Source organism: Ornithorhynchus anatinus, chromosome 12 (genome assembly GCF_004115215.2).
Source record: "Ornithorhynchus anatinus isolate Pmale09 chromosome 12, mOrnAna1.pri.v4, whole genome shotgun sequence".
In the NCBI taxonomy this organism is placed as follows: domain Eukaryota; kingdom Metazoa; phylum Chordata; class Mammalia; order Monotremata; family Ornithorhynchidae; genus Ornithorhynchus; species Ornithorhynchus anatinus.
Window position 1 is genome coordinate 53181084 of NC_041739.1, and position 72089 is coordinate 53253172.

At 40.8% G+C, this 72089-nt stretch overlaps 1 protein-coding gene across 4 annotated transcripts; it reads right to left on the minus strand.

Annotated features, from left to right (window-relative positions):
- Positions 1-200: 200 nt before the first annotated feature.
- On the minus strand, positions 201-44271 carry TNIP3 (TNFAIP3 interacting protein 3). 4 transcript variants are annotated; one of them, XM_039913816.1, is made up of 11 exons: positions 44020-44271; positions 40466-40552; positions 39118-39183; positions 36059-36187; positions 34171-34299; positions 28582-28701; positions 24870-24995; positions 20841-20891; positions 19621-19767; positions 16194-16254; positions 201-1641 (listed from the first exon to the last, which is right to left on the minus strand). In XM_039913816.1, the coding sequence occupies exons 1-11, from the start codon at positions 44161-44163 to the stop codon at positions 1613-1615; spliced, it is 1089 nt and encodes a 362-aa protein (XP_039769750.1). In that variant the 5' UTR covers positions 44164-44271; the 3' UTR covers positions 201-1612. The 4 variants fall into 4 exon arrangements, with proteins under 4 accessions (XP_039769750.1, XP_039769751.1, XP_039769752.1 ...); XM_007672990.4 differs by lacking the exon at positions 201-1641 and adding an exon at positions 13715-14239; XM_039913817.1 differs by lacking the exon at positions 16194-16254.
- Between the last annotated feature and the right edge of the window lie 27818 nt (positions 44272-72089).

The following is a 72089-nucleotide window of genomic DNA, read 5'->3' on the forward strand; positions in this document are numbered from 1 at the left end:
TTACCCCCAGGCCCATGCTCCTTCCACTAGGCCACACTGCTTCTAATGCTTTCTCACCACTTCCCCTTTCAGGGAAAGTGGTGTCTTCTTAAATAGGGCTGCTCAAACCCAGTAGTTACATTAAAGTCAACTCTTACTCTTACTTTCACTCTCACGTTTGTGTTTATGGGATATCACACAAGTCCGGACCCACAGGAAAATTACATCAATGATTTTGAATTTTATTTTCCAAACTGCAAGCTACAATTTCATTTGATTGGTGTGCCCAACCATCCGGCTGTTTTATTTCCTGAACTATATAAAACCAACATTTGAAATGTTTAACTTCAAGAATATAGTAGCTATTTCCCCCCCACATACCAATTTATGGGTCACCTGAAACAGAACACACACACCACAGGAAAGCTATATACATATGAAACACCCTGGCCTAGTAGATGGAGCAAGGAATTGGGAGTCAGAAGGACCTGGATTCTAATCCTGACTCCACCACTTGTCTGCTGGGCGACCTTACATAAATCATGTAAATTCTCTAGGCCTCTAATTACCTCATTTATGAAATGGGGGTTAAGGCTGTGAACCCTATGTGGGACAGGGACTGTGTCCAATCTGATTAGCCCCAGAACTTAGAACAGTGCCTGGCACATAGTAAACACTTAACAAATGCCATTAAAAATAAAACAATTGCCTCTTCCGTGGTAAGGAAGATCTTCAGGCTGCCCAGCAGACTCCCCTGTATAGTACATGAGGGCGGATTATGAGCAGATTATGATTTGCTGCATTTTCTAACCATCTGTCATGTGGTTGAGTATATACAAGTACATTTTGAAATATTAGTTTTCCATCCCAAAGAACTTAAGAGAGGGTTAAGTAATTACTCAGTTGCAATGGACACAGATACACTGATTTCACTATCCAATCAATATATTCCTCTGGAAAAGTTCCAGAAATTTCATTTACTCAAATATGTGCTCAACAAGGGCTCTAACCAGAAGCCCAGTGTTATTTTACCCCTGAAAATGAAATTCATTTTCTACAGCAATTCCAGAAACTCTTCATACTAAACATTTCCATTAAGTTGAAATCATCCACTTGAAGCCTGCATTACTTCCTTGGCTTCATCTGCCCTTAGGTATTTTTTTAATGCTGAGGTCAATATCGATGTTCATAGGACCTGGGCAGGCTCAGAGGGGTGCAGAAGAAGAGCTCCATGAAAAATGGAGGCAGAACCCTGCTCAGGCAGAACCTTCCTGCAAGAAAATTAATACAGAAAACCCCCATATATTGCATGAAAAGCAGAGTTGCCCAAGTCACAGGTGTTGTCCTCATAACTCCAGCAGCAACCTACAAACGAAGGTTTAACAAGAAATACACAGAATAAGCTTGACAAACCTCTTCCCTAGGAGAAGGGAAGTTAGATTTTGCTGTACCAACTCAATTTATCAGATTACAGCTGCCAAGGATCTCTTCCTCCAGTGGGTTCAATGAGAAACATCACCAGGCTCATATGATGGAGTTGTGATGCGCAGTTGTGGACAGAAATAAAGCACGATAAAAAGCAACTGGATTGAGATTGGAATGTCTTTAACTTGTGCTTCTCCAGTCGACACTTCTATTGATGGGCTTCCTTCTCAGAGGAACCTGTGAATAAAAGCAGAGGAAAGTTTAAGGGTTTTGCTTTGTTTTGAAAGTTCCTAATCCTCTTGAGTTAGGATCTGAACATTAACCTTTCAAGTTCACTATGAAGGAATTTTAATTCAGACACTCTCAACATCCCCACAAGTTTACATTGACAAAAGAAGAGGAGAGACATAGAGGGCTATTAATTTTAAGCAATGACATATGGGTACCATTTCATAAAATCAGTTGTGGCCTAGCCCTAATCATGACTGAGGTACAGTATCCTATGGTAACTTGTTTATTGGCGTTCCTGTGGCTGAAGCAAATGTTGATGATAGTAACTCATCCATGGTGCTATTAGGCTAAGTTAAGACTTTCACCACAGGAAAGTCCTGCCAATAAAAACTATGCATCCTTTTCAAATATATTTTTGTCTATGCTACTACTGGAACCATAGAGAAAAGCACAATTCATAAACCTTAAAACAGTTTATATAGCAAAAGCCAGTAAGAAATGCTTCCAAGTAGTTCCTGTGGAGGAGAAGATTTTTAAGCGGTGACAGAGAATGCTATAGTCAATAAAGTTGACTTCCTGTGGCAAAACATACAAGAGAAATACAGTGAAAATGCAAAGAAAAGATGCTTTGCTGCTCTATAAGACTATCAAGACTGGCGATTGGAGGATTCCCAGGGGCCTCTTAAAAGATTTATTGTTTTTCCAAACAGTGAAAGCTAAAGTTGGCCAAAACCAATTAACATTATTGCAAGGCACCATCCAACCCATTCCCACATTGTCTCTGGTCAGGCGATTGCATCTCAGGGGCTTGGAGAACCCCTTCAACCTGGAGTTCCCCCAGGGAGCCCACTCACAGCCAGCCTTGTCTGGAGAATTCCCTGCAGGCCAGTCATGGGGGGAAGCGATGGGGAGGGTGGTCCCTGGGATCTGATCTGCTCAAGAAGATCATGTAGAGTCTGAGCTTGGTGCAATATTCCTGCAGAATTGAGTTCATTCATTCATTCAATAGTATTTATTGAGCGCTTACTATGTGCAGAGCACTCTACTAAGCGTTTGGAATGTACAATTCGGCAACAGATAGAGACAATCCCTGCCCATTAACGGGCTTAGTTCCCAGACCTGAGCTGCATGTCCAGAGACCTTGCAGACTAGCCTGCACTGGCATGGACTCCCAAGAGTGACTTTGGAGCAGAAGCAGACCCCACACAATGATCTGGCCCCAAGACTGATCCACAATCTTTCAGTGCTAAGTGGCATTAAAAGATTCAGGGCCTCTCAAAGCCCACAATGGAGCATGGATTTGCCCATACACAAAGGCAATCTGGGGAGGATGGTCTCTGCCTTGGAATGTTATAATAGCATATACAGCACTTACGTATGTATCTTTACATTATACATTATAAATGATTCCCCCTTTAAGCTGTAAATTTGTTAAGGGTAGGGGACGTGTCCGCTAATTCTGTCGTACTCTCCCAAGTGCTTAGTACAATGCTCTGTATATAGTAGGAGTTCAAAAAATACCATTGATTGATTGATAGCATAAAATAGATAAAATCTTTTTACTGGTTGCTGAAAATGCTTAATTATTCATTATCAGAGCTGTTAGTCTGATGATTCCTGGGAATTCAAAGCATCTATTATCGCATTTTATTCTCACCATGTCCCTGGAATCTATTCTACTCATTTTATAGTTGGGGAGTTGAAGGCACAGGAAGATTAATTTAGAAAGAGGGCAGATGCAGAAATAGGATGTAAGGCCTCCCTGCCCAACACCCTGTCTCTAATCCACTCAGGTTGTCAAAGGGAGGGAATACGTATTCCTATTTTACAACTCCAGTAACTGAGGCCCACCCAGGAGGGTGGTGGCAGACCCAGGAACAGAAACAGAATCTCCCAACTCTCTTATCCACTTCAGCAGGGGACAGGGTCCCAGGCTGAAGATGAGGTCTGGATTCGCTCCCAAGTTAAAATCAATCAAACAGTCAATTGTTTCTATTGAGTGCTTACTATATGTTCTGAATTGCACTAAGCGGGGATGTAGTAGCCAAATCTAGGCTTCTGGATTGCCGAATTTACTGGAAGCCACCGAAGGCAGAATGAGCTAGTGGGGTTGACGGATTTTCTGCTGGGATTATCTGGGATCAGTCTACTCAGAAGACATAACATAGGGAATCCCCCCTCCCTGTGTAAACAGTCACACTCAACCAATAGTTCCCAGATTAGGGAGCTGCAAAAAAATTTTGAGGGAACTAACAAGTTGAAAAGTTATAGTTCTGAGTAGCTTTTGGGTGGTAATGAGGGTGGACCAGTTGTCTGGTTTTATACCGGACAGTCTGGTTTTCAGTTAGCTAGTCTGATCTTTGTCCAATATGGATATGGCAACCAATATGGATATGGCACCAATATGGATATGGCATCACTTCGAACCTGGTACTTTTATTTTAAGTATCTAGCTTCCCACCACTTTGGCTCCTGCGACTGAGTTCCACTGCTCAGAAACAGGGCCATTGTTCCGAATCAATCAATGGTATTTATTGAGATCAGTAAGTACTGTGTCCAGAGCACTGTACTAAATGATTGAGATGGTAAAATACAGTAGAGAAGGTCCAGAGGAGGATGACACAAAGGCTCTAGAGCAAGTGGGGACTCCAGGGGTTCCCCCAGAGAAACTCCCTGGGCTTCGATATATTTGGCAGATTTAACCAAGTCATGCTGCATGTCAGGTGAAATGCATGTGATGCACATTCTAGGCATGGACATGCTATTGTGAGTGCCATCAGTGACCACCCTGGTGGTGGCAGCATCCTTCCCTGGCAAAATCTCCTCACAAATTCCAACCATCCCTTTCACTTTCTGTCACCGTAGAGTCACATCCTCCTTCTAGTCTCTATGACTCCTCCCATGCCCACTGTGTTCCCAGTCAATTCCTCCCTGGAACCTTCTCTTCTCCTGGACAAAACACAGGATTTTGTCCACTTCCCTCTAGACTATAAGCTTTTTGTAAGCAGGGAATGTGTTACACTGTTATATTGTACTTTTCTAAACACTTAGTACAGTGCTCTGCACCTAGAAACCACTCAATAAATATGATTAATTGAATGATTGATTCAAAAAATCATTTTTTGGTTGAGAAGTGAATGTGGAGGGTATGAGAATCATTAAGCCACCCCACATCTCCTGTTTGGGATGAAATCTGGACTTGCCATTATAGTACAATAAAGAAGTATTACCTCTATCTCCTCTTACATTACTAATCATGAGTGAGCACCATAAAATCACAGTGAATTTTATTTAAACAATGAAGTCTACTTGGGGCTGCAAACCTTTCTTGTGGTTTATATTTCTTTTCATTTAGGGCTTTCATATCTCATTGTTAATAAAATAAAATATGGAAAATTTATTTAAAAATTGTATTTGTATATACATAGCCATATGCATCGGCACATACATATAAAAACCGATTTTCAGACCTTTTGATGTTTCAGTTAAAGTCAAGGAAGTTTACAGATAAGCTTCCTTCTATCTCCCCCTCTCCCCCCATTTTTTTGGGGGGGCTTTCTTTTTTCCTTTCTTCTGGCTTTTTAAATAAAGACATCTGCATGAAGCAAGATCAATCATTTACTCCTGCTCTTTGCCAATCTGTCAGTCATAATCTTCCAACTGTCCCAATTGCTATTTAAACTAAATACCATGGCTGAATTCTGCAAATAATTTTCTGGGAGCTTAAAAACTGTAGGGATTAATGAAGTCGTCATTTTGGAGATATTTAAGGAAAGAATAGATAAGCATCTGTCCTGGGTGGCTTAGTTATTTACCTTTATGGAGGCAGGGGGCTGGATCATATGCTTTCTTGTAAGACCTTCCAACTGGGGGATTAACTAATTTCCTGCTGTTGGCTTTCTCTCTTCTGTATCCACTGGCTTGCACCCCTTCTCTATCTTTGACCTCTATTCTGCATTTTTTTTGTATCATCATCACCTCCTGTTTGGGGGCTTTTCTCCCCTGCTCTTCTACCTCCATTTCTTCCTCCCTCCCTGCTTCCCACACCTGGCCAATGGATGACTTTTAGGGACAGTGATGTCTTTAAAAGAAGATGAAGGCTTCTGAAAGAAAAGAAAGAGATTTCTTATTCTAGATCTGGATTCACTGAAAGAGCTTTGTGCAGTAGATTGAGCCTTCAGGATTCTTCTGTCCTTGGTACATGTCAGGGAAAATGGCCATTTCCACCACTGGAAATTATTTCACAGATTCTAGCTGTTTCAGTAGACCCCTTTAGGAATGCTCCGGAATAAACTTGAGAAACAAGGACCTTACTTTCTGGAGAAAATCTCCAGATTTTTTTTAAAAAATGTATAGTCTTGATTCTGTACTTCCTTAATGCCTAGTTCACTGAAATGCACAGTCAGGCCTCAATAAATACTAGCAGTACTAATACTGCAGCCAGCAAGAAGCTTAAATAGGAAATATAGGGTCAATAAAAAATTGCTTCCAAACACTTGCACACTTCCCTACATTGTGGTGACTAGTAACAAAAATGTGTTTATAAGAGATTATCAATCAAGAGTTCACCTCTGCACCTCTCTCAATACATGCTTAATGCATGCTTGAGTGATAGACTGAACTTCTATAGCCGATGTTTTCACTAGGTGTTTGGATAAAATGCTGTGGAGGAATTAGAGGATGGTCTTCCAACAACATGTGCCTGACTGGATAGAATGTGATGTTGTCAGAAGTGACTGTGTGTATGTATGCAGCATCAACTGAGGCTCTACAGCATGAGCTTTTAGGGCAAGGTTTGTCAGGAACATAATCTCTGCATTATAGGAGAACTGACTGCATAATAAATCCTGGACATGAGAATTAGGACATACAATATAAACAGTGAACAAGTACTTGTTAGGCTTCAGAGGGAAACCTAAGGAAATCTAAAGAAGTAGCATGGCCTAGTGAAAAGAGCATGGGCCTGGGAGTCAGAGGACCTGGATTCTAATCCTGACTCTGCTAGTTGTCTGCTATGTGAACTTGGACAAATCACTGACTTCTCTGTGCCTCAGTTCCCTCATCTTCAAAATGGGATTTCAATACCTGTTCTCCCTCCTACTTGTACTGTGAGCTCCATGTGGGATCTGGTTACCTTGTATCCACCCCAGCACTTAGTACGGTGCTTGGCACAAAATAAGTACTTAACAAATGCTATTATTATTGTTATTATTGAAGAAATATTCAGTAACAGGATTCCCAGATTGCACTACCTGCATCACTGCATCTCACTCACCACAATGGGTGTAATATACAATGGATGTAAATTAGAAAATTCCCCTGTGTCAATCAACTGCTTCAAACAATAATAAAAATAATAATAATTGTGGTATTTGTTAAGTGCTCACAAGCAAATCATGATGGACACGGTCCCTGTCCTTCTTGGGCCTCACAGTCTTAATCCCCACTTTACAGATGAGGTAACTGAGGCACAGAGAAGCTAAATGACTTGCCCAAGGCCACATAGCAAACAAGTGTCAGAGCCTGAATATGAACCCATGACCTTTTAACTCCCAGGTCGTACTCTATCCACTACGCCACAGTGTTCCCAGGTTTGGAGAAAATGGCAAAAGGCTAATCTATTAACATCAGCAAACTTTGCAGTAACATTACCATTTCCCATGCTATATGAGCTCATAATGTAGAAGAGAAAGCCAAATCACTCCAGAATACTGGATAGGTTTCCTAGACAGGCTCCATTTTAAAGGACTCACTTATCAATGTTTCCAAAGCTGTCCAAAAGTAACCTTGAACATTTATCGACAAGAAAAGCAGGAAATGAGTTGACCTTGATAGCATCTGTTTCAGAGTTGGGTTCATTAAAGTTAAACCTAGAAGCAACAGGGACTGCTATTATTTTTACATAACCATCTATCTCCCTCCACCTAATCTTCTTCTAGAGGAAAATCAGTTCAAGGACAATTTCATATTGGCTTATCATAAAATGAATTTCACACCAAAAGAGGGAGAATGAATTAGGACAAACATTTAGGGTGGGAAGAGTCTCTCACTGTGGCTGTAGTGCTGAAACATTTCCCCTGTAAACTGTATTTGCTAAGGAAGTTTCTAAAGGTCATGGGAAATACAGTAGAGGAAAAAAGGATTCTTGGGCAGAAACCACAGGAAAAAGTTTTAGAAATTTAGGTTTGGAGCAAATAGTCCAGTTAGAAGTTTTGGGTGGGAAGATTAACTGTTAGTTAACTATTTGCATGTATGTTTCTGGAAGTCATATCTTCTAAAGAGAATGGAAAAGTTTCTCTAAGTCATTTAAAGTCAACCTCTCAGGATCTGATTATCAATTATGCAGATGGTTTTCTTGCATTTTCCTATTCCTGCCTTTTGGTCTTTTCAACTACACCCTAGAGAATGAACAAGAGAAAGAAAAAAGATGTAACTAAAACATGGCCTGTTGGCTATCTTTTAGTAATTCAGTAAATCGTTTAGTGAGAAGGAAGTGGAAAGTTGATTAAACCAGGGTTAGCTTTAGCGTTATCTGTGGATTCTATTGGGCCAGGTTATCTTGATCTACTCTCCATTTCCTTCTCCTCCTTTAATCACTGATAATTATGTCACCTGTATTACTTTCATGGTAGCAATGCCAATTTACTATTAGGCTCAACAGCATTATTGGGGGTGGGGAGGTCTACTGTCTGCACAGCATAGTACTAGACACTTAAGAAAGCTCATCTCTAGACTGTATGCTCATTTTGGGCAAGGAATGAGTCTGTTTACTGTTATATTGAACTCTCCCAAGTGCTCTTCACACAGTAAGTAATGGATAAATATGATCGAGTGAATGAATGAAAAAGGAACATACCCTAAGAGTGTAAGCTCCTTATGAGGAAGGAACATGTCTCTTGATCTCCTACTGTATCATCCCAGTCAGTTGCTCCCAGTAGGCACTCAGTAAACACCATTACTACTAATAGGAGTACTACAATAGAAGTAAAAGATTTGAAACTGAGAATACGGATGCTTCTTTCTAAAAGGGGGAGGCAGAATCATCTATCCCTTCTCATTGCTGTCAGAATGGCCATTAGGATGCCAGTTGATGACCTCCAATGACCTGGAGAAGCTTGAGCTGCCAGTTCTCCCATGGAAATGTTTTAGAACTTAAGGCAAAGGTGAGGAAGGTTCTTACCACCCTCCAAATGTACACACAAACAAAATAAGATTGATGGCTGCAATGCCAAAGTCAATATTGCTTTCTTTCTTTTTCCTAATTATTTTTTATTCTATTCAGTTACTCTCCTTAAGTCTTAGAAAGGTCTTTTCTTCTTCTTCTCCTATAAGTGTGTTTTTTTCCTAAATTATCCTGTGGTATTTCATTTTTTCTCTTGGAATATAATCATACATTCTCCCCTTGTCCCCTTTCTCCCACCCTCCACTCTCAAAGATGTGATAGTTCTTTGCTCACCCTCACAAGTTTCTTCTTCCAGATTCCTGTGCTTTTCTCCTTTTGCTTCCTTACCCTCTCTTTTCATCATTATTTTTGAATTTCCTTGTTTGCTCTGTTTATATTGAAATATTTTCTTATCTCTTAGTTCCTCTTCTTCTTTCCCCCCAACCCCATCTGGATTTCCTGAATGTCTCTTTTCTTTTCCACTACTTCTCTACTAATTTGGGGGAGGGGAAAAATCCCAAATCAATTCCTCAAAAATGGGGTTGATTTTTACTCCTATTGAAAGTAAAACTGTCACGTTGTCTCACATCCTTACCCTGCATGACTATTTCATTTCCAGTAGAAGGAAATGTCAGCCCCCTTGTCCCCTTAATGCTCAAATCCTCTCTCTAAGAGTTGTAAAATATTCTTTCTCATGCAACCTTCACCTAAATTGTAAATTCCTCATGGGAATTTTTATTTTTATCTGATATGCTTATCTTATGTCTAATCCATTGATTTCACACATAGTAATGGCCCAATCAGTGCCATAATTATCAACTCAAGAAACTAATGATAATTCAAACAAGTTTTCTATGCTGGGAAGTGTAATTTTGACATTCTGAAGATAGAACTACTTCAGCATACCCAGTTAAGCCTGCAAAGGGCAGTGATCAACATCTACCCTTCTGACTTTTTTTGCAAAGGTGAATCTGAAAGGCTGTAATATCAATATCAATCAGTTGTATTTATTGCTCACTTACTGTGTACAGAGCACTGTACTATGCACTTGGGAGAATATAATATAACAGAGTTGGTAGACACATTCCCTGCCCACAACGAGCTCACAGTACACACTGAAATCACCTTTAATACCAATTTCTTGGAAACAATCATTCTTGCCTCCTGCACCTCCTCAGTGTGTTGCAAAAGAATTCACTATTCCCTGGCAGAGCCCTCTGTTTCAGGCAGATTTTACAACCCTGAACTCCCAGGAAAAAAGGCATTATTTACACTCCGGCATCCTATTATGGTTATTTCCACTTTGCCATTGGACACTTCAACAGAAAGAGTTCAATTGAGAACTTCCAGGCCACTCAAGAAGCCAGTAGCAAAACAGGGTAGACCTCGGATTAAAACTCTAAATTCCTAAATCCAAGTGCTTTGCACAAACTATAAGGTCACAGAGACCCATTTTCTCAAGTTCCTGAGAAATAGCCCCAGCAGAGCCATCACCAAATCGCAGAGCTTTGGAGAATGGTTTTATAGCAACCCAAAATATTTCTGGTGGTTCTGCCTTGGGGCCCATGGGTGAAGAGTGGTCATTTATGCCACCAAGGGAGAGCGGATAAGAACCATTCCTTCCTCCCTTTTTCCTGCCACAGTTGGAACCCATCATTCTCAGAATCCCATTTACAGTGAAGACACTTGACCCTATTCTGACATCGTAAACACGAAATGCAGTAAGCCAGGAAGTAACAAATGGAAATATTTTGGGGTGATTTTCAGACTCAATTGCCCATAATACAGTGGTGGATTAAACAGCACATTGGCAACAATAGGCAAAAATGGAAAAGAGGAGCCTCCTGGGCAGAAGTTGGTTTTGGACCACTATGCTGATGCCCACCATCACTGGCTCCTTTGTCAATGGGTACTTAGTCCCTTCTACTAAAAGGTGGAAAGAGAATAGGGATTTGCTGTTCCTTTTACAGGGGATATTTCACTCTAAAGCATTAACTTGTATCCTGTGGGGCATACTTTGGAAAAAAGATATTATTGAAATCATAGAAGCATCATCCACTTCCTCCCTTGTGTGACCAATGCTTTTTCTATTCCTCAGGGGGCTCTTAGCCCCCCAGAATTCAGAAGATGACTCTAGGCTTTTGATGAGACTAAAGCACGAAGTGGGAAAAGCCAGAATGGGAGAAGAGGGAGCCAACAAGTGTGACAATACCCTTGTGGCAAAAGCAGAATGTCTGGCCTCGGGCCTATTTTTCCTGTCCCTTATCCTGCCTTGAGACATTAATTGCATTGTGTTGAAGACAGAATTTTCAAGTCTATCTAAAATATTAGTATTTCTTAAAGTCATGTATAATTGAAATTCTTATAACCTGTTGCCAGGGAAAAGCATGAAGTAAACAGGATCTCAAAGACATATTGGCAAAAAAGCAATTGGTTTTAATCTTGGGATGTGCTTGTCCCTTTTTGATGGTGGGATCCCAGATTTAACACCTGAGGCCTTATTTAGCAACAGTTTTTTTTTTGTACAACTGTTGTGGGGACATTTTGGGGCGCCCCCAAAATCACCCCACTAAATTGTTGCCACCACCCTTTGTCTTTTAGATTTAGCCTCCGCCAAAGGCCTGAGGGTCTTTTCAGGGTTCAGCCAACTGGTCCTGCTCCTAGTGGGACCAGCCCCAACCATAATAATGAACATCTCTCTGAGTTAGTGGGTTCACAATATAGAGCATATTCAGCCTCTCTCTTTATGTATGAAGAAAGACGTATGTTGACTTGATATCTCAAGAAATCAAATAAAGACCCTTAAGAAACACAAGTTTCGATGGAGTTTTCAAACAGCAACGGTAACTTGGGTAGCCAGAACCGTAAACTGAAATACTGCTATTTTTGCCTCAGTAATTTCCCAGTTGGTTGTACCATCCAGAGGTCCCTGCTCATCTCAGCCAAGCTAAAAAGATAAAATATTTCCATTCTCTGGCAACCCACCCCACTGGCCTGTATTTCCTTAGTGGGAAAAGCCCTGCATTTCCTGGCTCTAAGGTCTTGGAAAAAGTTTTCTAGCACTGGCTACTTGAACAAATTCTTCCCTGGAAATTGGCTGTGCTCCAGCTGATATCATCAGGCAATCGACATGTTCTGTAAATCACTCCCCTATTTGGGAGGTGCCTTGAGGGCCTAGAGGGTTGTCTATGTTAACTTTTCTGGAAACCTCCATGGTGAATGTGAGTGCTAACCTGCCACACTATCCCCAGATCAGCAAATGTAATTCTGTTTGTAAACCTAATTGCTAAAGCAGATCAAAGTGAAAAGTGAAAACAGTCAAGAGAAATTTAGTCTTTTTCACAAGTATTGTTAATGTCTTGTACTTTGAAGTGTTAACCTTAGGGTTCTTTTAGTCTAAAATTCTGTATAGATACTGGTAGCTAATCCCAGGGAGACAGATACTCTCTCCTAATCCTGAGGTCTATGGCCTTTCTGCAGGTTAGCAAAATAATTAATTAAAAGAAGACACCACACTACAGTCCCCAGAACATTCAGTGTTGCAGTTAGATTCCATAACTTCTGAATAATGTTTGCTCTTTTATGGGACTGTATAATACACTATGTAAAAAAAATGAACAAATAGTAATTACAAAAAAAAAAAGGAATTGGTTTGCTTGTTAAACATACCACACTCCATTCCTCTTCAGGAAAGAGTGTGGTCTCCAAAGAGACCATTTTAACAAAAGGGCCCTTGGCTCTGAAGAATTTCCTGAAGTTCCCCACGATGTTTCTAAAAGTGAGGTCAGCTACCCTGTACCAGCCATCATGGCTTTGGGAAATAAGTCCTAGGAATTTACTCCTCCAAATCATTGGAAATACTGATGGCTAGTTTCACCCTTTATGGCAGAAAAGTAGATTTAGAGAAGACTCCAACAGAGACCTCTCCTTCCATTCACTCATCCATCCATCTTCTTTTTTAATGGTATCTGTTAAGTGCTTACTTTGTGCCAGGCACTGTACTAAGGCACTGAGGTAGATAATAATAATGGCATTTGTTAAGCGTTTATTATGTGCAGGTGCTGTACTAAATTCTGGGGTTGGACCCAAACAAATCTGGATGGACACAGTCCCTGTCCCATGTGGGGCTCAGTGGGCCTTCTCAGACTAGGTCCCTTAGTTCCCCTATCCGCCATCCCCTCTGTAACAACTATGCACTTGGCTGTGTACTTCTTAGCACTTTGATACTCACCCCAGCCCCACAGTAGTTATGCAAATATTTTCATACTCCATTTCCTCTATCCCTAATCTATTTTAGTGTCTGTCTCCCCCTGTAGACTGTAAGTTGCTTTTGGGCAGGGATTGCATCTACCAACTGTTTTACTGTATTTTCCCAAGTTTTCAGTACAGTGCTCCGCACACAGTAAACACTCAATAAACACCTTTGATAGATTGACAGAACAAGGTGACGTGGTGATTTTAAAAACCCAAAGGAGGTGGGTTTTTACAAGGCCTATGGAGGATGGAAGAGACATAATCTGGTGAACCTGAAGAGGCGAGGAAGTTCCAGGTAGAGGGAAAGATGTGAGCAACAGGTTTGAGATACAGTTAAGGGCAAATCACACCTAGACAATTGGCTTGGGAGGAACAATAAAAGTGAGTAGGGGTGTAGCAGTGTAGAATGGAAAGATATAAAGGAGTCAGCTGGTGGAATACTGCCAGTATATTTTAAAATCAGTTATTTAGTGCATTTTTGTACTATAATATTGCATTATCTGTATCTTTTAAGACTGACACAAAACAGTTTAAGCGTATTATTTTTATAATCAAAATAATCTATATTTTATAGTCAATAATTTATAATCAATTAAAACAATCTTCAAAAGTCACTGCAATTCAAGTTTAATTTTCTGTGGTTATTAACTTCTTCCATAACATCAATTGAGGGAGCACCCATTAGTGAAATACAAAGGATCCTGTGTTCTTACTAAATTAACTCCACAGTGTTAATTAATCTCCCTCATGTCATAATTAAACCACAATTGGAGAAATTAGTTACTACGTTTATCAGCTAATGGGCCAAGATAAAGCTAAAAACTACAATCTTTCCTCAATTCAATTACTGACACAAAGACAAATTTCCACAGTACTAAAATTATAAAGCAAACATTTCGACTGCTAACAGAACATGTAGTAAAAAAAACCCATTATATTTAGTTTTAAGAAATGTCTTCAAGGTTATGTCTGCACGAGCAAGAAGGAAAAACTACAATCCTGCATATTTCTGATAGACTAGCACAATTGTGAATATCCTGTGTAGGTATATGAGAAGAAGAAAAGGGCCAATGTCATGTTTGGCTAATGCTGGAACCTTTTATTCCATTCTGGATGTTTGTTATGTGGCAGGAACAGTTGGAGAAACCTGGTCAGACAGCTTCGGAGGAGATCTGCGCTCTGCAGCAGCTGCGAGGAGAGTGACCAGAGTGAACAACCTCTACAGAAGTGGCTGCAGTAGCAGTTGTGTTGACCAGCATATCTATGCCCCACTTGATTCAGACCGAAGCCAGACACCTGCACCAAGCATACCAACCAACTAATCAATCAAACAATCGTATGTTTTGAGAGCTTATTAAGTGCAGAGCACTATACTAAGTCCTTGGAAGAAGGGAGAGTACAAAACAACAGAGTTGGTAGACTACATCTGTCCCTAAAGGAGCTTACGATCTAATGGGGAAGACAGACATTAAAACAAATTACAGATAAGGAAAGCAGGAGAGCATAATGATATACACATAAGTACTGAAGGCCAGTAAGGGCGAATAGCAAACTGCTTTAGGGCATATAACCCCAGGTGGATAAATGACACAAAAGGGAGGGTGACTAAGCTAGGGAAATGAGTCTGGAAAGGTCTCTTGGAAGAGATATGGTTTTAGTAGGGTTATGAAGATGGGGAGAGTGGTGGTCTGATGGACATGAAAGGGGAGGGAGTTCCAGGCAGGTGGGAGGATGTGAGCAAAGGGTTGACTGAGAGGGAGATGAAATTGAGGTACAATAAATAGGTTGGTGTGTAGAGGAGTGATGTGAGCAAACTGGTTTGTGGTGGGAGAGGAGCAAAGTTAGGTAGGAGAAGGAGGGCTGACTGAGTGCCATAAATCAAATGGTAAGGAGTTGAGTCAATCAAACTATCTCCCTGTCAGCCATTCACAGGTTAAGGGGGTGAGATAATTATATCTTCTTCCCTTTTTATGCTCTCTAATGTAATCAGTATAGTTCTCTGCTTTATCCCTTCACCAAAATGCTAAAACAAAATCCCTTGATATGAACCAAATCCCCTTTTCAGCGATTCCCTTTAAGATCAAGCTACAATAAATTGTGAGCTCAAAGACAACCATAGCTAAATAAATCCAGAACCATGTTATGACTTGAAAGCATATTGCCCCTTGTCCAGAAATCCTAACAAATGGATCCAAGTACCTGGAAACTCACAAATTACACCCTCAGAGGGGTGTTCTATGGGAATTATAGTATGTGACCTTTAGAGGGCACTGCTGGATTTTGCTATACATGGGGTGAAAGAGGTGCGCTCACCAACAGAACCTGGTCTCTGCAGCTCACTCTTGGGTGGCCACTAAAGATTCCAGAAACATGTAGCAGAAGAAGTCTGAGCAAGGGTGGGAAGATGTTTTTGGGGGCTGGAAGGGGTATAGTACTCGAGAATTTCGGAAAATGAGATCTAAGGGCAATTTTCCATCTATTTCCCTCCACAAACTATTCGAGAACTTTTCCCTCCTATTAGTAAATTATTTTATGCTTGTTTCCTCCTCTAGATTGTAAGTTCCTTGTGGGAAAGGAAAGCATCTTCTATTGCACTCCCCCAAAGACTTAGTACAGTGCTCTACTGATTGATTAAAATACTTTTCAAAAATGGAAAATCTCTAAACAACACTGCCTTCGTGTTTGCCATCTGAGAGCAGAGAACATGCCTCTGGATGCCAGGGTTTGCAGGGCAGAGGTTTTTGCAAAACCAGCCTTTTAGCTCTCCCAAAATGGGAAGGTGCGATTCTCTGCCCTCTGAAGTTATAGGTAATCTTATTCTGTCCTTTAATTAGGAGACAACTCAGCTCAGAGTGCTCTGATTTTTAGCCCCAAAAGGACCACCACTACCACTGAGTTAGAACAGGGATCCAGAAGCTCTTCGATAAGATTCCTGAATTCCTGTATAAGAGGGCTGTTTCTTAAGGAGCTTTATTTAGTAGAAAGCCACAGTCCCAGATGCATCACATTAGAGTCTTGTATCCAATACAACTTAATAGTGAGACTGCACTGGGTCCATATGAATGTAAGTTTAGTAAACATCTCGAAAAGGCCCCATTAAAATGTAAACTTAAAAGTATTCTCAGTACAGCTGCTGTCTTACCATTTGCCTTGTGCTGCACATCTGGAGGAAACTGGTCAGGAGCATACCACTGATAGTCTGGCTGCGCAGAACAATAAAACATTATTATAGCAATATGGACTTCAAACAAAAGCATAATGGCATGTTAAAATATAATTATACTATGTGGTTTTTATTACTCATACAATAAAAAAGTAATTTTTGCCCTCACTCCCTTCCTCTAGTCTCCCACCTCCAAAATCAGGCCGGGCTTGGCTTGGAATTCTGACTCTACTTTGGGGCTTTCTTTTTTTTTTGTCCTTTTATTCAAATAAGATGTGTTTTGGATCTCTGCAAAAGTATAAACACTGATGTAAAACTTACTATATCCCACAAATCAAAACAATGTAATCTACCATCAACAAATGGGATCTTTAAATCCTAACACTGGGGGCGATGAGAAGACTGGCAGATAGAGAGGCCTTTAACCTAGAAACCATTTAAACATTTTCAAATGCTCCCAAAGAAGACATCTAAGCCGTTAAGATAGAAACCTGATGTGCAATGACATGACCCATCAGGCAAACCTTCCCATATGTACTGAACACAACCTTGGGCTTCCACCAGGGCCTTTCCTCCAAAAAGCTCAAAGTCTCTAGGGTTGACATTCTTTTCCAGGAATCTCAGAGCTTCCCTCAAGCTTAAATGGAGTGGGGGGCAGCTGCTGAGTTCAGTGGCAGGGAGGGATCACACCCACTCCACTCTTCTTCCTTCTCCTCTTGCCCTCCTGAGCGTCCCCAGCTGTTTGCAGGAAGTGGAGGCTAGCTGCATTCACAGCTGGATTTCCCACATGGAGCTCTTGGGGCAGGCACTTCTGGCTCAGCCCCCTCAACCCACTGAAAACAATGGAATTGTTTCTGCTTGACCTGCCTGTGCCTTTCCACAATCAATCAAATTATTCCACAAATCTTGCTTCCTCACACCAACACCAAGGTCACAGCTAGGATTCCTTTTTTCTACTCATCTCAAGCCTCTTTTATATAAACGTTAAATAAAGTTTAAGCTTTTTGTTTGTTTTCCAGAAGCCTAAGGTATATTAACCCCATATTTCAACTATTAGAGGGTCTGACTTCAAAATCAGAATGAAAAGCTGTCTTATCCTTTCCAGTAGGAGTGGGGATTTGTAGTTAGTTAGTTAGTTAGTTATAGTTAGTTGAGTGGCTGAGTCAATCCAGGATTGGTGGATTCGCACGTACAGCTTCCACCAGTGACTTAATGGCCAAAGGATACTCACTAGCTGCTTACCATAGGGGCACTTGCTACTAGCACTCTGTTTCATCACTGAAGAACAAAACGTTGCGCATTAGGGTGGGCAGTTGGGTCCTGGGTCCTGTCTTCTGACTGGCCTGCACATCCAGTTTGGTTGTTGATAGCAGCAGTCTGGGAGGGGGGATGTGGCAGGGAAGTGGGTCCTGCTTGCTCTCTCTCCCTCGCTTACTGGGAGAAATCTATTTGGACTCTGGAAACAGCCTGAAACCACCCAGGTTGGTGAAGGAGGTCAGGACTAGAGGAGATAGAAAATTCTGGAATGTTCTCCGTTAATCAGGATAAGAACTGGGATCAAGGCAGGTTATTTGGGCTGGGAGAATATGGCTGCATTTGGGGCAGTTCAAATGAAAAGTTCCCCTAAAAAAATATGGTTACTTTGGCTTTCTGCACTCTGTATCTCTTCGCACTATGTCCTCCATGCTATGATTATATGCAATAAACTCTCTTATTCACAGTTTAGGCCCCTAAACCTGGCTTGCCTATACGTATATGCCCATTGAAAGGTTTCTTTGGTCTGAATGTTCTGCTTCATCAAATTCAAATGTGTGTTTGAGATCTCATTATCTAGATAATTTACACAAATAAACGTATACTCAGTTAAGCCTGCAAATGCCCCTGGCTTTGAGTTTTATAAATAAGCAGTTTAACACTCCCTCTGCAAGAGGAAAGTTCTAAAACTACTTCTAATTCTTTAGTCCTCCTTTTCTCCTATCTTTTTGAAAAACCTTCAAGAAACCTAAGCTAACACTAAAGGCCAATGATCATATTTCTTTTGATAACTGAAAAGAAAAGACCAAAGGATTTATTTTTGAGGAAGGAGCATCAGCACGCTGATGCTAGGAGTCTCCCATCAAGAACAATGGATAAGCCTCGGTCTTGAGACTTCAGGAACATGAGCTTGCACAGAGAAACTGATTTTAGCGGTAGTGATTTGTTCTCATTCCCTAGATAGCCACTGCAGTTTTCACCACTTGTCATAGCATTACGGGGTTCATTGGCCCAAAACCTTCAAGACTGATGGCATAGACCAAGGTGGCATCCCCCAAAGGCAGAATCAGGACAAGAATCAGGTAAACCATTTGTACTACAGCACAAAGTCTGCTCAAAGTCTGCTCCTTTTGTCACTTGCTCTTACTTTACCATCTGCCTAGGGAGCCTGATACCTTAAATGTGAAAGTTAACAGCAAACCCAATTCGGACACTAAATGCCAGAGGTTCTAGGCAACCAATCAAATTTACCTCTCCCTCCTGAGACACACGCAGGCAACCAATCAAATTTAACTCTCCCTCCTGAGACACACTCCACCAGGGACAATGGTTGTGAGTCCCAAAGCATTTCATTTTCATTTGCAAAATGAAAAACAATACTGATGAAAGCTTGTGGAAAAACAACCTAGAGGAGTCTGGGCAAAATCCAGAACTGCAAAAAAATTCCTATAATGTTGAATAAGGTTTCTAGAAGCATTGTGGTAGAAAAATGATTTGTTGATCACTCAAGGAAAAAAAAAAACCTACTTAGTTACTGAGGAAAAGAGAAGGGATTTAAGGACCTGAACATTGGCTGTCTACATTCCTTGAGTTCATCACAGAAGTGCTCAATTCCCCATTTCATTTTACCTAGGTAGACATAAGGAGAAGGACCTGCTTTTTCCTGGAGCATTTTGAAAAAAATCCCTTAGTTTGAAAAGAATATTTTTACTGTCTGCTGTAGAGCAGTGAGCTACTGAATTTAAGTTTACAACTAACAAAGGTGATATGAAAATACTTTATGGGCTATTTTGCCACATTTTCCTTTTCTAAACACATGTAAAGGTATTCCCTTTACAGATTTACTTAGAACTTTAAAAGTACTTGAATATGAAATATTATATATTGAAGGAATTATAGCCCAATCATATAAATGTCAATTCATTTATTCATGTTTATGTACAGTGATTGAATAGAGCACATTTGTCCTCAGCCCGGGAAATTAAAGTATAAACACACGCAGACAATCTGCAATAATAAAAATCAGACATTGAGATAACAGAGAAGCTATTTCTACTTCAGGCGAATTCTTTCAAAAGCTCGTGATAATACAGTGCTTTCTATGAATGTGTGGTGGTCTGTTTGCAAAAACACAAAAGGGGATCCCTCTTACTGGGTGCTGCTGTTGATCATGTATCACCCGTGTGTCTCTCTGTTCCCTGGGGTCTGGTAAGTGAAAAAGCAGTCCACAGTTGCATGGTGAGAGGAATAACTGACGAGAGCAATATTGTTTGTCCACTGGAGATCGGTGGTCTTTGACCTGAATGAAATTGTAGAAGGGGAAAAAATAATTAAACAAGAATTTTTATTGGAATAAAGCAATGTAACAAGGTTCAACCCCAAAGCTAAGGATGAAGTCCAAGTCAGCCTCTCTGCAGAATCAGTCTGTCATTCCCACTTTACACTACTGCTGGATTAGAACATCAAGTCAGATAATAAGTGTCATTCCCAAATGATAGGTGCCTCTATCACATTCTTGCAAATATACCCAATTCTCCTATGATGCAGAGGTTTCATACTCACAAAACCCCACTTTAATGAAAATGCAGTACAGTGTCCAAAATGTGCTCTTGTGCACACAGGCACATGTGGTTGCACAAAATCATTTCTTTTGTAGTCAAAAAGGTTCTTGTTGTCAGACAAACGTTCCCCAATTCCCAAACTTTTTACCCACAACTCTCTTTTTTTACCCACTTCCATCTTTTATAATTAAAAATGAATAATGACTATGGTATTTTTAGGGGCTTACTATGTGTCCACCACTTTTCTAAGTGTTTCAGACAAAGTCCCTGTCCCTCATGGGGATCACACAGTCTAAATAGAAGGGAGAACAGGTACCAAATCCACATTTTCACAGTTGAGGAAAAAGAGGCACAGAGAAGTTAAGTGACTTGCTCAAGGTCATATAGGAAACAAGTGGCAGAACCAGGATTAGAACCCAGGTCCTATGACTCCCAGGCCAGTACTTTTTCCACCAGGCCAAATTACTTCTGTTAGCTTATGTTATGAAATGAGCATTGCGCCCAAGGGGCGCTCAATAAACACTACTAGTACTTAGAGTGTCTTTGCGGCATAGTATAATACAATCCTCTGTGATTTTTCAGTGATTAGAAGCATGTATTGTGTCACACCATCTGCAGACTTCCTTAGGCAGAGGTTAGTTAGAATCATTTAATTCAAACCAAAGGGAAACTATTCCTGAAGTTGTGCAAGGGATGACAAAATTCATTCAATCGTATTTATTGAGCACTATACTAAGCTCTCACCCCATAGTTTAAAAAAATCCTATGCATAAAATATAATCACAAAGCTTAAAATAGGAGGCAAACATACCTGTTTTAATTGTTTTTCAAGTTTTTCTTTCTCCTTCTGACAAGCTTTTATCTGTGGGCAAAATAAATACATTTACTTTTTGACAACTGACTGCAGGGACCGTCAGTTCTAAAACCACCCCACCCTTGAAATTCCTGTCAAGGTTCTGAAGTCCAAGGTTCTAAACTACTGATAAATCTTTACTACAGAAACTCATTTTACTGGTTGAAGACACATTGATATTCGCATAGTAAAAAAAAAAGTTGGGAAAATACAGAGCTGATTTGTTTTGCATGTCAATTTTATTATACTTTCTTTAGGGGTTGAGAAAGAGCCAACATCATGAAATCCCAAGGAATAGTTGGATTTTTCTTTACCTAAAATGTTCATAGAAAATACATCTACCTGCAATTTCTAGATGTCCAGACTTCTATAGGTAATCTAATCAATCTAGACATCAGACTTCTATAAACAATACCACTGCCTTCAAGCAGAATCACATTTAAACTGCCCCAAAAAAATAACTCAACCTGCATTTAAATATTCCCTCAATCACTTTACTTGGTAACCCAAATATTTGATTATCTTCACTCTTCAAAAACCATTCGTTTTGTCTAGCTTAAATCCATCATGCTATATAGTTTAAACCCAATTCCTATTGGTTTGTTCTCGACTGGCATGAAGAACAGGTGGCTCCGATCTCCTATGGAAGTCCTTCATGTATTACAAGAGGATAGCTATCAAATCCCTTTTATGAGCTGAATGCTACCAGTACTTCCCCAGTCTAAACTTCTGATCTTTTAATCATCTCTATGGCTCTTCTCTGAATCTTCTCCATATGATCTCTCTCTATTTTTTTTTCAGTTGTGGAGCCCAGAACTGAATTCAGGAGCAGAGCTGAGTATTATTGGGAGAATTAAGTCACAATTCCTTTATTATACATTCCCAGTATTGTACTTGCTTTCTTAATGACATAACTACATTGCAGACTTGTATTCAAGTTCTCCATTCTGACCCTAACACTTATAATGTGAACGAAATGCCAATTTTTATATGTGTGCACATGAACATACTCAACCACAGATACACCTACATATTTATACCTGTTCTGTGTATCAAAGATGATGCTATTGATGATGAGAGGATGTATAGGTGTGCAGGTGTGGCTTTAAAGACTGATGTGTGACCAAAAATCCAGTGAGCTTTTAAAGATAGTTCCATGCTGTGCTGCTGGGCTTGTCACTTACAGAAAGTAATTCTCTTTTCAAGACTGCATCTTCTATTTTTTTTAATGGTATTTGTTAAGCATTTACTACGTTCCAGGCACTGTACTATGCACTGAGATAGATACAAGCTAATCAGGTTAGACACAGTCCATGTCCCAACTGGGGCTCACAGTATAAGCCCATTTTACAGATGAGGTAACTGAAGCACAGAGGAATTAAATGACTTGCCCAAGCTCACACAGCAGACAGCATATATCCTGATCTTCATAAGTTTTTTGTTTGTGGAGAACAGCCCCTCTTCTGACTGCTACCTGGTAATACTGGTTTACCTGCTGTAGAGTGTTCCCTACACACAGTTCACAAATAAATCACCCTGCTTGAAATTGAGTCTTTAGTATGTCTTTAAATCAGTATTGATCAATGGTCAATCAATCAATGATATTTATTGAGCACTTACTATGTGCAGAGCTCTGCACTAACTGCTTGGGAGAGTACAATACATCAGAGTTGGCAGACGTGTTTCCTGTGCGCAATGAGCTTATAGAGGGAGACACGGTCCAAAAGGGGAAACAACCCTTCTGTCATCCCACTTTTCTCACATGACCTGCCCAGAAAAGCTGTGGTACAGTGAGAATTACCTCAAGCTGGTGAGATGACTCCATTCTATGGCCTCACTGCTGGTAATCTTGCCTGCCATTTAAGCCTGATAAGATTTACACTGCCATACTAGAAAAAAGTTCATTTTATTAAATCTCATACCTGGGTAGTACAATTTTCCTCCCTGAGTAGATTTCTGTTCTTGCTCTTTTTAAACTTATTCAATTTGTTTCAAATTCCCTAGTTTAAACTAAGGTTTTATTGACCTTGTCATTACTCTGCCACTTCATAACAAACTCAAGCATGGAACCAGCTAGTTGGGTAAGAAACAGAGAAAAATGACTAAACCCTTCCCTCTCCCAAACCCAGATACTTTGCCACTAGTTGAGAAGGGAGGACAACATAAGAGTAAGCAAATTCTTAATCACCGCCACAGAATACCTTTCATAGCACAAAGCAGTTTATCGCCATTTAAATAAGGCAAGTGCTTTCGTTCTATCTTTTGATTTCACTGAACTCCATTTTCCCAGGAAGTTATTCCCTAAGAGGAGAGAAAAAAACAGCCTCTCTCAACCTTCTTCTAGATTCATCACTTTACTAATTTATGCTGAGGTGCAGGGAAGAATCAGCCAGGAGCTATGTGCTCAAGAAAGGATCCTTTCCCATTAATTCACTTGCATATGGGTGCAGGGAACCAGACAGGGAAACCTGGAAAAATCTCAGTTGAATGTAGTTTCTGGCATATCCATTTCCCAAGCTACAGGAGAGGGGTATTCTGGTTTACTGTTTTATAGTGTTTTCTTAATCCTGAGTAAACTCTAATTGTCATTCAATTTGCTAGTCCGCTACCTGTCACATAGCTTTCTCCATCTTCACGGATTTCAGATAGGCAACAGGCATCATGACAGATGGTCTTTTGGAAAAACACGACTCAGGGAGTTGGGAGACCTCTGGTCCTGGTCTTCCTCCATCCCCTGGCTTGCTCTGTGACTTTGAGCAAATACATTAACTGCTCTGTGCCTTAATTTTCTAATCTTAAAATGGGAATAACAACTCCTGCCTCTTCTTACTTACTCTATTGAATTCTCCCAAGCACTTAGTACAATGGTCTGCACACATTAAGTGCTCAATAGACACCATTAATGATTGATTGCATACCTTCCCTGAAAAAATTAATGCACTAGATTATAGATCTGGAACAAAGAAGTAGCTAACTCACTTTCCAGAACTGAGTTTACTAGCTCATTAACTCTTTGTTAGTTTGACAGAAACTATCATAAAACAGTTTTTCCCTTCAGAATTTTGGTCAGTTTTCAAATACCTCTCATTTCCCACAGAAGAAATTGTTCCTACTTGAGAATTTTTCCCACAAAATTAAAGTTTTTCAGTTAGTTCTGCCAAATATCAAAGAAATGGACTATAATCCTCAGTCTACCCAATAATGGGACTAAGAGAACCAACTAATACTTGAAATTTTTCTTTAAGAATGCTACCAGTGGCCAGGCAATGGAAAATGTTGCACAATTTCATGAGGCAAAAGAAGTGGTTTTATCTTTTTTTTAAAAAAAATAAACCCACAAAAAGTTGTGCAACTGCATTTCTTTCCCTTTTACATGAAAATTTCTTCAACATGACAGTGCTCTCAATCTTCACTATGAGCTGAATGTCCTACTCATAATTCTATCCAGAGGCAATTTTCAGCAAGCAGTATAACTCTAAGAAGTTTCCTTGAAACTCTACCAGTCACATCCAGTCAACGAACCCAGGAACTACATTTTTAGATGGCAATACCCTTCTTAAGAACAGATAGATTTCTAGGATTTGTAAATACCAAAGCAACTCTTCAAAGACAAACCAACAAGAATTTAGAAACCACTTAACTGTACATGGAACATTTTTTGGTTGAGTTAGAGTGCTGGGTAGCTCAACTTTCCTGCCACCAAGATAAATATTATGGAGGAAAAAAATCAAAAGGATTGGACTTTGTAAGGGAGGTTGAAATCTTGGGTCTTAAGCAACTCCTTCATTTACTTAACATGAAAGAAATCTTTAATCATGTCTCATCTCCTTACACATTGTTTCAGAATGATTTCATCCCAGGTGCTGACCGCCCATAAAACCCAATGTCAATTAACAGAAGCCAGAAAGCCTTGGACTGTGTAAAAAGTGAGAAAATAAAAATAAAATACACATGTGCTGGCAATGGTTGCTTTGTTTGGATTCGTACCTGAGAATTCAGCTTGTTCAACTGGGATTGCGAACTTTCATTAATCTTCTGCAGCTCCTCTTTTTCTTCATTGAGTCTCTCACGGTCTGATCTCTCCTTTTTAAAATCTTCTTCATATATTTGAACCTAGGATATTTAAAATTATAGTTATTCTTCATTTTGATTTCTCTTTAGCCCGAACTGAGGAAATTTCAGAAAGAGGGACACCTAGAATTTGGGATCTCAGTCAATCATTGGTATTTATTGAGCACTTACTGTTTGCCGAGCATTTGTATTAGGCACTTGAGAGAATCACTCACCACTTTTGGTGTCTTTTTCTAACCACTGAGACAGTCACCTTGCAAGTCACTTGACCTTTGGCATCTCTCCCTCTCATTTTTATGGTATTTGTTAAGCATATACTATGTGTCAGGCACTGTGATAAAAACAAGTTAGTTCGGTTGGACACAGTCCCTGTGCCACATGGGGCTCACAGTCTCAGTAGGAAGGAATGATCTAAGAGAAACTACCCTCCTTATTTAGAGCAGGTGATCCTGGAATGCTCAGTTTCTTGTTATTTGAGGGTGGTTTGGGATTCTAAGAAAAAATCAGTGACTCAGCTCCCACAAAAAAGTTACAGGTAAATGACAAATGGCAGGAAGTCACTAAAGGATAGCTGACTATTGGGAGACCTGCATTTCTGAAGACCTTTATTACAAACTGAATGCAGAAGGGTAGGGTTAAAATGCCTCCCTGTGAAAGGTGTTTCAGAACTAGATGGGAAACTATCATCCTCTCTAGATTTATTGTTCTAAGGAAGCTCCTTCAGCATATTTGCCATAGTTCTACCTTTTTATTTCTGGGCTCTACTCCTTAGACCAGGGAAAAGTGACAAAAGTATGGAAAAATAGATGATGAGGAAACAATCAGCAGACGTATCATCAATGGTGGTGGGTAGCTGTGGGATGGAGCTTGAATATATAGCGAGTAAATATGTCTTGCATTTTTATTTTACTTATCCAAACACTTAATATATATATATATAGTGCATTTTAGTATATTGCCTCCTCACTGACGTCCCTGCCTCCTGTCTCTCCTCACTCCAGTTCTTACTGTAAACTCTAGGCTGAAAGCTTGTTGTGGGCAGGGAATATGTCTACCAACTCTGTTGTACTGTACCCTCTCAAGTGCTTTGAACAGTGTACTGCACACAGCATGTGCTCAATAAATATGACTGATTACTCCATTCTGCTTCCCAGATCATTTTCCTGAAAAACCATTTAGTTCATATCCCCTGCCCTTCAAGAACCTCCAGTGTTTGCTCATCTACCTCCTCATCAAACAGAAATTCCTTACCATAGATTGTAAAACACTGAATCAGCTCACCCTCCCACCTTACCTTGCAAATTTCCTACTACACATAGTCCTCTAGCTTCGCTCCTCCAACATCACCCTACTCACTGTGCCTCCATCTCATCAATCTTGCCGTTGCCCACATCCTTCTCTGACCTGAATCTCTCTACACCTTCATATACCACCATTCTCTCCACCTTCAAGACTCTATTAAAATCACACCTCCTCCAAGAAGTTTTTCCTGACTAAACCCTCATTTCCCCTACTCCCTCTATCTTCTGCAACTGCCTACGCACTTTAATTACTTAAGCCCCACAGCACTTATATACATATTTTAGCCTCACTGTCTCCCCATATACTGTAAGCTTATGGAGGGCTGGGAACATCTCTAACAACTCTCCTGTATTATACTCTCTTAGTAAAGTGATTACTAAGGAAATACTAGCAAACTCTTTTATGAGTCCATTGTTTTTACTGTTATCAATCCTCTTAAATCAGCGAGACCATTTGGCAAGTTACTCATTTGACCTGGAGGTCATTAACCAAGCCTTAGAAAGGTAAATCAGCCTCATGGAGTATGTAATTTGCTTCTAAAGTGTAGTAAACTCTGCTCCATATAGAACTAGAAACCTTCACCCACTTCCACTGACATTTATCATTTGCTCTGTCTATAATAAAACAAGGATGGGATGAGGGAAACTCAAGAGATAATTTTTGGGGTGGTAAAAAAACCTTCTTGATATAGTTACATGCTTTGTAATTTGTACTTGTACATCCTTGGTTATAAAGAGTTTATAAAGAGACCAGAGAATGATAGTCTAGTATTTTCTTGAATCAATATAGCCATATTAAGGGGCAGCAAGAGGACCAAAGAAATAGTGTATCTGAGACCCCATGAAAAGAGTAGTCACCTTTAGGGTCAAGAAAGACTAAAGAGTTCCAATTTGGTGCAGCTGGCAAACTTGAGTGTATCTTTTTTGAATACAGACAACTCTATATAAGCTTAAGTATATTAAAAACTTAATTAGTCTGACTGAAAGAGGGGAAGTCCACACTAAATTAGGGAAAAGTCGATATTGCTGAAGTATGCTTTAAATTCAGCCGCATCACTTTAGTATGGCAGAGTGTATGTATCCTAAACTAAAGCTTGGATGCCGCTGATTCTCTCTAAATCTGAATGGGGCATCAGCAGGCACAAATGCTCTGGGTCTTCTCTTCCACTGTCTGACCTGATGTCTTTGTCTATCTCCTGCCTTTGCAATTTAACAGGCTTCGTTAGCCACGAAATAGATCACCTTCTCTGGATCAAAGCCTGACAGGAGATGAGAGAGCATAGGAAAGAAACAGGGTTAGATGAGCACTGCTTGGAATTACCTCAGATTCTAGAAGAATAGCATTCAAAATAAGGAGGTTTCACTTTGGTTCTCACTCTCCCTGCTAACTAAATGTTCCCAAACCTCTGATTGTGGGGAAGTGCATACGGTAACAATATGGGTGTTTGACGTTAGAAGTTAAATCACATAAAAACTAAGAGAACCAGATTTCAGCACTCTCTTGGGGATTATGTCACTGCCTTGTATCACATAGGAGCTAGCCCATCACTACACAACCTTGGGGGCAAAACTGATTCTCCCGCATGTGGTTCTCATTATATGAGCAAACTGAAGGCTACTTATGTTCTTGCACTCGAAAGCAAGTGATCAGAGAACTCTGGCCAGAGTCACGAGAGCTTTAGAGAAAATCCCTATAAGACTTTTTATTTCACCTCTCTTCACCCTTTATGTTTACTTGGGTTTTCACTGCAGCCACATAATGAACCCACCATCCAAATGACGATGGCAGGAAAGAAAAATCACCAAGGCAAGCGTGGAGCTTTCTCGCACATCCTAACAATTGTGTGGCTTTGTTTTTTCCATCCTGAGCATGAGGAAAAGCCAAGAGGAGATGGAACATTCTTGGGCGGTTTCTATGTTTTTTGTTTGTTCAGATAATAGAACAGACAGTAGTCCCTAAAGCCAGCAGAGACCTGCCCACCTTCCACAAGCCAGAGGCATTCTGCCTGCACGAGACTACTTTGGAGATTAAGACCTTTGTGTATTTCAGTAACTTGCCTGCTCCCAAGAGGAACATGAAAACAGGTGACACAAACCATCTTCCTGACCTTCAGGGATGACCATACAATTGGACATGGCTATTTCTAGAGACAATCACAACAAAGAAAACCTCCCAAGCATCGATGGGAGACTCTCCCCAAAAGACTGTTTAATTTGGACTGAGGCTTGATGGCCGAGGCTACAATCAGAAGATACTTCCTTTTGAAACCCCAACAAGTGGCCAGATGTCACTGTTCACAGTCAGCCCATTTCTAGATCATGCCCACCTGTTGTCTGAGCACTTCCATTTGTGTCCTCAACTCCTCGTGGCTGCAGTTCCTGTTGGGTGGGTGCAAATAGGGCTCCAGAAGGGAGAAGTTCTCCATCTTTAAGGCATCCTGAAGGGCCTAGGCACAAGTCAACACACAAGACAAGACTGACCACATCAAATGAATTCCTGCATAATTGTTACAATCTTTGTATCTCCAAACTACCGGTTTAATGCAAGTCACGATGACTTCATTTGAAATACTGATGTGCACGAATGTCTTGATTTTCTTAGCAGATGTTTTGCTGTGATGCCTCTGCACCCCATCCCCTGCCTTAAACTGAGCAGTGTTTTCGGTGTCCATAGCAATTGTTGTTTCAGAGTCACCTAAAGTGAAAAGACCTTTCTTTATTTCAAATATACTGGTCTAGACACTCCTCTTTAAAACTGCGGCAGCATTGTCTTGTGGAAAGAGCAGGATCTGGAAGCAAGAAGACACAGGCTCTAATCTAGTATTTAGGTGCTTACTATGTGCCAAGCACTGTTCTAAGTGCTGGGGGAGATTCAAGGTAATCAGGTTGTCCCCTGTGGGCCTCACAGTCTTAATCCCCATTTTACAGATGAGGTAACTGAGGCACAGAGAAGTTAAGTGACTTGCCCAAGGTCACACAGCAGACAGGTGGCAGAGCTGGGATTAGAACCCATGACCTGACTTCCAGGCCTGTGCTGTATCCACTATGCCATGAGCCACTTGAACTCTCTGAGCCTAAATTTCATCATCTGTATGATAGGGATAATTTTCCAGATGGCCAATATTAAAGTGTTCTCTTCTCCCAGTATCAGGTGGGATTGAGAAACAGGAAATGAAAAAGTGGACCCTCGAACCAGCTGACAAATAACACCTTCATTTATCATTCTCCCCCTCAATTAGCATTTCTTGAATGCCCTCTATTTGTAGTCTAAGATAGACCCAAACATATCAAAAAAGAATGTTCACCATAACCAAAGATATTGAATTCTAAAGATTTAATAACCTGGACCCATACTTTTTCCAATTCTACCACTAGAACTTGAACTTTAACAGGAGTTTTTCATCCTCCTGCATTACTTTTGAGTTAAAATCCCAGTGCACTCCCTCATACACATAGTAAAGACTACCTAATCTGTAATCTCCTTGAAGAAAGGGATTGTATTTTATAACTATATGAAAAAGCCGCCTGGCTTAGTGGATAGAGTACAGGCCTGGGTGTCAAAAGGACCTCGGTTCAAACCCTGGTTTTGCCACTTGTCTTCTATGTGACCTTGGGCAAATCGCTTCACTTCTCCATGCCTCCGATATCTCATCTGTAAAATGGAGATTAAGATTGTGAGTTCACTGTGGGCAGGGAATGTGTCTGTTTATTGTTATATTCCACTCTCTCAATTGCTTAGGACAGTGCTCTAAACACAGTAAGCTCTCAGTAAATACAATTGATTGACTGAAATGGACTTTGTCTGACCTTATTATGTCGAATGTACCCCAGCACATAGAACAGTGCCTGGAACATAGCAAGTGCTTAAATACCAAAAGAAAAATCCCTCTATGCTCATTTGTATTGTATTTTAAGCACTTACTATGTGCCAGACATTGTACTAAGTGCTGGGGTAGAGACATGCTAATCAGGGTGGACAAAGTTCATGTCCCACATGGGACTCACAGTACAGATAAGGTAACTGAGGCACAGAGAAATTACAGGACTTACCCAAGGTCATACAGCAGACAAGTGGCAGAGACAGTCCCATGCTCTCTCTACTAGGACTAGGTCATGCTGCTTCTCCTATGTGCTTAAAACAGTACTCTGCACAAATAGTAGGTCCTCAAGAAATACTGTTGATTGAGTGACTCCCTGTTCCATGGTAGTATAGGCTCATGGAAATGGGAAGCACATGTAAGCACATGTCCTGTCAGAAGGCAGATATGGGTTTTGAAGTTCAAATTCAACAAAATGTTGGAGTGGACATCATGAATTTGCAAGAAACATCAAAATGAATAAGGGCAACTTTCTTCCTTTGTTGCTCATTTTCTTTTTGACTTAATTTACAACATACCTGGGAGACCTATAATGGCTCCTGAGCTGGCAAGGGGGTGAGCTGAATGAGTAAAGGAAAGCAAGCCTATCTCTTGGTTTTCCCCAGATTCTAGATGAATAGGATCCCGCCCTCCATCTGTATTTCCTGATGCATTTCAGCTCTCTTTATGGACCATCATGGCTATTTACTTATCCTGAAATGTGGCAAGTGAGTCATAGATGGTGAAGCAGACACTCACACATCCGTGTTTAGAGGTGCCTAGTTTCCTCCATGAATTGCAGTGACACATACCTCAGGACTATTATGTCATTCTTTTTGCCCTGAATACCTGAATGATCTAACCAGGTGACAGGATAAAATATCATGTTAATTAGACCTGCCTAAGGGCAAGACTAGCCAAACTGGCTAGGTAATTTTTCTCACTTTTGTTAAACATCTGGCCTGTCTTCAACAGCTTGATGAAATAACTCTCATGGGTATTTTCTTCAAAGGCAGATGATGAGCTGAATCAGAATGCAAGGGGAGGAATTGCTGAGCAAACCTCTGAGAGCCACATGTTAACAGTTAAGCTGAAATGTTATGGGTCTCCCAAGTTATGGGGGAGCTGTGTACTTGTTAGGTAGAGTGGTCCTGAAATTACCAGCCTTGATAGGGCCGAAATATAAGGCCCAAATGAACATACCAGTAAAACAAGTGAAAACTGATTTTCATTCATTTTGGAAGGAAAAAGTATTAAATGGGGGTCAGGAGTCCAAGACCACTAATATGTCAAAATCACGGTCCATACAGACTTGTGATCTGCCTCTGACAATGGCAGCGGGATTCTTAGAGGACCAGTGTGTGTCCTCCTTGGTATCGTATTCTCTACCAGACTTCCCTTCCTCTACTTTGGGCTTATATGCCTCCATTTACATTTTTATTTTACAAATGGCATATTAAGGTGCAGCTACTTGTGATAAATCCTTTGGAGTGTTTATGCTCCATTTTCCCCAGCTCACAGGTGGAGTGGATCTGACTTGTAAAGTGAGGATCTCAGGTTCTGAATTGACCATATACAGCATCACTGTCCTTTTCTACTCACTTTCACTCCCTTTTGTTGTACCGACAGATGGATAAGATTGCATTTTGTTAACCAGTTAACTTCTTATGAAGTAATGAAATTCACCTTAAAATTCACCTACTCCCATCCCATCTCCCCAGTTTCACACAGTTCTACTTCTCATAGGTTTCTTAGCCTTGGGATCACTCTATCTCAACCTGCTACCTAGATGGGAGTGAAAACAGGAACTGGAAAAATACTATAAATTTCTCCAGCACTTGACAACTGAAAAGACAGGAAAATACTTGACATGCCCAGTAATAGTCAATGTCTCTCTCCCTCTGCTAGAAAGTTTATCAGGCTTACCAAACCAACAAAACATTTCTCACTCTGGCTATTCCCCCACCTAGAAGCTCCTTTCTGCTCCTAAATCCACCAGAACCCTAAACCTTCCACTTTCAAAACCTTCCTAATATCCCACCTCCTCCAGGAAAACTTTCCAATTGATTCCCAACTCCCCAAGTGGTATTAACTCAACCACCACCTCTAGCACTGATGCATTTATACCAGTACTCAGCATGTATACTCAGTTATTTACCCTATTTGATGCTGACATCCTTGTTCTTCCTTCTGCTCCCTCTATGGTAAATGATCTTTATTTTTCTGTTTTCCCTCTTTGATTTTAAGCTCCTGGAGGGCAGAGAACATTTCTTTTGCTTCTGTTGTACTTTCCCAAGAGCTTAATGCAGTGCTCTGTACTCAGTATGCACTCAATAAATACTATTGATTGTTTAACTTCCTTCCTAAAAGGCACTTCTATTTAAGCATGTCTTAACAGTGTGAATACTGCCAATTATCAAACCAAAATATCAGTCCCAATTCTCATGGAGGACTTGCCAAAGTGGAAAGAGCATGGGCATGGGCTTCGGAGTCAGAGGACCTGAGTTCTAATCCCAGCTCTACCACTTATCAATCAAGCAATCCATCAATGGTATTTATTGAGGGATTACTATGTGCAGAGCACTGTACTAAGCTCTTGGGAGAGTAAAATACAATAGAATTGCCTACTGTGTGACCTTGGGCAAGTCACGTAACTTTTCTGAAGTTCAGTTTCCTCATCAATAAAATTGGGATTGAATACCTCTTCTCCCCACTACTTAGACTGAGTCTCATGTGGGTCAAGAGCTGTGTCTGACTAATTGTCTTTTACCTAACCCAGTCCCTAGGATGACACTTGGCATATAGTAGGTGCTTAACAAATACCACCATTACTATTATCATTATTATTATTATTCATAACCACATGGGAATGCTCCACTAAAATTCCTTGAAAATACTCATAATAGTAGTAGCAGTAGTATTTATTAAGCACGGAACTAAGCACTGGAAGAGAACACAGAGGTGGGAATTAGACAGTCCCCCATGCATCAGGAGAATGATGTAGGCTAAAACTAAGCACATAATTACTCCACTGCAAAACACTTTATATACAACAGCACTCTGACAATACATTCGGTCAAATATATAAATATTAGCATGTGCTCTTATGCACTGAGGCCAGCAAATACAAGACTTTTGGTAAGAAATTAAAGCCAGCAGACTTTTACCACAATAAAATAATGACTTTTTCATAATCAGGAATAGATTCTTCTTTCGTCAATACCTACCTATCGTCTACTTGGATTCTGAATAATTAAAAAAGTAAATTCATCACAAACTTACCACTTAACTTCTACTCATATTGAGCCAAATAGAAACGGAAGGTGACAGACTTGGTAGGTATGGGTTGAAAAAGATTCTTTCCACCAAGAACCGAAACAAAGCTGTTTCCTAAATAGGGCTTTTCTGAACTGAAGTCATGTAAAATTCACCAACTCGTGGGATTGTCTGATGCTTTAAGAGGTCATGTCATCCAACCCCCAGCCTCCAGCAGGGCCAATGCTTCCTTGGTGAGAGAGAGACAAATTCCAAAAGAGTTCCTAGGTAGGGCAGCAGGGTACAGTGTCGGTTTTGAATTTGGCATCTCAGGGTTTCAGTCAGTGCGTCACTCAAAGCTCCAGTGATCATTTTAAAGAGCACATATTTCCTCAGGAAGCTTTTGTGGTTGACCAAGAGATACATTATTGTTAGCATACATCCACTGACTCGATGTGGTTTCTTAAATTAAACAACGAAGTTTACTGCATTCTCCAGTTTTTCCGCGTTTTTCCTTTTGATGTTGGCTCTGGGGTGGAGGACATATACTTCTCAAACTGGTTCCCAGCCAAGCACTCAGGACAAATAGAGGTGATGAATATAAGGGTCACAGACCCTCCATTTCAAGGCAGCTGTAGATATAAGCTATATGACATGGCATGCTTACCTTTTCGGGTGGTTCTTATTTACAGAAAGAGACATATGGCTTTTCGAATGGGCTTTTTTGCCTATTAGAAGACAACCTATGAATGCACAAATGTCATGGCAAAAGGACTATGGCCTGGCAGCTTTCCTGTTCCCTACCTTGTTGAGGCGCTTTATCTCCAACTCACACTGCTCCTTCTTCTTGTTCACTGAAGCATTCTTTAGTTTCAGAAGCTCATTCTCTTTCTTTAATCCATTCAGTTCACCATTTAAGGTTTCCTTTTCTTTCTGGATTGAAATATCAAGCATATCAACATTGACAGAGTATGGGCAAAAGAATGCTGCCAGAATGTTTTCTGAAACACCGACTGCTGACCAAAGACCTGTGGTTCATCTGGTAACCACCAAAGAAAGCGGAAGTGGACGGTGACCCTAACGTTTTGCCACAGAGAATCAAGAACTGGAATGGAAACTGAAGACTTGGATTCTAGTCCTAGTTTTGCTGTGTCATTGCCAGGGAAGCTTGTGTAAACCACCTACCCCCTTCTATAACTCAGTTTTAACCATCTGTGAAAAGAATCACCCAGCAATTTGGCCCAGGTTTCATGAACACTGGTAAAATAAACTGGTGAGAGTGCTTTGAGTTTCTCATGGAATGGCATTATTGAAAGGTTAACAAACTTAATATCATGCATGTATGCATATTTACAAATGTACACCACCACCCCAAGCACAGATGCACATGCGTACACATACATACCCAAACACGAGCAGAATTTCCCCTCCCGCCAACTCTAGCATCCAGTTTCCCATTAGTCCCTAACTACCCACCTTTCTGTCACACTCAACCACCCATGTTTCTATTGTCTGTTCCAACTTGTCCTCATTTACAGCTCTCCCCCTCTACCAAAGTGCCCCCTCAGATGCTTACCATACCAGTCAACTGAATATACAGTTTTCAAATTTTATAATCTATTATAAGAAATAATTCCCGGTTCCTTCACTACAGCAGGAAACGGGTCCTTGTCAGAGTGGGGATGGAAAAGGAAATGACTGTTGGTTCTTCAAAGGAAGGATATTGCTTAACCTGGCAGCTTTCCCCTGATTCACTATGACAAAGGACTCTCTGCCAAAAGGTAGAAATACGGAGTCAGTGGCCTCATCCTCCAATTAAAGACCCTGCTCAGAGACTTCCACAGACCTTAAAAAAGATCTCTGGGTTTCTTGCGATTGGCTATGTGACCAATTCCAACCACTATTTTCTTCTGGGTATCAGATAATCAAGTGCTCTCTGGAAGCAAGAGATTTTCACCTCACGCTTGGCAATACCTTGGTAGGGCGATAATAAACTCTGCATCCACACCCTCCCAAATGCACCCTGTCAATCAATCAATGCTATTTATTGAGCACTTACTGCGCAGAATACTGTACTAAATGCCAAGAGAGTACCATATAACAGAGCTGTCCACCTCTTGGAAGAGGTTCCCTGAGCAACCTGGTAATGTAGGAGGAGCCATCTGTTTCCTTAAGATAATTTGGGGTTAGCTTTCGTCATTCAGACCCCGATTCCTGTAATAGTTTGAATACACACGTGCTTGGCCATTGCAAGAGATGAAACGCTAAAGAAATGAGCTAACTTGCCTGTAATGTATGCCTGTAGAAATAGACTAATATTCCCGCCACTTCCTATGACCCTTACTTCTCTACTCTGAGTTTGTGAAAGCCTGTTAAGTATCCCCATGTTCTCTTTCTCTCTCTTTCAGTCTTGTTTCTCCTTAACGCCCACTGCTTACTTCCTGATAGCTGGGGTTTACCTAACCCGAAACCGGGGTAGACTGAGTTCCCAACCTAGTCTACTCCTTTTCACCTAGGAGTCTGATTGAAGCTGAGATCACAAATTTCAGAAGTGGAGATTAGCCACAGTGTGTTCTATCAGATAGTTCTCATGGGCCATGCCTCACGGCAACAGCAAAGTTCAAACAGCATAGGGCTACAGAAAGAGCCAACCGAGGGAGACGTGTATCTTCACTGCATCAGATCCTCCTACCTCTTCCTGTAGCAGTCGATCTCTGGTTAGAGTGTGCTGTCTCGCGCTCTCCTTTCCCTGGTGCCTCTCTTTCTCCAGTTTGCTGAAATTTCTCTCAGTTACTTCAAGTTTCACTTTCAGTTCTGTGATCTGCAGAGAGATTATCGACAGGCATTTCAGAGAGTTACTTGAAGCCTGCCGCATTTGGAGTCATGCTAAATCAGAGCCCACAGAATTGTCAGTCCACTACAAAGGAGACACAGGAGATTAGATGCATTGGAGTGCCTTTCTCCTTCCTGTCCCATAGCATTTATCTTATTTGAATGAAATGCATTCTTATTCTGAAACATCATGATTACTACTTCCATAGATAGTCTCAAGGGACCCACTTTCTCTGCTGAATCCTTTGTTTTTAAAGAAATGAAATGAAGCAGGTTAAATGACTCAGGCAAGGAGGTAAAGATCACTCGCCCACCCTCTCTGCCTTTTCACGCTTCCCCCTTCTCTAATTTTTAAACACTTCACTCAGGTTTTCTCATCACTCCATTTTGAATTCTTCTACAATACTGTCATTGGAAGGTAGCAGAATCAAAAGCTGTCATGACCTCTCAAAAAAGAAAGGGCAGTTAGAAGCTCCCTCTTTTCAGAGGGGGCCTTTCAGGTGGTCAGTCAAGAAGCAATTGCTGAGTGTTCAGAAGATGCCTAGTAACACTCCAAAATACACATTCTCAGGAAGAGTACTCTGAACCCAGATTTCCCAGAGAAAATGAGTCCATCTGCCTACATAGGGAGGCCGGGACACTTTCAGGGAGGTAATTAATGGTCTAGAGATTAGCCTCAGCAGCTCACAGTACCAGCAGAATTTTCACCCTAAAGACAATAATACATGGCAACTCTCCTCTGCATCATATCTTTTAGAGTCTGGAGCCTCAGATTGGTTATAGTGATTGTTCAGGGAGAAAATCACATTGTAGTTCTGAAGGTAATATTTCAGTTATACAATCTAATGTGGCACATCCTCAACTCATCCCTCCCATTCAACTCATATATTCAATCTGTTACCAAATCCTGTTGGTTCTACCTTCCTAATAGCTCTAGAATCTGCCCTTTCCTCTCCATCTCAACTACTTCCATGCTGATCTGAGCAGTTATAATCTGCCTTGACAATTCGTCAGCCTCCTCACTGACTTCCCTGACTCTTGCCTCTCCTCTCTCCAGTCTATAGTTCACCCTGCTGCCCGGATCATTTTTCTAAAAAAAATCCATTAAGTCCACTTCTTCCCACTCTCGAAAACCTCCAGTGGTTGCCCATCCACCTCCACAACAAACAGCAACTCCTTACCATCGGTTTTAAAGCACTCAATGAGCTCTCCCTCTCCTACCATACTTTCCTTCACTCCACTAACGCCAACCTGCTCACTTTTTTATCTCTTTTATCTTGCCACCAATCCGTTGCCCATGACCTCCAACACAGAACTCCCTTCCCCTGGGGTGGAACTCTTTCCCCAGAGCCTGGGCTTCGGAGTCAGAGGTCATGGGTTTGACTCCCGGCTCTGCCACTTGTCAGCTGTGTGACTGTGGGCAAGTCACTTAACTTCTCTGTGCCTCAATTACCTCATCTGTAAAATGGGGATTAAGACTGTGAGCCCCACGTGGGACAACCTGATTACCCTGTATCTACCCCAGCGCTTAGAACAGTGCTCTGCACATAGTAAGTACTTAACAAATACCAACATTATTATTATTATTATTATTAATCAACCCACTACCACTTTCCCCATTTTCAAAGCTCTCTTAAAATCATGTCTCTTCCAAGAGGCTTACCCTAGCTGAGCACTCATTTCTCCTATCATCAGTGGCATTTACTGTGTGCAGAGTAACATACTTAACACTTGGAACAGCACAATGCTTGCTCTCCCTCCTGCATCATCTATGCACTTGGATCTGTAACTCTTAACCACTTGATATTCACTCCACCACAGTGCCGCAACACTTCTGTACATATCCTTATACGCTCCCATTTCCCCCATCTATAATTTATTTTGTGTCTGCCTATCCCTCTAGCCTGTAAGATCCCTGGGGGCAAAGATTGGCCTACCAACTCTAATCAATTGTACATTCCCAAATGTTTAGCACAGTGCTCTGCACACAGTAAGGGCTCAGTAAATTTGACTGATCTATTGATTGCTCACTTATAACCATCTTGCCAAATGAATTAGGAGAATTCACTTTCTTTGTGAAGCTACCATGAAGCCCCCTTAAAAGTGATTAAATTGTTGAGGGACTCATTTCTTTTGGAGGTCTTTACTGCAACTAAACTCTGTCTCCAATTATATCCCAAAAGAAAGCTGTCCTGGGGAGTGCAATCACTCATCTTCCTCTCTGTAAGTACCAACTTAAATCCAAACCTATTACTTGTTGTCAGACTGTAAGCCCTTCAGGGCCCGGATTGTATCCACCAATTTTACTGTACTCTCCCAAGCAGTCTGAACAGAGTAAGCACTCAATAATACCACTGACTGATTAATTTGGTTTGAAGACAGTGCTGTTAATGGTGATACTAATCAGTGAGTGTCATTTACAGAAAATCTCTTGCCCACTTTGTTCATGACAAAACAGTAAGAGAGCAAGGGACAGCCTTTGTGATTTAACCTGCATCGGCCTTTTACAGTAAGATATTCCCCCTTAGATGAGCTTCCGGGTCTGTGCCTTCTTTTTGAGTAGATACAGATATGTATGTATGCATATACCATAGAGTAGGGTACCTTTTCTGGCCCCTGCCATGTATTGTGAGCATTGCTCAGATCCCAGTCTTCGAGAAAGGCTCCTCTACCTTCATCATGTGCTCAGGGAGTCCACATTTACCAAAATATTCAAAGTTCTAAATTAGACACTGTTAGAGGCCCTTTTCTGCTCTATTTTATTTACCGTCCCCAGGAGTCAGGATTCCAGATGAGGATTCCTAAGAAAATAAAGACCTTCCTGCCAAAGAGAATTCCCTTCCCAGATGCCCGTTTAGGATTACTGCTTAAACCTTGGCCTGTCTTCAAAGCATTAACAAATGTTTAAAAAGTGCTTACCTTTTTTTCATAGTGCACTTTCATACTTCTAAACTGTTGGTCCCATTGCTTGTTCACTTCCAGCAACTGAAATTGACCAACAAAGGCAGATTAAGTGCAAGATTCAGAACTTTTGGTAATGGTTTGCATAGAGTAAATCATGTTCAGCTGCTTTTGATGGACTGAAGAGCCTGAATTCCATGTGTAGGAATCCACCATACAGCCCTATTCCGATAATGGTTGTATGTTTTGAGCGTAAATTTTCAAACCTCAGCATTATCACGGTGAAAGGGTCCTAAATGCTAAAACTATTGTTTTGTAACTTTCTCGTTTCCATGGTCAAATTTGTATTTAGCAAGAGAAAGTTTGAGAACTGCTGATATTTGGGGAATGCCCAGAAGACTGTCAAGAAGGATAAAAAAGGATGGAGGCTTCTTTCATCCTAAAGAAACCTATCCTGGGAATATATTTTGCAAGGGCACCCACGTATCCCTGAAAATAACATGGCACAAGTCTTTCAGATGGTGCATTATTCCAGGATTGAAGTGCTATGTCACCATTCCCAGATGGGAAAATAATCCATAGTCCACAACTTTTAATCAATTTAACTCTTCAAACAGCAAATGTAGATGCTAGTGATTCATGAAAAACATTTATAAGGCCTTTGATAAGTCAGCATTTAGTGCAGTTCATACAAAAAATCACAGTAGTGAACTAACATAAATGGTGTTCAAAGTATACGCTAAACAAACATTTCCCAAGGAGGTTAATCCAAGAGCAGAAATTGGGCCTAGGGAAGTGGGAGTGTCTATCTAGAGCATAATCATCACAACCCAGCCGTTACTCTCTTGGTAAAACTTCAGAGACATTAGACTTGCATTTCTGCCTTCTGAATCCTAGTCCTCTGACAATTGATAAGGTCAGATTCCCTTCAGTCAGCTCTATCTAGAGCCTTATTACTGGAGAGACTGGGTTTCAACTGGTTTCAAATTGCAAGGCAGGAAGGCTGCAAGATGGAAGGCCATAGACCTCTCAGAGAATTAGAGGTGACTGCTTTGCTTCTAAAATTTAGGAATAAGAGATTGCGTGGGCCTATATCACTGCTTTTTTTCTCCTGGGGCTGGGGATCAGAAACCTATTTGATTTCAGCTGGAGCCCTAGATATTCATTTAATCTATTTGTCTATGCTCCTGCTATTGACAAGTGAATCTAAATTTTTCCACCAGCTCTCACTATTTGAACCCTGTTTACATATGCCTGTCTTTTTTTATTAGATTGTAAGTTCCTATGGAACAGGGACTGTAGCCTTAATCTTTAATGAACTCTCCCAAGCACCACCAGTATGGTGATCAACAAATATTTAACTTACCTCTTGAATCTGCTTTTCCAAGATTCTGTTCTGCTGTTCAGGAGTATCTGTTAACACGTTCTTCTTTCTTCTTGACAACAGAGGACACTTAAAGTGTAAAGAATAAAAGTATATTCAAATATAATACCACAAAAACAAACTTTAGTGATACTCTCTATGCAAGACCATGTCTATGTTTTGAAGCCTAGAACAGTATGATACACACTTTGTTGCCTGAGTGAATCTGGTTAGTCCTAGCCTGCTTCCCATATGCTTGCTAAATAATTTTAATGTTATTCATGTGGATAGGACTTCATTGATATTTGATTGATGAATCAGTTTTTCATTCATAGTGTGTCCTTGTTTTACTTGAAATAGCTGCAAAATAATTTCTGGATGAATCATAATGCAAATCATAAATTGATATTTCCCATATTAAAATTTCAATCCTATTCTAAGCAATTACCACCTCTGTTTCCTGTTAACATGATGGCAATAGTTATCAAATAGCTATAGTGTGTCCTTGTTTTACTTGAAACAGCTGCAAAATAATTTCCTGATGAATCATAATGCAAATCATAAATTGATATTTCCCATATTAAGATTCCAATCCCATTCTAAGCACCAATTGCCACCTCTGTTTCCTGTTGTTAACACAATGGCAATAGTTGTCAAATAGCTATCCCAAAATGTTGCAAAAACTGTCTGATACATTTGAGGGAAATGAAAGTTGCCTAGTAAATATCTCCACCACTTTTTATGAGTAAACCCAGAAAAATAATGAATAGTAAATGTTTTAAAGATGTTAAAGATTAAAAGAATCAAAATTCTATCATTAAAAAAAGTTTGAACTTGTAACTTCAAGAATATTTTCTGGAGTTACAAAAACAAATATTTCCACAAAATAAAAATTACCTTTCTAGTTGGCATGCAAGAAACTCTATAGCTGCATACTCTATAGTAAGTATAGAGGTGGCAGGTGAAAATGCCACCCTCGCTAGCTTGTATCCAACCCTTTGTATAAAGCCATTAGCCTACATTTTAGATTAATGATGTGCATATCCACATTTTCACAATAAAAGAAAAATAGTTTGGGTGGGTTTTTTTATTTGAAAAAATCATTAAAGCTCTAGAAACCACTGCCTCATCTTGAAAAAGTACAAAGTTGACCACCAACCATGCTCACTCAAGTAAACTATTGTTTTTTCCTTTGGCAATTTAATATCTTTATTGCCATTGTATCCTTGGCTTACATAAGCAAATTTCAATAGAATGAATTGAGTGATGGTGGTTTTAGTAAATGAATGACTGAATCTATTGTTTTGTTTCAGGCATGATAGCTGCTGCAGACCTAGAATTTACTTAGATTATCAGCCTCACTCACACACGTGTAAAATTATAGTCTCAGTAGAATTGATTTCAAATCCTGAATATTCAGCAGCTAAATGACACCCCATGATGCATTCATATTTGTGTGTGTTTCTGCCTCTCTCCCACTCCCGGCCCATCTCTGTCTTTTCTCTGCAACTGCTTCTCCTCCCAGCTCCAACTCTCCTCTCGTGGCCTCATGTTTCCTCTCCCCATTTCTAACTTGACTCCAATCTCCATCTCTGATCCTCCACCTCTGAAGTCCACTTGGAGGTTCTGTAGCAAACTGCCCACCCCTCAGAACCCACTGAGGTTCTAGGTCAGCAAAGAACACAGTTTCAGAGCAGTTACAACTGCCCAGAATTATAACAGACTATTGAACATTTTCATGCCAAACTATGTTGCCAAACTATTCATGCCAAAATAGGTTGAGCTATGCAAATTATAGCACAAGCCTTAACTAAGATCTCCTGCCTGATCCTGTGTTACCCTCCAAAACAGAATATTTCTAGCAGAAAGGCACGTCTCTGGCACCATGTTAGGGGGTTAGAGTTCTTCCGAGCTATGATAACAGATAGTTTTAGAGGGCCTATACAGTACTGATCTCCCTGTAATTACTGAAAAATTCTCTCTGATCAACTCTATTATCAAGCATCAAATGTAAAAAGAATACCTACTCTCACAAATATACTTAGAAATTCTCTATCTTTTCATTATAGTATAGCAATACATTCACACAGATATTTATGAATTCTATTTTAAAAGAAATGAAAATCTTGAAATTTCTAAGAATTCCATGTTTTTTCAATGAAAAATGGAAAAAAGGATCTTCCCAAGGGAGAAAAATTAACCTATAAATTGAAACTATGCTTATTACCTATTAGGGAATATAGGTAAAACATTAATCTGTTCCCGGATAGCTCCGGGGTAAGTAAAATGGAGTTAGAATTAAGGAGAGCAAATTTTCCTGAGGAGCTATAATTCAATTGCATCACCACATTATGGGGCATGGAACTATGGACACTCTCAATGGGTATTATTCAACAGTTTTGGTCTGAGTAGATTTAAGTGTCTCTCCTACACTCAGGGGTTGATGAATAAATTGGACTGGAAACATTTTTATGGTGAGTTTTGATTTGTAATACATTTTTCTTTTGGGAAAAGGGAATTGAACCACCAATGTCACCAAAACAAAATAAAATTACTTTTGGAAGATTAATTTTTAAAGCATTATTATTAAGGAAAATGACTTCAAAACTTGCAAGGGGTCTAAAAGATGCAGTTCAAAGATAATATAATAATAATAATAATGTTGGTATTTGTTAAGCGCTTACTATGTGCCGAGCACTGTTCTAAGCGCTGGGGTAGACAGGGGAATCAGGATGTCCCACGTGGGGCTCACAGTCTTCATCCCCATTTTACAGATGAGGTAACTGAGGCACAGAGAAGTTAAGTGACTTGCCCACAGTCACACAGCTGACATGCAAGTCAGAGATTTATTGCCAAAGATTCCTCTGGAAAAGAGTGCATATATTCCCATTGTTCGAAAATACTGGGTATCTGGAATCAGATGAGGATAGACACAAATTAGAAACGTTTTTTACAGTGCCTTTTTCTTTGTTTCGCTTTTTGGTTGCTACCGAGGAGAATTAACCCTGAAATATACAGCTCTCACTTCTTAGTCATTGGTTCAAATTAGGTCGTATCCAAAAATCACCCCCAAATTACTCATCTCCTAACAGATGCTGGTGGTCCATCTAAACAACATAATCTTCCTGCTGGAGCAACAAACTAATTTAGGGACTAGACACAGAAAAGAAGTAAAATACACCATTTTAATCTCTCCTAATACAGCATGATAAACTAAAAATTCATTTAAAATGAAATAGAGGCGGAAACTCTTGGAACTAAGGAACACTTAAAAATTAATTAATTTTTATAAATGTTTCCTTATGAACATTCTGTTGCTGTGGAATATTCTGTAACTAGTTTCCCCTCATAAAGTTATTTGCATGGGGAGCTTAACAACAGCTCAAGAAGGAAGGCATAATTTAGACAAAGCCTCATTTTTCGATACTGCTTCTTCTGTAAATAGCATTTCTTAAAAGCAAGCAAATAATTTAAATATTGTAATTTGCTGATTTTGAGTTCTTGTCTTATTAGAACATCATTCAATTGACTTTTGACTCCATAAAAATAGCTCTTACCTGAGCATGCTCTGTGGAAGTGTCTGTATCACTCATTCTAGCCTCAATCGGTCCACAGTGGCCTGCAGTGCCTGTTTCTCCAGGAGTCTTTAAAAGCAGAATGGAAACAAAACGTGGTCCAGGACTGGCAGCAAGTGGAGTCATTCAAATATACAGTACATGCTAAAAAAACCTCATATGGGGTTTGAAAATATCAATAACAACTTTTCACAGTAAAGGAACACAAGAGGTTCTGTGTTGAGAGCTACATGGAATAAGATATAAGCAAAGCAACTGTGATTTTAACCTTTTCTCTCTTCCTAATAGGGGCTTCCCAGAATGTCTCAAGTATGCAATCTATGACTAAGATGTGAGACAGAATTGTTCTTAACTATGGTATGTAAATTACAATTCCTTCTATTACTGGAAGGTTCTCTCACGGGAGAGGAAGTTGCAGAGTAAACACATGGGAAGGGTAAGCCATTCATTAATAAGATAAAGGACATATCTACAGTATTTTTCCCAGAGCAGTTAGGTTCTGTAACTGTTTCCTCTTTGAACTCGACTCTGAAGACAGAAGCTATCTGATATGCTCTTCCATTGTATTTTCAGACATGCAAGTGAGATTAGTGAGTCATACTTAATCCTTTGGTTACTACTAATTCCTGAAGAAATAATGAAGAATAAAACATTCATCAGGGCGAAAAAGATATACTGTAAGCCATTCTGTCTCTCATTTTCTCTCTCTCACATACACACACCCCTCCACCCCCATTAAAGAGAGCCACACACCTATTTTCAATAATTTTGCTGCTTAACAATTAGAATGGGGTCTTTGATAGCTTATTTGTGTGGTTGAGAGTTTTGGAATTCCCATTTCCTCAAAGAAATGAGAATAATGAACAGCTGAAATCTATCTGTGTGTCCAGCTTTCTCAATCAGGCTGTGCTATAATTAACATTAACAAATCTTCTTTTCCATTCTGAATTCTAATCTGCAGTGGGGAGGATTTATACATTTTCAAAGAAAAGTTTTAGTGCCAGAGTAACTTCTTTCATGTCTTCTGGAGGTTTCAAAAGGATGGTTTCTTGTAGGAAAAAGCACTTTAGAGCTTAGCTGCTCTTGTTTCTCACATTCAAAAGTACTCCAAAGTTTACATATCACCGAAAAAAACAATTTATTCATTCCCAGGTGTAAACCTTCATCATTTCGTTTCCCACCACAATTCCTCTGTCTCCTCCGTAGGCTAGTGCAACACTGGACTTTCTAGTCGTTCCAGACATTTGTGTGGTAGTTTATGACTAACCCATTTCTGCATGGAGAATCCCAGGGTTGGTGTGAGCAAAGAGGAACTTCCCACAGATAATGACTTCAGCTGTCATCCAGTCATTGGGATTAAATTTGATATTTTCTGGACTACATTGTAAGGGTCTTTTTCTACCATTTTTCTTCTTTTACTTCATTTTCAGGCCTGGATTTTATGATGTAAGAGGGTTTGGCTACTAGTGTCCTTTGCTACATGAAAATCCTAACTAGCAGAAATAGATTTCTGGGAAACACAAGGAGTAAACCGCCCCCATACAGAGTTTTGGGTTGTTGTTTTTTTTCTGGGCTGATTGAAGGAGTCTGGTGAAAGGCTTTGCCTCTGAGGGGGTAGGAGTTAAGCAAGGCCAGCTTCAGATGTTCGTCTGAGGCGAGGAAAAATTCATGCCCCTTCCCGTTCCATGAAGCATCATCACATTATGCTGTGATCATATGGAGTATAATTTAATGACATATTCTGGAAATTAATGCCAACTTTTAAACCTAGACAGTTTCTCAGAGGGGCAGGGAGGGCAGGGGGAAGGGATCCTAACCTATCCAGACCACCAGAACCACTGCATTTTCCTTCCAGGTCCCTATTCACAAAGGTATCACTTCCAATGGGTGGGGACTTTCTGATTTTTAACCCCCCTCCAACTTGACATTGCCCCCTGAGGTGATTGCTTAACTTGATTACCCTCTGTAGTTGGCCCTGGCATGAAAGGTTAAAGATGAAAGAATGATCAGCCCCCCATTATCATCCAAGTTTAATTTCTCCTTTTTCCTACATTTTAGGAAGAGAGCAGTGGAGGGTGCTCCTAGAACTTTCTTTCATTTTGCCAGCTTAGGGTCTGATAAAATTTCAAGTGGCTAAATCAGTTTAAGTTTCTCCTAGGCTCGGGGCAGAGGGAGCTATGGTATCCCCCACACCTAAGTACATCTTCTCTACCCTTCCATGAACACCTAATTCTCCATTTTTCAGACTGCAACATGTGCCTGACCTAATTGTCCCTGCAAGACATCCATTGGCAACATGACACTTTACATCAGCTTTCAAAATGTCCTGGGACCTGGCTATAAGGCAGATTATTGTAGCACAGATTCCAATTAAACACTTATCCCTCTCTGTCTCTTGTTTTAAATCAGACAGCTAGACAACTCCACCTAAAGACTACTTCAAGTGCTTTTTGAAGAGGCCAGAAACTGCTATAGTGTAGCTTTGAATACCCTGAATCAAACTGCTGTCATCCTTATTGAACCCTATTTAATGCAATATAACTCACTCACTGATCTCCCACTACAGCCCAGCCCATCCATTTTGCTCCACTAGTGCCATCTTATTCACTGTGCCCAGATTTTGTCAATCCATCAATCAATCATATTTATTGAGCACTTACTGTGTGCAGAGCATGGTATTAAGCATTTGGGAGAGTACACTATAACAGAGTTGGTAGACACATTCCCTGCCCACAGTGAGCTCACTGTCTAGAGAAGCAGCGTGGCTCATTGGAAAGAGCCCAGGCTTGGGAGTCAGAGGTCATGGGTTCGAACCCCAGCTCTGCCACTTGTCAGCTGTGTGACTGTGGGCAAGTCACTTAACTTCTCTATGCCTCAGTTACCTCACTGTAAAATGGGGATTAAGACTGTGAGCCTCACATGGGACAACCTGATTACCCTGTATCTACCCCAGCGCTAGAACAGTGCTCTGCACATAGTAAGCGCTTAACAAATACCAACATTATTATTATTATTATTATTATAGAGGTCACAGTCTACAGTCTATTTTGCTGCTGACCCCTTTCTCACATCCTCCCCCAGCCTGGAACTCCCTCCTCCTTCATATCTCCTCCAGACCATCACTTTCCCCATCTTCAAAGCCTCTTTAAGGTCACATCTCCTCCATGAAGCCTTCCTCAATTAAGCCCTCTTTTCCCCCAACTCTCTCTTTCCTTCTGTGTCTATGCACTTGAATTTGTGACCTGTGGACATTTGATATTCATCTCAACCCCACAGCAAGTATGAACATATCTTTAAATTATGTATTACAAATTATTTATTTAACAATATCTCTCTCCCTTCCTAGACTGTAAGCTCGTTGTGGGCAGGGAATGCGTCTGCCAGTTCTGTGGTATTACACTCTCCCAAGCAATTAGTACAAATCTCTGCACATAATAAGTGCTCAATAAATACAATTGACTGATTGATAATTAATACTTTGGTTAAGCTTTACAGCAAAATTCAAGAGTAAATATTAGTCACTCAATAAACTTAGAACAGAAGGGTATGAGAAGCAAGGGTATAATAAATAATAACAGGGGGCTGGTTCCCTGAAGTATTAGCTGGCTCTCTGAAATGCCTTCCCAAGGCTACCTAACAGTGCTAAGCACCTAGTAAGCGGTTAACAAATACCATAATTATTATTATTATTATTATGACCTGGAAGTGGCCAATCCCTGAGTTCGACAGAGGTCAGGACATTGAGAGCTGGCAGAAACGGGTGTAGTGCTGAACCTGTCTACTTCTCAGATCACCCACCCTAGGTGACTCTTTAGTCAGAAGTTTTCACCCATTATGGCACAAGTCCAGCAGGCATTACCCTACTTGCAGAACTGGCACTAGACCACAAGTCCCCCGAGTCCCAGAGCCAGGTTCTTCCCACAGAACCAACAGCAGTGCCCCTGAGTAGCAGGCATGAGGAAAGACATTTTTTTTAATGGTACTTCTTAGGCACTTACTATGTGAAAGGCACTGTACTAAGTGCCGGTTAGACAAGTTGGATCCAGTCCTGTCCCACACAAGACTCACAGTCTTAAATCGGAGGGAGAAGGATTTAATCCCCATTTTACAACTGAGGCACAGAGACATTAAGTGACTTGCTCAGGGTCACACAGTAGATAATGGTGGAGCTGGGATTAGAGCCCAGATCTTCTGACTCCTATGGCAATGCCTGAACTAAATCAATCAATCAATCAGTGGTATTTACTGAGCACTTACTATATGCAAAGCATGTACTAAGCACTTGGGAGAGTACAATACAACAGAATTAGCAGACAGTTTCTCTGCCCATAATGAAGCTAGGCATACTGAGATGAGATGACTTCTTCCAGATCACATAAGTTTGTTGTGGGCAGGGAATGTGTCTGTTTATTGTTATATTGTACTCTCCCAAGCACTTAGTACAGTTCTCTGCACACAGTAAGTGCTTAATAAATATGAGTGAATGAAATAATTAGCCAGAGGCAAAGCTAGTACAACAAGAGTCATCAGCATCAGCATCATCAAATAGTCTCCATGTGTACTTTTTTTGTACTCATCCAGGAATGTGCAGTGAAGCTAATAGTGTAGTCCCCGCCATCAGGAACATTGCAATTTAAAGGGAAGATTCTATGGGAACTGAAAAAATAAGGAAACTCTAACAATATAAAGAACATCGTAATACCCCCCAAAATCCAACCAACACAGGAGGACCTAATGCTTTCAACTTCAATTATCCTGATCCAATTCTTATCCAGACCTCTGGTATCTGGACATTAAGACTCTCCAATATGCCCATGACTCTGATTTTAGGTAAAGCTGAATTGAATAAGACATAGATTGACTATTCATCTGGAATGAGACATCCTTTCTTTACTCGATTTTATCATCACTCTGTTTCTCCCTGCAACAAGCACGCTTGCATAGTCCTTCTCTGATGTTGCTGCCATTTCCTGGCTCCATTCTGCCTAGTTGTACAGAGGGCAACTGTGTATTTGTTTCTTTCTGTTCATTTTTGCTATACTTTTCATTTCTTGTTTTTCCCTAGTTTTTGCAATACAATGGAAAAGACTCATAACCTTTACTATGCCACTCCTCTAAAGTGTAACCTCCTTCTGAGCAGGGATTGTATCTATTGTGTTTAACTTTCCCAAGCATTTAGTACAATGTTCTGCACACAGTATCACCAATTGATTGATTGATCTGAATATCATCACAGTAATGGATTCACAAATGGGTGAAGGCATAGCAGTGTCTACTGCTATTGGGATTTCAGAAATTTCTGTACTACGTCTACAGAATGCACTGCTTTTTCCTTCCAGGCTCCTCACAGTGCATGCCACTGGGCACATGGGGACTGGGTGAGAGAGACTGGGTGAGAGAACAATTGGTGTCTGAGTAATGCTCACCCTATATGGCAAGGGGTCAGAAAAAGCCCCCTTTTGAGCACAGAGTGGGGAAAATATGCAAGAGATCTTCTCTCAGTAACACTCACACTTCTAGATAAAGTCTTGCCATGAGCAGCACCACCTTTGAACCAAAGGACAACTTAATTTTATTAGTGTAGAAGCAAGACAGGGCAACCAGAGTTGGAAGCCAGAAACACTGCAGGTCTGAGCATCAGAGCAGGCAAGCCAGTTGCTGTTGATAGCCCTCGGGGGGGAGACAGTTAGGGACTAGAGGCAACCTGTCCCCCAACTGTTCAGCTGCCAGGCACAGGGAAAAGCTGCTCACTCCAGTGCGTAGGATTTTTTTTTCCCAGTGTGAAGCAACTGGACCAGGGAATTGCAGCCTACCTGGCACTACGAGGCACCACCCAGCCACTTCTTATTTAGTCCCATCCTGGTCCAGTATGTACAGGATGGGGCAAGGCTACACCCCATGAGTTATGGAAGGAAAGTGGGAAACCTTTCCCTTAGGCTACTCCCTCACATACAGGAAGAATCTGACTAAATCAGACAAATATTATTAAATTCAAGCATTCCACAAGCTACTGATCCTCCCTTATTCAGACAGTGAACACTGGGCTGGTACTTCAAAAGACAAAGGAATCCAGATGGAGGAAGGGAGGAGGAAAGACCCTTGGACTTCACTACTTATATATTGGTATCATTTTTATCTTCCCACCTAATGAATGTACATATGCCCTAGTAACTCAGATTCAGTTCTAGGGAGCAGTCTCGGGCTAGCAGAGAAATACACTACCTGAATGGAATGTCTCCTCTCCAGAAACTCCCACATTCACTTTTACAAAGGGACCCAAAACAAATCTGTTTGAAGCTGGTTGTGTTTTAAGTTGGTTTAAAACACTCCTTTCAAAAGCAGACTGACATGTCTTATCATTCTAATTAATTATATTTATTAAGCATTTACTCTATGCCAAGCTCTAGGCTAAGCACTGAGGTAGATACAAGATAAGCCGATCAATTCAATAATCTTCTGAAGGAGACATTCCAAGGGTTGGTAATCACAGCGATCCCCCCCAAAAAGAGGGTTTCACTCAAAATGGGCAATGAACCAAACAAGGATTGTCTCTTACCATCCTGATAACCATTCTGATATTAGGTGTTCTGTATTTGAAGAAAAGCTCCATTCCTTCCTCTCTCAAACACTTTCACACTACTGCAATTTCTCTGTCCAAAATCCCTTTCATGAACATTCAGTTTCAATTCTAGTCTATTTTAAGCCAGAGCTTCCATGACAAGTTCTTTCATCAAGGCCAAGGATCCTGTGTGACCATCCCTGCCTGTAATAGTCTCCCCATCTCATCCACAACCTCAGTCGTCTTCCATCATTTTTCTCCGTGTTTGACGTGTTGGCCACACACCTGTGTCAGCTGACTGGGCTGAGATCTGTACTCCAAGTGATCAAATTAACATTTTCCAGAGGATTATTGTTGAACAAAGTGAACACAGCAACTAGGTTCTGAAGATAATAAAATTAGCAATCTGAAGTGCAGTCCCAGGCCGAGACACTGATTTGGAAGGTGAGGAAACAGGGTGGGTGAGAAAGAGCAAAACTAAATAATGAGTCCTGTAGACTGTAAACTCGTTATGGGCAGGGAACATGTCTTCTAATTCTGTTCCATTGCACTCTCCCAGGCATTTAGTACAGTCCTCTGCTCATAGTAAGCACTCAAATTCCACTGATTGAGTTCAGACAAAATCAAAGGGAAAGGGGGCTGTCTGTAGGGAATTTCAAGGGACTCTAGGGTGTAGATTTTTCACAATCCAGTTCCCTTTTAGAAAGATAACCAACAGTTCTTTGAACACAGTTGTTCCAGGGCATATGTGGGTTTAGAGGGTTTGGGGCAGCTTTGGGTGTGGGTATATTAACATTCCCACTTAGAGCATTGGGTTTCCCCCGTGAGGTACGTGTGTTGAATATGCCTTCTTGACAACTTCATGAGTCTTCTGACAGTCAGCTCCAAGTTCTCAAGCATGTTCTTGACTGAACCAAGATGCTTGGAATTTGTGCCAGCCTGCAGCTGAGTTTCCCAGCCTCTCTTAACCCCAGAAAAGTGGCTGTGCATAATAATAATAATAACAATAATAGTAACTGTGGAATTTGTTAAGTGCTTACTATGTGCCAAGCACTGTATTAAACACTGGGGTGGATACAAGCAAACTGATTTGGACACAGTCCCTATCCCCCATGGGATTTACAGTCTTATTTCACACTTTACAGGTCAGGTAACTGAGGTACAGAGATGTGAAGTGACTTGCCCAAGGTCACACAACAGACAAGTAGAGCCGGGATTAGAACCCACAACCTTGTGACTCCCAGGTCTGTGCTCTATCCACTAGGTCACCTGCCACAAAGCCAGATGGAGATCACAGAGGATCCCAAAGCTGCTTCGGTTCCCAGGAACTCCACGGTCAAGCAGGCCTAAGCTGGAGGAGGCTCCTTAAATATCCTCCCATGCTTCACTGGACTGACAGGGCAATGAAAACAGCAGTACTGGGAAGGGGCCTCCTGAAAAGAGTTGTTTGAATGTATCCTCCCCTTTGAGACCTCCCTGCTTTCAGACCTGCCTATTTTGAGGCGCTTTTGAGGGGAACTAGATTGGAAAGGAGCCCTGTTGTTCTGTGCTTTTTTATGGTTTTTTTTTAAGTGCTTACTATGTGACAGGCACTGTTTCAAGCACTGGGGTAGCCACCATTTAATCAGATTGGACTGATTATCCCTGTCCCACATAGGGCTCACGGTCTTCAACCCCAATTTGCGGATAAAGTAACTGAGGCACAGAGAAGTTAAGTGACTTATCGAAAGTCCCACAGCGGACAAGTGACAGAGCCAGAATTAGAACCCAGGTCCTTCTAACTCTCAAGCCTGTGCTCTATCCACTAGGCCATGCTGCTTCTCGGTTAAATTAGTCAGAGCAGGACTAGTATTTTAGTGATTATGCAAAAGGCCTACATCCTGTTATATAATGTAGAATGGACAAACGAATGCATCTAATTTGCAAATGACCTTCAGTTCACTCTGCCTAACTGTGCCTAGCTCTTAAAGCAAATATTTCCTTTCTACATAGTGGTAGCAGTTCTTGAGTTTCACAAAGCTATTTGATTGTCCAACTTTCTCTTCCTTCCTGAGAAGAGGAAAAGAATCCTGGTATCCTACGTTCATTGTATTTCCCAGTATATAAGGAGTTACTCTGGGAAATAGGTGTTGCATTCACTGTTGATTGAACTGGGACCTACAGACATGAACATGTGTTCATATTTTTAAAAGAAAATAAGCTTTAATGTTTCAAACAGAACTGTAGGATGTTATAATATTGATGTTGGCTTTCCACTGCAATGTAGCACAGTCTTGCTTCTCAAAAGCTCAAAACACTCTCTCCTTAGTCTCAGCACACTCATGAGACTGGTAGATGGCAGTGGTAAGTTAGCCCCAATTTGCAGATGGAGGAAACAAAAGAGAACGGAAAGGTGAAATCACTTGGCCAAGGTAGTGTTGAGTGGCAACACTGCAAATGTAATCTGGGTAACCCAAGCCCCAGTTACAGGTTTTAGTCTCTGGATACTACACACAGCCATCACTACAGAATTAGGTCATTATGAAGAAGCATGGGAGTTCAGTGCTTATTCAGAATCCTCCTCAGAACTTGAAACAGCACCTGATAATGTCTATGCAGTTGAGAACTTTCCTTAAGCAGTGTTGCCTAGCATGGTCTAGTGGCTAAAGCAGGGGCCTGGAACTCAGAAGGACCTGGATTCTAATTCCGCCTCCACCATTTGTCTGCTGTGGGACCATGGAAAGTAACTTCACTTCTCTGTGCCTTAGTTACTTCATCTGTAATATGGGGATTAAGACTGTGAGCCCCATGTGGGACCTGTATTCTGTCCAACCTGATTAGTTTGTATATATCCCACCACTGAATAGAGGTGCCTGACACATAATAAGTGATTAAATACCATTTTAAAAAAAGGCCTGGGTTTTAATTTCAGTTCCACAACTTGTCTGCTGTATGACCTTGGGCAAGACACTTAATTTCTCTGTGCCTCAGTTCCCTCATCGGTAAAATGTTGATTTAAATAGCAAGCCCCAAGTGGATCATGGACTGTATCCTACTGGATTAGCTTGTGTCTACTCCAGCGCTTAGTATCATGCCTGGCACAAAGTGCTTAAAATACCATAAATTTAAAAAAACTTAGACAAAATCTTCAACAAAACTAACAATTTGACTGTACAGACCATTCTCCTTTTCTTCTGCCTGGCATGAAGAGGGTTGGGAAGAAAGGGAGGTCAGAAATATACTCTAGGCTGTAAAGTCAGGTGAGTCAAATGAGAACTCCAGAAGGGAGAAGACTCTAGACAAACTGGTACATGACATTCAGCTCCAAAGATTGGAAAGAAATTGTGTAAGCAAAGAATATGAAGAAAATATTTAGGGTACAAGAAATAAGATCTTGCTGACACTTTCTGCTACAAGCATGTTTTTTTCTTCAAGAAGATATACCAGTCTTTTTTTTTTACTTTAAGGGGGGAAGTAAGAAAAGGGAAATTGCTTTTGCAGCATGGACACTTACAGAAAATGAGTTCGAAAATGTGTCAATTTACAGTTGGTCCCTGGGTGTTTTTCCCTTTAACCATAAAGAGTTCCGGAAGCTCACATGACTCTACAGCCCAATTCTTTTCCCTTGGCTGATGTTCTGTATCTTGGGGGAAGACAGATCTCAATACAATGACTCTTATTGCTAAGGATATGCCCAAGTGAACTCTCAAATTTTCCCCAGATCATGTAATCCCACTTTTAGTCCTGAATTTGAGTTAAAATCAGAGTACTTAGATCAAAAAAGGAGAGTGTTTAGATTCTTTCGGAAGAAGAAATTTGAAGAACTACTCTTGCGCCTTCTCTTGAGTTTCTATGTATACACTGTTCCGATTCCCTGTTCCAAGAGTTCTGACCCTTTGTATATGGAATTAGCGCAAATTTTTTATCATCAATCAATAGTACTGGGACTCAGCCCTTTTACTCATAAGTTTGCAGAACTCCCACTCTGTTTTATCTGTTTTCTTTCAAATGTGCCTTGTTATAGTACATGTTCTGCAATGCATCCAAAAAGCAATTCTAATCTGTGGGACTTTTAAAGATGCCACCATCATATGCTTCACGAAGAATAGGGGATGAGTGGACTGAAAATTACCAAGATCTCTTTCTATTCTCCAAATAGCTCAGCCTAGTGGAAATATAGCACAGGACTGTGTGTGTGTGTTGGGGGGTGAGGGGGATAGGGTCAGGAGCCTGGGTTCTAATCCCACTTCTGTCATTTGCTGTGTAACCTTGAGCAACTCACTTCTCTGTGTCTCTGTAAAATGGGGATTCAATACTCGTTCTCTTTCCCTGTTAAATTATGAGCCCTGTGTGGGACAGGACTGTGTCTGATCTGATTTGATTGTATCTACCATGGTGCTTAGAACATGCTTGGCAAATAGTAAGTGCTAAACAAATACCACAATTATTATTTTGATTATTATTTTAAACAGAGTTTTTCTGGGCAAGGCCCTGAAGAATATCAGCCACCATACCCTCCATGGATCACAGTAAGGTTTCTGACTTAAAATATCACACAGCATATATCCCAACTCGGTTATATTGTACTCCCCCAAGCACTTAGTACAGTGCTTAAATACCATAAATACCATTGATTGATTGGTAATCTTTGCACAAAACAGATCAGGAAGCAATACTAAGACATCTCTACAACATTTGAAGATCTCAGAAAAGCATCTCATGACCACATATATGGCTCTTATTAACTGTTAGCTAGTACGAGCAAAAAGAAAAATGCTCATCTGACAGACTACCTCTAGAGGTTCATCATAATGTGGTTGGTCGAAACAGAGTTAAATGTACCCTGTTTGACCCTTTCCCCATCACCACAGCAGTAAAGCAGGGCTGTGCAGTATGTTCAGACCTGTTCAACTGATCTGAGGCTTCCATGCTCAAAGATATAACCAGGGACCTGGATGCTGATGTCAAAATATACTTCCAGTTTACCCCAAAAGACTTATAGTCCAACAGGTTACAAGCATCGCTCAATGTTTTTAAGACAGTCATCCAATAATTACCATATACTCACTAATGGGCTTTGGACATATACCAGAAAATGAGCAGCTTATTATATCCCAGCTCTGCCACTTTCTGCTACTTGACTTTGGGCAAGTCACTTAACTTCTCTGTGCTTCAGTTCCCTCATCTGTAAAACAGGGATTAAGACTGTGAGCCCTCTGTGGGAGTGGGACTGTGTTCAGCCCAATTATCTTGTATCTGCAATATTTAGAACAGTGCCAAGCACATAGTAAGTGCCTAACAAATACCATAATTATTATGTATCAGCACAGCCCAGTGGATTGACTACAAACCTAAAGAAACTAATTTATACATCAATCTGCACCAGGGAAACATAACCAGAAGTTATCAGCAACACAGAACCTAACACTGTCATTTATTTCTGCTACATATAGTACCTTATCTAACGATACCTCGAGAAGGCAGAGAAGAAACCAATAAAGGAGGCCAATATGTCATGTGGAAGATTGATAAACAGAGTATGGCAAAAATGGAGCACCACATTTTGGACTAAAGCTGTGGTTGTGGCCAACTTTATCACTGAGAGAAAGAGATTACCAAAGAAGACACATTCAGCTTCTCGAAAAGTTTCATTAATGTCACTTGCAAATGACACTCAACATCAAACCATAACCACCAGTGAGGTCCTGGAACACAGTTCACTGACACTGAGGCAGTGTTCATGGTAGTATTGTTTTGCTGGGAAGGACTTGCCAGGGAATGGATAGTGGCAGGATACTAAGCTTTTTGAGGACAGGGATCATGTCTTCTACCTCTATTGTGCTCTCCCAAGGACTAAGAACAATGCTCTTCACACTGAATATGCTTAATAAATACTATTAATTCGTTGATAGATAACCAAGCAGTTGCTGCATGGCAAAATTAGGCAGGGAGGGGCAAAGTGGAGTAAGTTAAAGGTACTGTTTATTGTTTGATGCACAACCTGATAGATACAGCAACAGATTGCTAGACAACTGTGGCAGTCCAGACAAGCCTGGAGGGCAGCATTTGTGATCTCCTCAGAGAGATCAAAGAGCAGAATTGAAAAGAAAGACTTGCACCACAATTAGAAAACAGGTGAGTTCAGCACAGGACACATATTATGCCCACTGCATGAAATTGGGTATTCGCTCTCTATAGCTATTTTGATTTTTCAGTCACACTCACATAACTGAATGTGAAAGACAGATTCACCCAATTCTGCTACAACCCATGTTTACACTAATCATTTTGGCTAGAAGGTTGTTAAGGAAGTAACAAATGCTAGTTCAGTTAACACAAACCTGTTTGGATTCAGGATGGAGGGGTGTCAGAAGAAATGGCTTGTGTGCATGGTGCTGATCATACATTTTTGTGTGAACTTTTCCTTAATGCAAGATTTTGTGAGAATGCAAAGACAACACTTTAAGATAAATGGGTATACAGCCATAAATATGGCTACACTACACATAGTTATCACACCTCATCTTTTCTGATTCACCTTACAGAATTTCTCTTGCCCATCTACTTGACTAATCTTAGCTTTAGCTCTTCCTTAATTTCAAGGTCAAATGAACTTGTGTGCAGGAGTTTTGATCCTAACATTCTGACATTCCTTCAGCTTCGTCAAGTTCATCATAAATGGTTTTGTGTTTCCCCAAGGCAGTGAGTCACTAGATTCATTTTCTCTTGTAGTCATTTCCCCTCCTTTCTTAGTCGTCAAATAATAATCAAGGTTATGACCTTCTAGTCAGAGAAAAAATGAACTCATTTGTAGCATAATTCTTTTCATTAAGTCACGCAAAAGCCACATTCTTTCCCTCTTAATGAAGTCATAAAGGTATCCTCTTTCTGCTCCCTGGAAAGGAGACAACTGTAACCTTGCTTCTCCAATTTCCCATTTTGGGAATGAAAATCAGGAGTGGCTCTCCATGGCCCATCTGCCCCAATTACTAGTCATAATGGAAAGAGAATGAATGGCTTCTCCTTTTCTCTTACGCCCCTGAAGATCTCAGGGCTCAGTTTAGGGCATGAAACTGAATAATCAATGAGTGTATAATCTAGGGAAAATTATTGTAATTCGATAAGCACAGTCATTTCTATCGTAACATATGTTTTTGTTATACAATTTAGATCCACTATGCATCTAGTCTGGGTATAAAATAATCCACAGATGGGTCCAAGTAAATTCTGCGTAAGAAGAAATGGCTTAGCCCATGCTTGTGCCATTGGTTGAGCCTGGCTGCTGCTACTTTTCTCAGCCTCTGCCTCAGGATTACTTGCTGAACAGTACTTCATGTTGCTTTGTATTTTGTAGCTTTCCGGTATTTAACACAGAGTTGTAATGAGTATCAAGGGTGTCTGATGGACACACAAATGGACACAAAAATAATTTATGAATTACAGAGAAGCAGCATGGCTTAGTGGACAGAGCATGGGCCTGGGAATCAGAAGGACTTGGGTTCTAATCCCAACTCTGCCACATGTCTGCTTTGTGACCTTGGGCAAGCCACTTTATTTCTCTGGGCCTCAGTTACCTAATCTGTAAAATGGGGATTAAGAGTGTGAGCCCCAGATGGGACAGGGACTGTGTCCAGTCTGATTAACCTGTATCTATCCCAGTGCTTAAACAGTGCTTGGCATATAGTATGTGCTTAAAAAGTACCATGAGTATTATTATTATTATTACAGAAAAATAATAGTAATATATTCGAATCATCTAACCTAATAATCCATTCATTTCCACTGAATCAATGGTTTCTCTAGCACAACTTTTCCATAACACGAGGTTCTTCAATAACACAACTACCACATACAGGAGAAATGACTACATAGGGCTGGTGAAACCCTGAAAAATTTATGGCTCCAACTCTCCTTTTCTCCCTTCAAGTGGCTTGTGACATCCCTTCAGTAGGCAGGAACCTACTCTGTGAGCTCGTTGTGGGCAGGGAATGCGTTTGATGGTATATGGTACTCTCTCCGGCGCTTAGTACAGTAATTTGCACACAGTAAATGCTCGATAAATAGGATTATTAGTAATAATAGTGTGGTTTAGTGGAAAGAGCATGGGCTTGGGATTCAGAGGACATGGGTTCTAATCCTGGCTCCGCCACTTGTAGGCTGTGTGACCTTGGGCAATCCACTTAACTTCTCTTTGCCTGTTACCTCATCTGTAAAATTGGGATTAAGATTGTGAGCCCCACATGGGGCAAGCTGATTACCCTGTTTTTACCCCAGTGCTTAAAACAGTGCTTGGCACATAGTAAGCACTTAACAAATACCATAATTATTAAAATAATAACAATACTCTGTCTCCTGCTGCCCCAAGGCCTGTCTGTCTGCCTCGCTGGGACGTCTGCTAACATGTTTGGCCACCAGGAGAACTCTGACTGTGCTGCTTCCACTGGTGCTTGACTCTTCTTTCCTTTTACTCCCTCTCCATCATGCCAGAACTGCCAGCCTGAGCGAATGCGTAAACTACCACTGCACCAGCTCTGCCTCTTCAGCCTTTTCCTCCTTGAAGGGGATGTACACAGATAGCGTGGAGCAGCGTGGCGCAGTGGAAAGAGCACGGGCTTTGGAGTCAGGGCTCGTGAGTTCAAATCCCAGCTCTGCCACTTGTCAGCTGTGTGACTGTGGGCAAGTCACTTAACTTCTCTGTGCCTCAGTTCCCTCATCTGTAAAATGGGGATTAAGACTGTGAGCCCCACGTGGGACAACCTGATTCCCCTGTGTTTACCCCAGCGCTTAGAACAGTGCTCTGCACATAGTAAGCGCTTAACAAATACCAACATTATTAGATAGATCTCTTTCCTCCCTCATCCTTAAGAGGCAGGGGTTACTGTGGTTATAGGAAAATCTGCCCTACATTGTTGGACCTCTACAGTCCTAGAGATCTCTGTGATACCCTCTGACAGGATTTCTGTGATAGTCATTTCTGACAGGACTGATTATTCCTCATACTGTTCTGATCATAGACCAACAATAATTGTGATGTTTGTTAAATACTTACTATCCGTCAAACATTGCACTAAGTAGTGGGGTGGAGGTCCCGCATAGGCCTCACAGGGAGAACAGGTATTGAATCCCCATAGAGAAGCAGCATGGCTCAGTGGAAAGAGCACAGGCTTAGGAGTCAGAGGTCATGGGTTTTAATTCTGGCTCTGCCACTTGTCAGCTGTGTGACTTTGGGCAAGTCACTTAACTTCTCGGTGCCTCAGTTACCTCATCTGTAAAATGGGGATTGAGACTGTGAGCCTCATGTGGGACAACCTAATTACCTTGTATCTACCCCAGCGCTTAGAACAGTGCTTGGCACATAGTAAGCGCTTAACAAATACCAACATTACTATTTTGCAGATAGGAAATTGAGGCACAAGAAGTTAAGTGACTTGCCCAAGGTCACACAGCAGACAAGTGGCAGAGCTGGAATAACATTTACCTTTCCCAGTGCTGGTCAGAGTGCTTCACCAATATTTTTTTAATCCCCACTTTCTCCAATTTTATAAGAGAGAACAGAACTCAGGCCTGAAGACAAGGAGTCTCTCAGGGGTCACATTGTGATTTTTAGTGGATTTCCATTAAACCAATTCTTAGTTGCAGGTGACCCTTGAGTTGTATTTGCTTATATAAAATGCCAAGAGACAAAAAACCCAAAACAAGAGGAAATGCAAAGAACCCTTTTAATCAGTGAAAATGTACTGGTCCTAGACAACTTGTGCTGACTTTATTGACCAGATCAAGTGGTCTTTTGATGAAAATTACTGGCTTTTGCTCGCAAACACACTCTTGTCAATCGTTTTTTTCTCATCACCAACTGACTCCTGATGTAGCTGCACACCATGAAATCGCAAACTAGAGAAGAGTGCCTTTTTTTTAACCAAAGCAATTTCCTCAGTAACAGGATGTCACTGTGAAAAAAAAATTTTAGTGTGATCATCTCATCCCTTCAGTGCCTCAAGGAAGTATATTCTCTATTGGTAATTCTGTGGGGACTGGCCCTATAAATTTTTCTTTGTGGGAGAAACTGTTTGAAGACAGATTAAGGAAAGATGGGGAAGAGAAAATGATTTGCTTACCATGAGGGAACACGAAGTTCTGTGAGTAAGAGTGTCCTCTTGTGTAATGTCCTCCCCATCCTTCTGGTTTGCAACCACACTCTTCTCAATCAGATCTCTTATCGATTTATCCAACTCCCTGCTTTCGCACCTGCTCAGGAAAACATGTCAGGGTCACATTCTCTTAGTTTTTCAAAAGTGGCATGTATTATGTCTGATGGAAAGGAGATATTCCTGGAGTCTGGTATCTCCTGACCTTGCTTCGATCCTCAGGCGTGGGCCTATCAGTCTCTAGTTTTTTCTGCCAGACTGCAATGCTAAATGAGGGGAAACGGCCACGGACTGGTGCTCATTTCCAAATACTGCTGCAGCAGTGACACTGAGCCCAAATCTGTAGGGTTTTCAGGTCTGGTGTTCAGAGTCAACCAAATGCTACAGAGGCTCTGACTGAACAGGCAGAACAATGTTCCTGAGTTACAACCTAAGAGCTCTGGTATCATCATTTCCACAGCATTTGAGGCTTGTCAACGCCCTAGATCCCTGCGTTATTTAGGGGAGAAGAGGATGGCCATTCATCTGGTTTATCAGTCGAAATAGTATTTATTGAGTGCTTACTGTGTGCAGAGCACTGTACTAAGTGCTTGGGAGAGTACAACACAAGAGAATTGGTAGACATCTCTCTAATACAACCCACATATTCAATCTGTTACCAAATTCTGTCAGCTCTAACTTCAAACACTGCTAAAATGCCCTCTTTCCGCTGATCGAAGTACTTATCATATCTCGCCTTGACTACTGCAATTGCCTCTTCACTGATCTCCCTACCTCTTGTCTCTCCTGATCGATCAATCAATCAAAGGTATTTATTGAGCACTTACTATGTGCAGAGCACTGATTTAAGCTCTTGTGAAAGTACAATAAAACAGAATTAGTATCTGCTCCAGTACATACTTCACTCAGCTGCCCAGATCATGTTTCTAAAAACCATTCAGTCCAGGTTTCCCCATTCCTCAAAAACTTCAGTGGTTGCCTATCCACCTCTGTGTCAAATAAAAACTCCTTATCATCAGCTTTAAAGCAATCAGCTCACCCACTGTTACCGTACCTCGCTAATTTCCTTCTATAGAGCAACTAGTGCCTCAATCTTGTCTATCTCATCGCCGACCCCTTTCCCACAACCTAGAGAAGCAGTATGGCCTAGTGGAGAAAGCACAGGCCTGGGAGTCAGAAGGTTCTGGGGTCTAATCCCGACTCTGCCAATTGCTTGCTGTGTGACCTTGGGTAAGTCACTTAATTTCTCTGTGCCTTAGTTTCCACAAATATAAAATAGGGATGCCTGTTCTTTCTCCTATATAGACTGTGAGTCCCATGAGGGACAGGGACTGTAACTTACCTAATTAACGTGTACCTACTACAGTGCTTAGAAGGGTGTTTAACACATAGTAAGTGCTTAATAAATGCCATTTAAAAAAAAATCCTTCCTCTGACTTGGATCTCTTTCCCTCCACTCCTTCCTATCCCTCCCCAGTCCCCCCAACCCCCATATAACACAGATCACCTCTTTCCCCACCTTCAAAGCCCCTGGCTAGAGCATGGGCCTGGGAGTCAGAAGGTCGTGGGTTCTAATTCTGGCTCTGCCACATGTCTGCTGTGTGACCTTGAGCAAGTCACTTCACTTCTCTGTGCCTCAGATACCTCATCTGTAAAATGGGGATTGAGACTGTGAGCCCCACATGGGACAGGGAATGTGTCCAACCCAATTTGCTTGTATTCACCCAATTCTTAGTACAGTCCTTGGCACATGGTAAGTGCTTAACAAATATGACAATTATTATTAAGGTCACATATAGTCCATTGTCTTCCCTTCTACTCTCCATCTACACCTAGTCCTGTGGAGAACTCATTTGCTCCCATAACTTCATCTACTACCTCTATGTGGATGATTCCCAAATCCACTTCTTCAGCCCTGATCTCTCTCCTCTGCCGTCTCGTATTTCCTCCTGCCTTCAGAACATTTCTACTTGGATGTACCACCAACACCTTAAACTTAACATGTCCAAAACAGAACTTATGTTCCCACCCAAACCCTGGCCTCCCCCTGACGTTTTTGTCACTATGGACAGCACTACTGTCCTTCTTGTCTCACAAGCCCATAACCTTGGAATTATCTTTGACTCCTTTCTCTCATTCAACCCACAAATTAAATCTGTCACCAAATCCTCTCAGTTCAACTGTAAACCAGGAAAGTTAAGTGATTTTCCCAAGGTCACACATCAGGTGAAGCTGGGATTAAAACCCAGGTCCTTCTGACTCCCAGGCCTGTGAAGCAGCTCTCATGTTCGCCGTGCCTGGGAGGGGAATGTGGCAGCTCTGGAGCAGTGGGGAGGGTGGAGGTCCACCCAGCCATAGGCTCAGCAACTGTAAAGATTCTGCAAACTTCTGCAAGGAATCATTTCGTACACATCCTCTTGACAGTTCACTTCATGTTTCTTATGTTACAAAATGGGGCCAGCAAGGTGGTGTGTTGATTTCTTTAGTGCAGTCAGTGGCTAACCTAGACCTTAGAATAGCCCTTAGGCCAAGCTGAGGCAGGTGGAGGGGGACAATCCACACATGACCTCTTAGCAATCCCAGTTAAGCTATCAATCAGTAAACTTCTGGGCCAGCTAAGAAAAATGAGGACACATTCGCTCAGCAAAAATACCTTACCTAACCAGTCACAACTGAATGCTTGTCAGCCTTTCTATGGTCAACAATGAGCAGAAGATTCAGTATCAAATCCCCCCTTCCCCCAAGTTGGCTGGCCAGTGAGGCAGGTGACATTAGTTATGTTACAGTGGAGAGTGATTCCAAGGTAGTTTTTCAGATTATCATTGGTGCTGCTTCAGCCGGAGTAAGCAAGTGATAGCATACTCATTTGCAGTGAGGGAATGGACCCAGAGGTCTTAAAGACCTGCAGAAGAAGAGCAGAAACACCTACAGATATTTTGTTACTCTCCCAAGTGCTTAGTGCATACAGTACTCTGCACACAGAAGGCACTCAATAAATGTCAATGTTTGATTCATAAATCTCTCTTCATACCCCTTTCATCATACTGAAAAGTGTTCTGGAATTGACGATGCCTAGAAACTTGTGCGAGCACTGCAGAAGGGCTTTGAATTTTAAAAAAATGCAACAAATGCAGCTTTTCTATTAACCCACCAAAATCTGTGCTGCAGCTTCAGAAAGTCTTCCAGGCTGTGCTAGTCACCATCCATTCTGGCTCTCCTCGAGGAATGGGAGAAGGGTTGGGAGAGAGCCATTCAGGGGGACCAAGGACGGGGAGGAGAACACTGATTCCGGGGAACTGCGGAGAGGTGGCTCCTTCAGCCAGCCTTCTCCTGAGTCAACAGATCAGAGGAGGAGGTGGTAGAAGGGTAGTTAGTTGAGCCACCATGAGTTCATCTCTCTAAAGCCCCTGGACTGCCGCACTTTCTGCTCTCACCATTACTCTTCCTGCTTCACCCCTTCATTTGATGGGGTTGTGGGGGCTAATTTTTGAACACAATTTCAAATTCAGTTCCTTGATTTGGGTTTTTTTTCCCCTAATTCTTAGAATCTGTCATTACTGCCAGCCAGTGCTTACACCGAAAGTCCCACATCCGTGAGTGGGTGCTGAAGACTGGAGTAAATTACTTTCTCTTGCATTCTAAAGCGCAGGCTTCTCTTTCTGATGGTGCTCACCCTATCTTCTGGATATCGTACAAAATTAAAAGGATTAGTGGATGTACCTAAAAATAGAGGTGCAGTGCACACCCACCATAAAATTTGATGCTTATTTCAAAACACACACCAGGAATTTCCCACTAAAGTTCTATTGAGTTGAAAAGCAAAATGGATGAAAATAAAGCTCAAATAATATTGCTAGCATTTCCTGCTTCCTGAAGTACTGAAAACTAGTCTAAGTGGATGACTTCAGCACAATTATCATTACTTTCGGGTGTTTTAATTTTGTCTTTTAATTATTTGTACTGCCAAATGAGATCTTGATATATCATAGTTAGCTTTCATAGACAATTCTATTATAACAAATGTAAATAAAAGCCCTATTGTAATACAGTCTGTGGAATTATAAAGACTAATCATAAGAAACATTTGGGGGGATTTTATAATTCACTGCGGAGAGGTTGTGTATGTATTCTAAAATGGGATTCACCCTAAAGATTAATGAAAAACCTTGTTAGCAAGATATTGAATTACTGAGATGACTTTAATGCCTGTCTTTAGCTGTTCTGCTGAACTACAAAGTGTATCAGAAGTTGTGGTGTGGGTACAACTGAAATTACAAGAAAAGAGAAATGCAAAAAAAAAAAAGCAGTTTGGATTTTGTTCAAAGGATGAGGCAAGACTTGTATTTTGTGCCCCCAAAAATAAGTGAAAACCCATTTCTCCTTGGTAGGTGACTTGTAGGTGAATTTGTATTTCACAACCATGCCTGTACTTTGGATGATAGCCAGCTCGTCTTTCTGGGTTGTATAGTATTTCTGATAACAATTTTTTTGTTGATCGTTCCATTTAAAACAAAATAAGAATGTAAAACATCCATATATGAAATCATTTTTACTTGGCATTTTTATTTGGTGAAATTCATCAAATTTCATGACATCTGTAGCACACGAGATTTGTCTTTTCCTGGTGTAGGGGGGAGTGGAGGTTAAACAAGCCTTACTTCATCTTGCTTGACACTATGGATGAGGCAGACTAGATCTCAATTTCTGTACCATTAAAGTATGAATTAATTAAAATAAGCAAAATCCCAGTCATGGGTTGAAAAGTTATTTTCACAAATATAAGTGGTGGGGGTAAAGTTTCATTCATTCAGTCAGCGTATTTATTGAGCACTTACAGTGTGCAGAGCACTGTACTAACCATTTGCGAAGAGCAGTATGGCCTAGATAGAACATGGGCCTGAGAGTCAGAAGATCATGAGTTCCAATCCCAGCTCCACCATTTATCTGTTGAGTGACCTTGGGCAAATCATTTTATTTCTCTCTGTCTCGGTTACCTCATCCATAAAATGGGGATTGAGACTGGAAGCCCCATGTGGGAAAGGGACTGTGTCCAGCCTGATTTGCTTGTATCTGTCCCAGAACTTAGTACAGTGCCTGGCATATAATAAGCACTTAAACAAATGCCATTATTTATTATTTTATTTTATGATAAACAGACACATTCCTTGCCCATATCGAGCTTACTCTCTAGAGGGGGAGACAGACATTAATATAAATAAATTACAGATATATACATTAGTTCTGTGAGGGGGGATGAATAAAAGGAGCAAGTCAGGGTGACACAGAAGGGAGTGGGAGAAGAGGAAAGGAAGGCTTAATCAGGGAAGGCCTCTTGGAGGAGATGTGCCTTCAGTAAGGCTTTGAGGGTGGAGATAGTAATCGTCTATAGCATATGAGGAAGGAGGGCATTCCAGGCCAGAGGCAGGACATGGGCGAGAAATCATCGGTGAGATAGACGAGATCGAGGTACAGTGAGAAGGTTGGCATTAGAGAAGTGAAGTGTACGGGCTGGGTTGTAGTAGCAGAGTAGCGAGGTGAGGTGGAGGGGCAAGGTGATTGAGTGCTTTAAAGTCAATGATGTGGAGTTTCTGGGTGATGTGGAGTTAGATGGGCTACCACTGGAAGTTCTTGAGGAGAGGGGAAACATGACCTAAACATTTTTGTAGAAAAATGATCTAGGCAGCAGGGTGAAGTATGGACTGGAGCAGGGAGAGACAGGAGATCAGCAAGGAGGCTGATACAGTAATCGAGGTGGGATAGGATAAGGGATTTGTTTAACACCGTAGCAGTTTCAGTGCACAACCAGGGAGAAATGGGTTTTCACTTATTCTTGGGGGCACAAACCACTGGGCAAGTTAGGGGTTGGGAGGAAGCTGCTAAAGGCAAAAGAAAGGGGGGGGTTCGTATTTTGGGCAAGGCTGAGCCTAAATAGCTGTCACTGCCAGCATCACTACACTTTCACACTGTGGCAGGAATTGGTTTTTCTATATGCTGCGGCTGGGTAACGATAATACCGATAACCACTACCACTATCATCATTTCCTTCACACAGATTCTTGGCTTGAAGGCTCAGGTCCAAGGCTCATCCAGTGTTCTAGATGGGAGACTCCATCACTGGGTGCAAAACCCTGAGTGCAAAAAAACCCTGAGCTGAGCACCAAGGTAGATGCAAATAATCAAATCAATATATCCATAGCCCACAATCTAAGCAGTAATTAGTCAAGAGATGGGCTTCCCAAGATAGGACCAGCCTATTTAACTGCCCTTCTTGCCTCCTTCCCCAATTCCCTCAGGCCCTGACTAATCAACATATCATTAGTCATCTCTACAACAAACACAGTTCATATCAACTAACAAAATTAGCACTCCACCACAAAGCTAAAGGCTCAAGAAAGCTAGGATGCATAAAAGCTGAAATAGTACCAGCACTCAGTGAGCCCCTGTGAGACCTGTGACCAACCTTATTATCTTGAACCTACCCCAGAGCTTAGTACATAGTAAGCACTTAAAATCATCACAGTTATTATTATTATCATTGGATGAAAAATAAACAAGTTAGTGACATTTATTGGGCGGTAGGCACTGTATTGAGTACTTGAGGCACTGTACTGAGCATTTGGGAAAATGCAACAGTAATGACTCCTGTTTCCTGCCCTAGAGGTACTTCCAACCTAAAGGGGAAAATAGTCCAAAGTTATTTACAGATGGTGCAAGCTGGAAACAATACAAACACATTAGGATGAAACAGTTGAAAAATTAATTGAATGTACAGATACTATATTATATGTAATATAAATAAAAATAAACAAACAAGTGATTATATATAATGCATAAATAAATTTTTTTTAAAAACTACAAATGCATTAGTGCTGAAAATGGTGATATCTTCTACAAATTGTCCATAGTGCATAAGGCTACATGATTTGTCACAAGGTGAAAGGGTTTAAAGGCATTAAAGATCTTAGGATCCTCATTTGACCTTCCCCAAAAGAACAGCTTCCTTTGTCAGATTATCCACCATTTTCCCTTACTGCAGAGAAAGCATAACTGCAGAGAAAACATAAAAACACTAGAATGACATAGGAACAGTATCATTGAATTTGTTGTAGTGGTGACTCATTTCCTTTGTCAAAGCAACAAAGTAAATAATCCTTAATAACAGTGAGTTCTGAAAGCAGACTAGAGGTTTATTTCATCCTTAATCCTACATTTTCTCATTCTGTACTTAACCAATTTGCAGTCAATTTCACAATTGCATTCATTCCCTTTCCCTTCATCACTGTCCCCCCACCCCTTCCCAATTCACTTTAGCTGTTTCAACAGGAAAAGGAAACAGAGGGAATGTATTGGCACAAATATCAATTTGGGAAATCTCCAAATTTAAAGAAAAAGTTCATTTACACCATGTAACTTTACTAACAGTCTCCCAAAACCTTCTTAGCAAAAAACCCCCCCGAAGAAACTTCAACATTTATATAAGATCATGAAGCAACTATTGTTTTGTGCAATGGTAAATGGAACTGCAACACAATCCAGAGAACCAGGTGTAGACCAAACGAAAACCAAAGAGGACTGTATTTTAAAATTGGTGCATCCTCACAATTGCATTACTTTGGGAAAGGTCAGGTCCTCCAACTCAGAAATATCCACTGCACTTCAGGGGTTGACATGCATAATTAGGGGAAATTATGCAACTGAAGTAACCACAGGACAAGGTTGTTGTGATTATACTCTGACTGTCCAACTAATATTGCCAAGCGATGTAAATTCCTGAAGAAATGAATTTCAGTGCATAGACAGAACTTAAGACCGTGGGTTGTACTGTCACATTTTCTAGGCTGATCTCCTGTCATCAGGAGAGACATATTTTTGAGATGAGATTTCTAACAGGCAAATAAAACGATTGGCATTCAGGAATGCAAATCATCTGGACTTGCCTTCTCCCTAGAGAAAATGCTTCCAAATGTGGAGGGTCGAAGAACTAGACCTTACGGTGACTGTGCATGGGAAAATTTGAAATCGCAGTGGATTCAGGAAATTAATAGCGTGGATTTGTATTTTAGATACACCGGGGTCACGTTCTGGAGACTCTGAGTTACACTCCTGGGGATATTCTTTGATCACTATACTTTGGGGACAAAACTAATTTTCTATGGATCAGCTCACCTAACACCCCAAATTAGGGTGAATAGGTCCAAATGAGAAGGGGGTTGGAAGATGGAAAAGCAGTAGTGGAGGAGAAGCAAGTCCTGGGAGCTCATTTGAAAATCTCTTAAGTTTAAATTGACCTTTATCCTGTGGTGTAATTCCAGGTTGTGTGATCTGCAAACCAAATAAGCTGATATATTTGTGAGTTGTATGCTTCCTGGGAAAGTCTTGGAGGAAATGGCAGTTTGGTTCTCAATATGGCTGGGGTTTGAATCCTGTCTGTGTTGCTGGCTGGGCCCCTGTTCATTCCTTCTTTGCTTTTGTCATGTGCCAGGTCACTATTCTAATGTCAAGCTTGAACTGAGCCTGCTCACACGGTGCAGAAAAGAACACACCAGCCAAGGTGGAGGAGATGAAGCAAGATGGAGAGTTGCCTGAGGGCTTTGGTTCAAGTTTGAATGAAAGATTATCTGTGAGGAACAAGCAAAATTACCAAGAACATACCAGTCCCACAGCTCAACCCCACACTACAGAACAAAGAAGTTGCTGGGGCAGGCGGAGCTTAGACAGAAAAGTGTGGTTTGAATTATGGCCTTTAGCCACTGCACCCTCTGAAAGGCAAGAGTTAAAATAAATAAAAACAACTAGCATAATGATGGCCTTCACTTCCAAAAAGCTCAAGCATACTGCAGGCTTTATTCTAGTAAATTTTCAAAGTGTGGCTGTAGTCCAAATTTGCTGATGGGGAAAGTTAAGGAGACTTAGAACGGTCCTAGGTCACAGGGAAGCTGCTACCTAGTTATCACAAGGTGACCCAATCCTATCCTTAAACACAGTGGCCAAATCTGCAGAGGGCAAACCACGATGCACCATGTCACAAAAATGGTATGGCTCTACCTGTTTATTAACAGCACTAACGGTTACTGGGCGGAGGAACCTACCAGTGTTTGAAGATTTGATATTAACATTTTGTTTCAATTCATTGCAGGAGGGTGGAAAAGCATCTGTTTGAGATCTGTGTGATCCCATAGACAGGTTCGTTTTTTCTGGGATATTGCATCCTTATTCATGCTTCCCAGCTGGGTTGGGAGTTTGCCCAGTTGATAACTGCAACCCCCTTAGGCCACCAGTCTGCCTGTGTTCTGAGGCCTCCAGAGATAGCAGCAGGGTGTGGAGACAGGGTTAAGTGGTGGAAAAACCTGAAATACAGACTGTCAATCAGGCAGATGAGCTGGCATCAGAATTCCTGGGGTGGGTTTGAAGGTGGAATGAGTGATGTAGGACTGCAAAAATGTTATCCCTGTCTGTTGGGTGCAATCCTTACTAAAGTTATTATGGAATCTAACTTTTAGTTTGCCCTGGACTGGGTTGGGCCACATTCTTTTCAAATATTAATTTTGGCTGGGAAGCCTAGTAGAGTACGGGTCTGGGTATTAGAAGACATGGGTTCTGATTCCAGTTCTGCCTCTGGCCTTCTGTGTGACCTTGGACATGGTACTTAACCTCTCTGGGCCTCAATTTCCTCATCTGTAAAATGGGGAAAAGATACCTACTCCCCCAGCCTCTTGGATTCTGAGCCCTGGGAGGACTAGGAACTATTTCCAGTCTGATTATCTTATATTTATCTCAGTGCTTAACGTAGTGCTTAGAGGAATAGCAAGCTTTTTCTAATAAATACCATAATTTTGGCCTAACCAGGTATGACCTGTGTCTGCTAAAAGTGACAAAGTGTATGTTAGTAGAGCCCCACTGTGTAAAACCTCACTTCATTCAGAAAGTAAAACTGAAACACAGAAAACATTGACCAGAGAAAGTAGGTTGACAACCCTTAACTGTGGATGTTATTATGGATAAGACTAGAATTGGCTTCAAATATTTAAAGTTGATAACTACAGTAGCAGTATCATTGAGAATTTTAAAAAGTCATTCTGTTCAGGGAAGAGATTCCATGAAGCAGCTAACAGCTTTAAAGAAATGGAGTCCATGTGATGTAGAATAAAAATTTCTCAGAGAAGATTATAACCAATTTTAAAGCCAATCTTTACTATCCCACATGCCACATCATCTTTATTGTTCCCTGTCAATATGCTCACAAAGCTGTTGGGCAACAAATATGCTTGCATGTAAGACAGATGAATGAGTGTCTAGGGAGAATTAAATTGAGATGGCTGTCAAATGTGTTGTGGCATGAAAATGTTTTAATAATGTCCCCAAAGAAGCCAAAACGTTACAGGAAAATGGGCCAACCAAGCCTCATATAAAACATAGTGAGAAAATGAAAAAAAAAGTTCTCAGAAATGTCCAAGTTGACAGACTACAAAGCAGGGGGAAGACATTAAAGCAGCTTGTTTTTTCCTGACTAATATCTGGTGAATTTAGCATTTTCCTAGAATCTATTTCCTGTTTATTAAGTCAGTGTATAATGAAATCAACTATCTGTGGAGAATGGTCAGCATCCTTTTGGAACTGCTCTACTGCCTCAAGTAAAGCATGTACTTGAGTAAATTTGTAGTGAAATAATATCTAAAGTCACTAAATAGTTTCATTCCCCATTAGCAGAGCTATACATAATAATATTTATTAAGCACTTTCTATGTGTAAGCACTGTGTTAAGTATTGGAGTTAGTACAAAGTAATCAGATCAGACACAGTCCTTGACCTCCATGGGGCTCAGAATTTAGAAAGAGGGAAAAAAAGAACTTTATCCTCATTTTATAGATGAGGAAAATGAGGCACAGAGTTGTTATGTGACTTGGCCAAGGGCTGCAGATAAGTGGCAGAGAGGGGTAGAACCTGGGTTTTCTGATTTCCAATCCCATGCTCTTTCCACTAAATCATGGTCCCTACATATAAAATACTTATATGTATGTGTCCCTATGCATATATTTCTCTCTGCCTCTAGGCATTTTTGAGGCATCTCTCATTTAGTAACTAAATACTCTGAGAGCAATATCAGAGACCAGTCAATCAGTAGTGTTTATTGTGTGCCTACTGTGTGCAGAGTATTGTGCTAAGCAAAGAAAGAGTTAGAAGACACGATCCCTGCCCTCCAGGAGCTTACAATCTAGCAGGCTACCAGAGACACATTTCACTCTGCTGTGCAGTTCTCTTGGACCAAGCCAGATCAAACCTACATTTATTTGAGATGTTTCACTTTAGACTTTTATCACAGGGGGGATTTTTAGGGGTGCGTATTATTTCTCCACTCTTTTTGTACTATT

Excerpts from the sequence above, each read along its gene's own strand:
- TNIP3 (XM_007672990.4), bottom strand. The coding sequence starts at position 44,163 with ATGACTCCACTTGCTGCCAGTCCTGGACCACGTTTTGTTTCCATTCTG. Across the intron at positions 16,255-19,620 it reads ATGATCAACAGCAGCACCCA|CCAGACTATCAGTGGTATGC; the intron begins GTAAGAGGGATC and ends TGTTCTGCGCAG. Across the intron at positions 14,240-16,193 it reads TGTGCAGCACAAGGCAAATG|CTGCTGCAGAGCGCAGATCT; the intron begins GTAAGACAGCAG and ends CTCTCCTCGCAG.